Consider the following 72089-nt stretch of genomic DNA (forward strand, 5'->3'; position numbering starts at 1 on the left):
CTGCACTATAAAAAAAAAAAAATGTATTCAGTGTTTGTCTTGCCCCTTTATTCAACAAGTATTTATTGAGGGCTTGCTCTGTACCAAGGATTAAATAGTCAGAGGAAAATTTAAAACTGGTTCCCCGCCTGGAAGGTGTACAGTCTGGTGGAGAATGGAGACATGATTAATGAGCACCCTAAGGTTTCATGGGTGCCATGACAGTTACGTATAAGGTGTAAGAATAAAAAAAGAGCGGACACATTTCCCAGAAGGTACTTTGGGCCAAGTATCTTCTGACAGGTGACAGGAGAAGGACGTGCTGTAGGTCAAGGGGAAAAAGGCAGACGCATGGCAGAAATACCAAAGAGTCATGCATATCTGAAGAAAGGCAAGTAGCTCATCATTCTAGGACCTGAAGTTCAAAAACAGCGACCCACGGGTGTACGTATATGTTTATCAAAACACGTTGAATGGTAATTAACAACTGTGCATTTCACTGCATGTAAATATCTCAAAAAGAACCAGTTGTCAATTTTAAAAAGACAAGTTTGGAGAGTCAGGAAGAGGCCATAGCATAATTGGCTTTGTACGGTCTGCTAAGGAGGGTGCATTTTATCTTATATACATTCAGGGGCTTCCAAAAGGATTTTAAGCAAAGGAGCCACATGACCCAAAATGTGTTCTAGGAAATCATTCTGGTGGCAGTGTGAGGGTATATTGGAGTGACATAAGGCAAGACAAACAGACCACATAGGAGACTGTCGCTGTAGTGAAACACCGGATGATGAGGACCAGACTAAGGCAGCTGCAAATGAATTAAAGAGTAAGCAATGAGCTTGAAGCTCTTTGGATATGCAATTTACGGACCTGCTGAGGCTATGTGTTAGAGCCAAGGGGGTAGCATCATGTTGTACCAGATGAGCATGCTTGTCTGTGGGACTAGAGGGAAGGTGGGGAGTTGGTTACCACACACCCTGATCGCCTTGACTTTCTGCATGTGGTAATGTTTAAGTCCTAAGCTATCTCTAGAGAGAGGAGGCTGTGACCAGGAAGCTGCAGACAATAAAACAGTGAACCTACCAGAGCCCTGTGAATTGATGTCCTCTTCTGATGGGGAGCTTAGGGATGAAGTAGTGACAGGGACAGAGAAAACTAGACGGAGAGAGAAGGAATGAATCCTTAACTCCTAGGGGGACAAAATATCATAGGAAAAAAAGCGATATAAGCATAGTATATCACGTGAGTCAGCTGTGAATAATCATCCGTAATCACAGTCATAAATACTTAATCTTGATTTAAAGATTAAGTACTGCATAACTATACCTATATTTGGAGCTGAAGGAGAGGGGAGGTGCAGGAGGAGAGAGGGAGGTGGAGGAAGTTAGGGAGGAGGACAGAGAGGAGGAGGAAAGGGAGGTGGAAGAAGGTAGGGAGGAGGAGGAGAGGGAGGAGGAGGAAAGGGAGGTGGGGATAAGTGAGCAATAAGAGAAGTCCTCCTCTCCCTCTACGGGAAGTCAGTAGCTAACATCCAAAACTAAAAAAATCTCTGTATACAACTTATTTCTAAACCTGAGAGCAAATTCCCAAAGAAATAGCTAAAAATTGAAAGTGTTGCCTCTAGGACGGGTCTTGGTGTTTTGGACACGGCTGAATTTTTGTGATGAGCTTTGTAGAACTATTTAAATTTTTAAGGATATCCATGTGTCACTTTGATAAAACTATTAAATGAAAAATATGCTTTTAAAAGAAATCATGAAAAGTAGTGTTTCGGAAGCCATCTCCGGGAATTAGGAGATGCCACCTTTGTTTCGAGATCCTGGGGCCCACGGAACGTGGGAGAAGCGTTCTCTAGAAGCTGAGCGTCTGAGGAGCTGGTGTGATCAAGCAGAAGATGAGTTTTGGCCAATGTGAGGTGTAAGGTGCTCCAAGACATAGGGAAATGTGTTCAAAGGCATTTTATGATTCCAGAGTGCGAAATGAAAGATGCGTCTGGAAGGAAGTCTCACACAATAGTATGGGGATTGAAAACAGTTACAAAAAATAGCAGATCAATAAAAATTCACAGAGAATTGGGACTTTCAGGTAGATGAACGATCAATGGGAAAAAATACAACGTCTTGGTACAGTTCAGGGACCGTATCTGATGTGGACCTCAGAGACATTTTTAAGTCCAAATTCTTAACAAGAAAATCTTGAGGGTCTTATGGCTCTGGTGACCATCCTACCCCTGTTTAGAAAGATGGATACTTACTAAAGACAAAGGAAGACGAGAGAAGTTTATCAAAAAAACAGCTGGATTCCCTTTCTCTTTAGAAGGTGATGGTGTTCACAGAAGGCCAGAGGCTGAGAAGGACGCAGAATAGTTCCTGAACCTTCCATCCTAACAAACACACACACACACACAAGCTGACAATTGAAGTAGCACAATTCATGCCTTGAAGCCAGAATAATATTACAATCAAACATTTCTAGGATTACATTTTCCTAACTCAGAAAACCTGCGGCAAGCCAGGCAGAGCCTGCAGCGAGGGTCAGGAAGGAAAGGGAATTGCTTGCCTCGGGCAAAACGCGTTTGCCCCGCAGAGCCCAGCCAGCACTCTGGCTGAAACACACTGGTCTGTGGGTGGTGTTCTTGTTTTTTCTTCTTCTTCTGACCTTCACATAATTCAAGACAGGAATACCTCCAAAGCAGGTCAGCTGCAGTCCACACTTTGGAACGCAGGCGTCAAGCCTCGCTTTACTGCGCAGATATCGCATTTTTCACAGGACCCTCAACGAGCAGAAAGGGTACGACTCGCTGAAAGCTCAGAGGACGGTTAGCATTTTTTATCAATATTGTATTTTTTAATTAGGGTATGCACCTGTTTTTAGACATAATGCTACTGCGCGCTTCATAGACTATAGAGTAAACAACTTTTATAAGGGCTGGGAAACCGAAAAATTCCCGTGACTCGCTTTATGGCGACATTCGCTTTGGGAACTGAACCCGCGCTATCTCCAACGTCTGTCTCTCCACATCTAAAGGTTTCTTAGTGACCAGGAGGCAGAAATAGCAGTTTCACAAATTTACACGGGCCCTAATTGTTGCACTGCAGGCATTACCTTCTGCCTGATCCCACTTTGTTTAGGGATTTAAGAATCCTAAGACCTTGAGAAGAGACACTCCGACCCGAGATTTCTCCTCTATTTCTGTTCTGTTCTTGGTGATGTGGTTCCATTGCTGAACTATTAGCTGCAGGAAACTTTACTATATGTATGGTTTAAAAAAAATCTGACTTCTTGTTTTTTTTATCTGATTCTGCAGTGTGGAAACATACAAAAGTATTTTCAACTGAATAAATTCTCTCTCTAGCCTGTCCTGTGTTCTGTGCCTTCTAAAGAACTTCCAGTTCCCTAAATGTGACATCGTGATGTATGTCCCATCCTCGCCTTGTTCTCCTGGGCAAAACCTCATTTTTTTCAAACTAAGTTGATCTATTTTGTATTGCTTCTCGGATTAATGACAAATCACCAGCTCAAAAGTCGCGGCTATCTCAAAATTCCCTCCACCACAGGAGATAGGACTCTTCCCTGCTTCCTCCCATCATTGCAACCGCATTTTGTTTTTCTTTATTCGTACTCTTCCTGCCTTGGTTCTCCCAGTGCAGCAGCTCTAAGAATCACCCAGAGGACTGGTCCACACACACGTCGCTGAGCCTCGTCCACAGGGCTCCTGATTCAGTAGGTCTGGGGTGGGGCCCAAGATTAGGCACTTCTAACAAGTTTCCAGGTGACGAGGATGCTGCAGTTAGGGACCACACTCTGAGAACCCGTGGTCTAATGTTCTCCATCTGTTTCTTACAAATGTTAGTCTACATGTCTGACGCCGCTTCTGAGATCAATCATATTTAATGCCCGTTTTGCACACGACAACACAGACGCTATGAGATTAAGTGATATACCCAAGGTCACTGAAACAGGAGAGGCATAACCTAGATTCAAACTAAATTCTGAAATTATCCTCGGTAAATATCTGGTGTTTGGCACATCACTAAATATCACGACATTTTTGTTTGGAAAAAAACCTGATGTAGGAGATGAGAAAACATTAAGTTTTCTTCTTGACCCCTCTCATCCTTGCTCCTCCCCTGGAGTTAGAGATAACTAGCTTCACCTCCTCAGATTAACGAGAATTTATCAGATCAAAAGTAGAGGCTGAGAAATAATTGTTCAGAAATTTCCAGAAATCAGAAACACTAATTTATTAGGTTTTTTGATCTAAAAGCTCTCTTGCTGGTCAGCAAACTGCTTGGAAAAAGAGTGAAAGCAGATAAGAGTTAGTGTATAATTCCAGCTAAAGATAGTTTGCACTACTCTGTAATTAAGCCAACAAGGACCTCAAGTCAAGCTTACCTACAATGAATATAATTCAACTGTTGATGGCCAGGAATTAAACATTTTATGATTACTGTTTTGTAGGCAAGCAGCAAAAAAGCAGACTTCCCCCTGAGGGTACAAGAGGTCAGGAACAGGTTAAAAAAACAGTTCTCTGACTTCCCTTGCTCAGATTAGAGAGTTAAACATTGTGTGCAGACCGGAGCACTCGCGAAGAAAACCTAAAAGGCCGATATTCTACTCTGCCTGTTTTCTGGGGAAAAAAAATCATAAAATTATTGTGTCGAGTAAAAATCCATTTTAAATTCCCTTTTACTGTCAAGTCATGATGACGGTGAATTTAATGAATATGTTTCTTGGAGGGTTAATAGGACAATGATGATAAACACACAGAAAAAATAAACATCATTTTGAAGAGAGCTATAAACGTCAGGTTCAGAACTTGAAGGCACCTAGTGGAAGATGTTTTAGTAAGAGTGAAATATTGCCAGAGCTCTGTTGGAGAAAGGCTGATTTTCCAGTGTGTAGATTACATTTGGGCTGTCTATGTGAAGAGCAGAAATAGAATGAAAGGCAGGTTTGAATCTTAATATTCAATTAAGGGATTAGGGATTGAAAACAAGAAATAAAATAGACAAGAAGGTACTGTGGATCTTTGGACTTCTTATCTGAAGGGAATGAAAGAAGGCCACTTGTCTGTGAGCTGTCCCCAAGGTAGTCATGTATCTTAGTTATCGTTTTATCTTCAGTGTCTAGCCTGGTATCGTAGTCTACAGACTGAATTGTTTTTTCCATGAGGTCAAAAGTGACCTCAAGGTTTTGAGCCTGGTAACTGGGGGAAGTACTCTGGGATTCCTGCACATGTGTGAACATCAGAAAGGACGACTGATTTGGAGGGGGGAAAAAATGTAGGTTGGCTCTTGGACAAGTCTACTTGAAGATGCTGCATGTGCCCTATGGGGAGCAGAGTGTGGGGAAAGAGTTTACAGTTAAAAGAGATATAGTGGCAAAAGTTGAAATAAGAGAGTAGTGGAAATACGGAGAGAGAAAGTATAAAGAAAGAGAGAGTCTACATTTAAGAGGCGGAAAAATGAGGACTTGGGAAGAAGGCAGAGAAAGAACCACCAGGGACAAAAAGGGAGAGGACCAGAAACACACAGGTGGCAGAAGAGGAGAGATTGTCACGAATACGGAGATGTACACTTCCAGCTGTCATAAAATTGACCTATGCTTATGTTTTAGGTCACTTGGCAAGAACTTGATGCTAATAAAGCTGAATTTGGGGGAAAGAAAGAATTTCTGATTGCTGCCACAGAATACAATCTATCATATTTGGCTTCAAAGTCTGTCTTTCCATATTTATTTCTGCAAGATTTTTGGGCACAGCTAACCAGGGTTCACTATAAACTAAACTCAGATAGATCAGGAAAAAGTAAGGATATTCCATCTCAAAAATTCTGCTAAGCATTTTCCTCAGGCATCTTGCCAACTCAGTAAGGCAATAAAAAGAAATAAGTATCAGAATGCAAGAACCAAAATTGATATTATTTGCAGATGATGTTATTGTCTATATTTTAAAAAGAGCAACAAATAGACAAATATTAATAATGAGGCAGGTACTAATTTCTACTTGCCAGCAAAAATAAAGTTAGAAATTGTAATTTTGGAGGGAGCATAACTCCCCATGCCTGAAGCATGGGTTGTGTGTAGTGACTCACCTCCAGAAGCACAGAATGGAAAGGGAGGGAAATAAAATAGGACCACTTCAGAGTGGTGGAGAATCTGGATAAACATGACTCCCTCTGCCAGGTGGTCAAGGTCAACATCCACAGTCATAAATCATGCAGGGACTAAGTATCCTTGATAGGATGCGATGAAAAAGCTACTTTACCTCTGTGGCTCTCCTTCCCCAAATCTATAACCCCCGTCTAATCATGAGAAAAACATCAGATAAATCCCACCTGACAGATGTTCTTCAAAATACCTGAAGAGTAAGCAATCCTCAGAACAGGGCAGATTATCAAAAACAAAGGAAGTCTGAGAAACCGTCACAGCAAAAAGGAGCCTAAAGAGGTAGATGACTAAATGTAATGTGGGATCCTGGGAGGGCTCCTGGAACAGAAAAGGACATCAGGTAAAAATTAAGGAAATCTGGATAGATTATGGACTTTAGTCAATATTACTCTATCAATATCAGCTCATTAATTGTAAGAAATGTACCATACTACTACGTTCATAAGGGAAACTGTAGAGTGGGGTGGGGTATATGAAACTCTCCACTCAGTTGTGCTGTATGTCTAGAACTATTTTTAAAATAAAGTCTATTAATTTAAATGTGCAATTTTTCAAAGATATCACTTATAATATTATTGAAAATGTAGAGTACATGGTAAAAATTTAACAAAGATTACAAGATCTTTATAGATATACAATCCACTGGAAGACATTTTTAAAAAACAAAATAAATGTAGACAATATGCCATGAACAATGAATCCAGAGTCTCAATATTGTAGGAATATTACTTATTCCAAAATTGATCAATAATTTGACAATATCAGTTAATATTCTAAACTATTATTTTTGTGGAATTTGAAAAGCTACATCAAAAATGTGCATGGAAGTACAAAGACCTAAGAATAGGTAAGATACTCTTGGTGAAGGTAAAAATGTGGGAAGAATCACCTTACCAAATTCAAGAAGTATTAGAAAGTTACAATACTTGAGATAATCTGGCATTGGTTGAGGGATAAACCACCCGAACAGTCCTCTCCTCCTCCCACCTCAACAAAAAGCCAACAGCATATTTGGAAATTTGATTTATGATAGAATTGGCTTTACAGGTCAGTGAAGAAAGCATAGAGTTTTCAATAAATGGTACTGAGACTACTGTTTAACATTGCAAAATCATGAAATTGAACTCTTCCCTCATATCATATACAAAAAGTTAGTTGAATAAGATTTAAAGTGAAATGTAATCAATAAAACTTTTAACAGACAATCTAGAAGGTTATCTTTATGTTGTCAGTTAGAGAAGGATAGCTTAAATAAGACATAAAGTTAAACATACAAAGAAAATGATTAATAAAGTTTTATAGTATTAAAGGATATCGTAAGGAAAGTAAAACACAAGGCAAAAACTTGGAGAAAATAGGGTAGTCTCCAAAACATATAAAGAAGTCCTGAACGTCTATGAAAACACACTGAGTCCCATGGCAAAAGCCATATATATACATCACAGAAGAGGAGTCATAAAAAACAAACACACACATGAAATTAAGCTCAACCTCAAAATTAGTCATAGGAATGAAAATTAAAATCACCATGAAATACATTTTCTTCCCCACAGAAACAGCAACTATAAGTCTGACAATTTCAAGTACTGGTAAAACTTGAAGCAAATGGAACTTTTATAAAATGACATGAGTGCCGATTGCTTCAAGCATTTGGGAAAACAAATTGTTGTTCTCTGACAAAGCTGAACCTGGACCCCAGTAATTCAACGCGTGAGCTTTTAGCAGTAAGCATGAATGTATTCCATCCTTAACAATAAAAATAATTTTCTGCAACATAATGTTTAATAAAATTAAAAGGAAAATCATAGGAGATTTCATGCAATTTGATTGCTATTTAGAACCACATAAACATTAAACATTATGTTGTTTTGGCATTCAAAGCTATATGTAAGAGTCAAAAACCAAGGCACAGGAACCTTAAGCAGAAAATATATTTAATTTTCTCTGAGCAGAAAGAGAATGGAATTCAGAAGGATTACAAAAGAGCTTTCAAAGGGAATGATAACCATTTTCTTAAACCAAGAGTTGGATGGGATATGCATTTGAATCTTCATTCCTTATACCTCACACATTTTTTGTGTGTATTTTAGTTTACTCCGTATTTTAAAACACTATTTTAAAGCATAGCCAATAACAGCATGTCACTCACCCCAGACGGTTACAACAAAGTCGTTTCAACATAACTATAAAACATCTCAGAGTAAACTTAAGTAGATTGGATTATTTCTCTAATGATTTTTACCCATTTTTCTGACACCATGGTAAGAACGTAAGAAGAAAAAAAACTAAAGCCCCAACTGTTGAAGATCTGAATCGTTTCTGCTTGATTTCTGAACCCTAAGAATGGTAGGCAAAACCAGAGAACTTGAGGGTATGAGAGCTGTGTAGGACAAGCATGAGTTTTAGCAGGCATTTATGGTAAGGTCTGTTTTTACACAGACTGTATTCGTTCACATCACATGATCTACTGCAATACTCGGCAAATCAGTGTTCTGATTATTTTTTCTACTAATGAAGATTAAACCTCTGTTAATTAGGAAATCCTGTTTGCTTTGAAAAGAAAGCTAAAGACAACAGAAGTGGTAGACACTGGAAATTTAAGGTCATCAACCTGGGCCACTACAGATGTGGCCCAACCTCTCATTTATGAACTAATACAGACCTTTGGAGCTAAAAGCTCCTTAGAGATGTCTTATTTCTACCCCTCGTTTTGCAGCGTTCACACTGAATCTGAATCTGCTCCTTAGGAACAGAGCTGGTACCATGAAACGCTTCTACTTCTCTGACCTGTAGCATGATATTTGAGCCTTATAGCAAAGCTTCGAAGCACACTGTGATGTCTGGCCGAAGACAGGTCCCCCCACCTTTCATTAGGAGCAGGAATGAGCACTGACTGGTGTGCTTTAGAAGATATTTTCACAACGGCAAAAATAAAAGGATTGTCTGCTTTACGAAAGTTTAATAATGTTTGCTAGAACAGGTAAATAATGGAATAGCAATGGTTTGCCATAGAAAGAGCTGCAATTTCAATTCAGCATGAGAATAAATAATTACTATTATAAACACATCATTCTTTAAGGACTTATAATGCTGTTCTACTAAAAGCACTTAGAGCTGAATTGGGAACCATATAAGGTTTCAGAGTGCTTATTATGATCATTGAGGTATAGGGTAAAAACGGATATCAACAGGCAGAAATTAAGATCATTATAGATTTTAGCTTTTATTTTAATGCATGGTTCTTCGGAGACCAAAAAAAATATAAGGTATGATAGGGGCCTTTGTCATGATTTATGATTCATGTAATGGCTCCTCTAGTCGAACCTATTGACTTGGCAAGAGTTTAGCATCATTGTAGCTTTACAGCAGCATAAAAAGTGATTGCTTATGTCTTAGGAGTGTTGTATTAGGGAACAAGTGAATATATTTTTAGAACATAGTGCTGCATTTCAATGTCATTTGAAAATCCAGCTTATAAAACCACAAAGCTGAAAGTTGAAGGAAAATATCATGTTGAGTTTCTTAGAGGCATATGGAAAAGCAAACTGTTATTATAAAATGCATGTTATTGACAGAAATATGCCTTGTTCTTGTCACAAGTATTACATGTATTAGCATGGCCTCAAATTATGACAGCAAATCTCAAGCAAAGATATAATTTACTCAGAATCTGGTCCAACAGCATCTAAGATAGAAGCAGAAAAGTTCATTCCTAGTAGAGACTTATCACATGAATTCACAGAAACCCATACACTTTCCACTCTTTTAAATAATTCCTGGAGTTATTTATATAGGAAATTCTCTATTTTGTTCATGGAAGTTCTCTGAGTTGGGAGTTAAGAGTCTTAAAATCATCTCAGATCCTCTATGTTATTTCGGGAAGCCACTTTCCTCCTGTGACCCGCTGCAGTCTATGGGTCTGTAAACTGGAAAGAATGGATTTATTCTTTCAAAACTGGCTTCCATCAGCATTTCTAATGAATTTCTTAAAAGTCTTGATCCTCAGGTTTTAACTGAACCGAGGTAAGTCCTAGAGATCTGCATTCTTTATATAAACTTCCCCAGATGAAGCTGATGCCTAAATAGGTTTGTAAATTAGTAAGTGACATGATTTCAAAGGTCTTTTTTGGCTCTGTGATTAATGAAATATACTTGGTGAAGGTTGTAATTCAGAGGACACTCATTTTAGAATTATAAGAGACATTGATTACAATCAAATCAACCTTAACATTGAAAGTATCCTGAAGAAAATGCTTTGAAAATCTAGGGATGTTCGGTTTTATGATATGGCTCAAGGTCTTTTTTAGTATTATGTACTAGAAGTACACACATAGGGCCAATTAGTAGACATATTTATGATATGAAGCATTGAATCCACACGTGAACTAAAGAAATAAAACCATGTTTTTTTTATATACTACTTATAGGATCAGTCTCAGTTTATAAAGACATTTTATTTTATTGAGACAATATATTTTTGTGACCATTTTCTAAAACGTAAGATTCTCAATGACCACCTAGTTTGTATCAAAGTGGCTTTCCCATGGCCCCCCACAAATCCATACGAATTAGCTACAAATTTTTAAACTGACCAACTTTCTGTATGCAATTGTTTGGCATAAATAAATGGATAGAATATTGGAAATTGTCTAAGAGAATAATTTAAGAATAACTAATATTAAGCCCTTCTCATTGATGCTTTGATGATAATTAGGCCACGCAGCCAACTGTCAGTTGAGACTCTCCAAGTTAAATTATTAACAGCAACTTTCCTATTCACAGTAGCCAGGGAATATTTGCCGAATTATTCTAAAAGTAGAGTCATATCACTCACATCCTTTTTACAGGAAAATTAAAACAATTTTCACATTGTCCAGGACCATCCCTGCCAACCCTGGTTCTTACTGGATTTTTAGAAGTGGATCACACATCCCTGGTAACTGGGAGATGCTGGCATGAGCATCTGCACAGACACAGGCCAATGGAAAATCCGAGCTGCCTTATCCTTGACTCACAGGGCAGCAGAGCAGTGGAACGGCTGTGTCAGAAGCCTACTTTTTCTTCATGTGAAACATTGGCGGAAGAGATTCCGATTTAAGGCTTGTTAAAAACAAAGAAGGCAACAAGATTTGAAAGAATAAAACCAGTAAGTCTTTGCTTTTGTAGTTTTCCTTGCCGATTTTCTTGTTGTTCTCCCTAAAATTTTAATGACATGTTTTATAACATTTAGTTATAATTTAATTTATGCTTATTTAATTACTCTCTAAGTATCGTGTAGAAGAGAATGGGTATTGTCCGGGACTACGATTTAGCCGAGAAGTGGTACCTCCAGGACCTGGCGTGTGGTGGCAGCAGCAGTGACCGTGAGAGACGTTGAAGGGACGGTGACACTGAACGAAGATGTCAGACCAGGTCACTTTTCTGGAGATTCTCAGTGTTGCGCTAAAACCTGGGAAATTCTGTGTTTTGCTTTGTTTCAACAAAAAACCGAGTCATTCTTTAGGCAATAGTTCTTCTAAGAAGGGAGAAAAACTACCAGAAAGCTTCAGCAGAGAAGTTAAAAATAAAGGCAATAGGGAAGGAAACAGAATGCTCTGGCTGGCTTGAGTTTTCGAAAGGTCACCCTGGAGGCAGTGTGAAGAATTGGAGAAGAGCGAGAATTGAAGGGCAGAGACTATGTGACTAAGTTGACTCTTGCACTAAATCAGTGATGGTGGGAGTGGAAAGGACAGGCTGGAGGGGTGTGAAGGAGGTTTCAGCCATTGCTAAACCAAATATATTTGGGGTAGAAAAGAGTTTCCTAAGCGTCTAGCTTGGGACAACGAATAGATGGTGGTGCGATTGACCAAGAGAAAAATACTGGAGAAGCAGGAGAAGGGGATTTTGGTGAGGTGATCAATTTGTGTTAAAGCCAAGTTTGAACTGCGTGTAGCACATCCTGGTGGCAATATTCAACGGTCAGTTTCATATGTGGTCAATTAGTAGATAGAGAGAGAGAAATAGAGCTATTTAGATCCAGATATTTATATAGCTATAGATCTCTGTGTGTGTGTGTGTGTATGTGTGTATCTGTGAGGGAGATCTGGGTTGGAAACAGGTTTGAGGAGGAAAAGAATGAAATATGAGGTAGTATCCAAGAAAAGATAGGAAGGGAGGGCATTCGAACTCTGAAGAATACAGGAGGAAAGAGCTCTTTCAGTGAGTTAGAGCTAAAAAAAGACAAGGGTAGAAAACCAAGGATGTCAGGAAATTTATTTGGAGATGCAGAGAGAGAGAGAAAGTTTCAAGTATTACAAAGGTCATCATTCTTTTTAAATAAAATTCTAATTTGAATTATTAAAATAATACACATTCATAGTAAGAATTTTGTAAAATATTAAGCATTTTTAAATATTAATATGGCATTCTTATGAACATAGGTAAAACTGTCCTTTCTCTTTCTCTCCTACTGCAAGTAGGCCCATGCTAGTCCATTCCATCATCCTTCCTGCAGAGATGTTCACAAATATTAACTATGCCTTAGGTTTCACCTCAGTCATTTCTTCATTCTTTTCATCCTGAGCTGTTTCTTCTAACTCTCCAACGTTTTTCAAATAGTCATCATCTGCATCACTGATTTTTTACATTTTCCAAACACCTCCCCAAAATATTTTATTTCTTTCATTAGACTTAAGTTCCTTAAAGGCAAGAGCCCCATTCCTGTCATCTTTAGAATTCCACAGCAAAATTCAGAGCTTTAAACAATGTAGATCAGCAGAGTCTGACAGAACCTTCTGTGATGGTGGAAATACTCCTTTGTGCTAATTCAGTAGCTACTTGCTAATGTGGCTATCAAGCAACTGAAAGGTGAAACTAAAGACCTGGACTCTTAATTTTAACTAAAATTAACACGTGGGTAGTGGCTACTGTGTGGAACAGCGCAGCTATAGACCATTAGCATAGCGATTAAATGAATTATCTTTTAGTTAGCTTTTGTTTCATTGATTATTTTTTATTCTTTTCTTTTTAAATTTGTTTTCCAAGGCTCAGAGTAGATTAGAGGCAGCAAATTGAAGAAGGAGAGATGACAGACGAATGAGAAAAAGTTAAATCAGACAAAGGAACTCAAAAATGTCCTAGTCTTAATTAGTATATGGTCAAGTAATCCTAACCTCGCAACTGATGTCCACAGTAATGATGCTGAATCATCTAACGAGTGGATGGGTGCCAGGAACCTTGTATAAACTCAAACAATTTTTAGAACAACTCCAGGAGATATAACATTATTCCTATATCTCAATTAAAAAATTCGTAAATTTAAGCAACTTTCTAACAAAAGCTGCTAAATGGTAAAAGTAGAATTCTAACACGAGTCAGCACCAAAGCCCATCATCTTTGCTCTCAATATGATGCCTAATACATGAATTATATTCATCTGTACTCTAAGAAAACATACACACAATAATTTCAAACAATTTCTCCATAAAATGGTTAAAACTTGAAGCAAGTCATTGTGGTATGTAAAGGGATAAATCTTCAGCTAATTAAAAAATATTCATTCTCCAAATGACTCATGCTAGACAAGATAATACCATATTCATTTTAGTAAGTAAGTACAGATGTAGTAAAACATTCAAACCCTAAAAATTCTTTCTGGCATACATTAAATTCCTCTAGAATATATCATTTTCTCAAATTTTCTACATTTTGGGAGAAAATAATCTCAGTAGATTGCAGAGATAATAATTTTCCATTACTTCTAAGGAATAAAATTATAAAACTCACTCTTACCTTTTTGTTTGTTGTAAATGTGTGGTATATTCCTGTTGTCCTGCACGACAGACTTCTCCACAATTTCTCCAGTTGTTTAGGTCCTAAATGATATATTAAAAAAATATATGTTTCATATTTTCAAAGCTTTGTAAGTATTTAAGAAATACATTAAACCTCTATTTTCAACAGCTTCTAAGACTCACAGAAATGTGATGCTTCTAAGACGTGGTGCCCATGGTCAAAAGGGTACACTTACTGCCCCAACATCTATAAATAAGCTATGGTTTCTTAAAAGGCCCATGAAATAAAACGTCATTTGTTGTTATTAGTTATCTAATTTCTTAATTAAAGGTTATCTGTGTTAGGAATGGATTCTATTTAATGATTTGTTTTTTTCAAATATTATCTTATGATAATGTATTTTTATACTAGAATTCTTATTTGCCTTCAATAGCCTCTGTCATTCTTTTTACTTTCATTCCATATTTTCCTTCTGGATTATAATCATGTATTCTATTCCGGATGAAATACCCATTTTCCTCTGAAATGCGGCTGGTAAACAAAAGCCTGTAAGACTGTACACGAGGAGGAAGCTGGATTCCTTTCATCTGTGACTTTTCTTCTAAAGTTAGCCTTGGCTTTGTGAAGCTGTGGGTTGTTGGGTCTGTTATTGTCTCAGCTAAACATAGACCCGAATTTAGATAATCATAGGATAAAACCCAAAGTGACGTGCTGTTTCAAATAAAACACTGATACCCCCTCATATAGACAAGGGCGGCAGAGACACGTGCATTTAAGCTTCAACCAGGCGTAACACTGTCGGACTCTGTTATTTCAGTTGTCAGTGTAAACCTAACCAGAGAGAGCAAATCAGGAGGAAAACAGCAAAAACTTCTGCTTTGTGTGCTTCCCCAAGCTAAAAGGCCTTATTAGGGAAATAAATCCTTTTAACAAATGCGTCAGTGTAATCAAGAATGTGTGACGTGTTTTATCTAAGAGATTCATTTTGTAGAATTTAGCATTCTTTATTCCGACCCAGCAGGTTTGATTCAATTCACGTTTATTGAATGTTTTCTTCAGATAAAATGTTTGTGTAAATGATTATAAGGAAACGTGCTCTCGACTCGGCCTCCTTCTTGCTTCAATGACAAACAACATAAAACAGCAAAAGAATCTAAAATATCATGGGGTTTTTCAGGTGGAAAAACCCCTAGATGATTGAGAACACTACCTGAAACGCCATCCCTCCAAACCACACGACAATTAGGAGTAAACAAGTAAAAAAATATGGTTTGCGTAGGTTTTATAATTGCAATTATATATGCAGAATATTTATCATAGGTTTGCACTAAAGAATTAGAAAGTTAGGCGTTAAATGTAATTCCAAATAAGACATTGACCAATGAGGCAAAAACTAACCTTTATCTTTCTACAAAATAACTTTCCCGGTTCAGTAGTTGTCTGAGTCTCTAGGTGATCTTGCACTGAGTCATTCGCAATCACTACATGCTCATAATGGCCCTGGAGAATACACGAATGGGAATTCAAGGAACTCAGCTGATGGCATTCAGCACAGCATTGTGGACTGCGCATCTTCTGAAATACACGGGTGCAGGGGGTGGGGTGGGTGCCCTGTCCAGAGCCCCCTTGCCTGCTGGTACACCCACCTCCCAGCTGCTTTGAGAACTGGCTCACGGCTTGCCGTTTCCTCAGAAAACTGCCCTCCAACAAAGATTGATTAGCACAGGGGTATAAAATACTGCCCCTCTGCTTCAAGGATGGGCCAACTATGGTGCCACTGTCCTCCAGAGGGTCCCCTGCAATCACGGTGAAGGAAGATGCCCGTTGGGACTTGATCCCTGCCCAGCCTTTCTCCGTTCCCCTTTCTTGCTTTTCTCTCTCCTGTGGACTTGAGATCACTTTCCCCAAATCCCCATCTCTCATTCTGCTTCCGAGGAACTCTCACCTAAGACTCGGAGGCATCATTGAACTGTAAACTGGCTATATAAAAAAAATGGTAAACTGAAGAGATGGTATGAAGGGAGAATGGGGAAAGAAACTTTTATTAGCAAGATTTTTGAATGAACATAATCCACAATTACAATTCAACCCTTATTTTCTATGTATTTCAGAACCCGTTTCTTTATCTTTAAAATGGAAATTATATTTCAAAATCCAACATATAGTTGCCATGTTTTATTTAGATAGAAGAGTTGAAAAAAAAATGTTATTTCCCCTGCCCTCTCTAACTCTGAATTTTCTAAAAGAAAACTTTGTAAACAGGTCTACCAATTTGTCGCTAATTTTTCCCTTTCCTTTTCTTTTTTTCCTTCCCAGCATTGAAATGTAGGAAGAATTTGTGGAGTTTTTTTTTTTTTTTTCCACGTAAATGAATTTCAAAATTATAATTGCCAGCATTTTAAATCAATATTTTACTCAAAACACTTTTCTTATTAGGACATTCCATGACTGTTTGTGTTTAGGTTGAACATTCCAAAGGCAGGTCGTCCCCAGGGACTGGCACATAGTCAGCGTGTAATAAATGTCTGTTGGTTCTTTGGAGAGCCCCGTCTAAACATCAGAACCATTTGGGGTGGCGCTGTTCAAAATGGTTAAGCTTGTGGGCTCTGAAGTCTGACAAAAGCTTCGGTCTTACCTCCATCTCCTAGTAGCTATGCAAATTTTTCACTTTCTTTCTTGAAGTCTCATTTTTCTAATCTTTAAAAATGCGTGATAGTGTGCATCCCATAGGTTCTGTGGGAATCTAATGAGACAATGTATTTAGCATGGCAAGTGCTAGAGAAATATTAGCTAGTTAGCAGGAAGAGAGGTATTATAGTCTGAAATTTAGACTCCGTATATAAATTGATTGACAACAGTTTCTAATAATGAAGTCATGGTCAGTCAAATAATACATTTGCAACAGCATATGTATTATTGCTGTTGCTATTATCATTATCATAATAATAGTTTTCAAAGTTATAAAGATAGGGAAAATTTTTATAAGAATTGCCAGAAAAAAATCCCTGGTAAATTGATGGTCAGTGAAAGGAAAGCGCATGGCCAGCATTACTATCATCTTCTCTGCTTATCAAAGAGACATAACGAGATTCAATATAAGAAGAGAACTAGTTCCTAAGCCAAGGACTTGATCAAAGGACAGACTGTAAACTTGGCCGATATGGAAATAAATATGTCAGTTTTAGCCATTATTCTCTGTATAGCTATTTAACCATATTAGCAACCATATTAGCTAACCATATTAGCAACATGTTCTTTTCAATGAAAATTATACCTCATGTCCTTCAGGCAAATGAGAAACTGTCATTATTCCAAGGCCTCATGTTTTTAAAAATGACAATTCCTCAAATATATCTAAAGAGAACTTACACGGGAGGGTTGAGTTTAGCACTTGGATATAAAAAACTGACCATTCATGTTTTAAAGTACAAAGCATATAGTTGAGGTTGAAACAGCAATGGCAACAAGAGGATAACAAAAACTGTAGTGAACTAATGACGTGAAATAATCAGGAAAAAGAAAAACAAAACAAACAAACAAACCCACACGTAAAACACCAGGACCTGAAAAGCTGTACCAGACCACTGAAAATAGAAGCTGTTATTGCCATTGCAAAAGAATCAGGTATAATTCTGGTCATTCTTCATAAACTTTCTTGGCCATTTTTAAGCAGACATTACACAGCAACCCCTTTGGATTTTCTGTTCCATTTTTGTATAAACTTAACCCAAAAGCTACATTCATACTCATCTGCTTAACTCCCTGAATAAAGGTCTTCATTTAGACATATTTTAATGTCATAGTTTATTAAAGTTAAAATTTTAAGAAATGAAGAAATGTTCTGTATCTTATGTAAAATCATTGTTAAGTATCTTCTTAATGATGCTCAACATTCTTCATAAAAAAAGTTTCCTTCTAGATGTTATTATCCACAAAATATCTTACTCGCCTGATGAATATGTTCTCTTTTATTAAAGAATATACTACATAATCCATCATACCAAAAAAGTACTATGATAAAAAGAAACATATTGACTTTATAATGAGCTGGACTCATGTCCCTGTTTACATAGCAATGTGACATCTCTGAATCTCAGTTCCCTCAAAATTTAACTGGGGAAACTCCACTAGGTTTCAAGATCTGTGAATAATCCTCCATGGCTTATAGACCCTCTGGGCCTGAGGTTCTGAATAGGATGGAGAGAAAATTAATACAAAATGAAAGAAAAGTTGTTGGATTCCCCAAATTCTAAGGTAGAAAACAGGTTGATAAAGATACTCAGCTGCAAACACGTTTCAAAGTATAAAGTGTGTATAGGTGAGGTTGACACATAGCAATGGCAAAAAAAAAAAGATACTACAGTAGACAATACTCAGCAAGAAACAGTAATACACATGACATCGGTGAATCTCTAAAGCATTAAGTCAAGTGAAAGAAGCCATTCATAAGGGAATATACCCTCTATGAATCCATTTTATGAAGTCTAGAAAAGGCAAACCTGTTATGATCGACAGAGAAATCAGTACTTGCCAGGGGTCAGGAGCTGGAGTAAGGGGACTGAAGGCAAAGGGAGCCAATGAACTTTTAGGAGTGATAGAAAATTTCTATATCATGATTGTGATGGTGATTATATGACTGTATACATTGATGTAACTCATGAAATCGTAATCCTTAAAATTGGTGAATTTTGTTGTATATAAATCATACTTCAATGATTGAAATACTCAAATTAACATAAAAAAATTTAGTGTAATAATCTGGATTGTAACACACTCACCAGCTTGAATTCTGATTCTCTTTTTCGAGAAAGGGAAAGGAATGAATTGCAGCTAGAATGTTCATAATTGCCCTTCAAAATCTGGATATGTCCATGGTAGCATCTTCTTCACCTGAGTTTTATCCGTTTAGTGTCTCCTCTATGAAAAGTGAGGTTTGCAGCAGAGAGGAAGATAAGTCACAGAGTTATGGTAACAGCCCAAATGAGAGATTATGAGGGTCTTACACAGGCCAGTAGTTGGACTGGAAAGACATATTTTGAGTAAAAAAAATATTAATGAGGTAAAATTGGCAGATATTTTAGTATTCTTGGTTGGAAGTGTGGTATGGTAAGAAGTTTGATACATGCCAAATTTCTGCCTTCATTCAATTGGTATATGGTGACGATGTTCACCACGTTAGAGGGGGAAAAAGAATGTGCTTATCTGAAGAGTTAGATGAGTTTGATTTTCGTCTGTCTTTCAGAAATTAAGAGGTATCTACTTGGAAGTTTCCAGTAACAACTTTCTTGTACCCACGGCAAAGGTCAAGGATAAGGACAGAAATTTCAGATTATATGAGTAAAGATTTGACCTTGAGAGTTATGTAGCCACTCAAAAAATATGTAGAGTGAAAAGAACCAGGTGCTGAAGATGGATCTCTGGGTAAGACCAATGTGTAAGAGGCAGAAAGAGAAAGTGGGCTCCATAAAAGAACAGAGAAAAAGGAAATGGTTGGCGAGGTAAGAACAGACAAGGAGAGGTTGATATCCAGGGAGTAGAGATTTTAAGAGTGTCTTAGGAAGGTTAACTCCTATAACAAACACACATTCCCTAATCCCAGTGGCTTAACTGTATCCAGATCACAGTCAGTTTTGGGGCATGGAAGGGCATGGGAAGAGCCTGGTGGTCTGTAAGTCATTCAAGGATCAAGGCTTCTTCCATCTTATGGTTCTATGTTCCTCTTGGAAACTCAGAAGATGGCACAGAAGCAAGACTATGAAAAATTTCATACCTGTTTTAACAACCTTTCTTGGGAAGTGACGCATATACCTTCTACCCCATTTATGGGGGTGAGCTAGTCAATGTAGCCTCATCGAGAAGTAAGGGAGCTGGGAAACACAGTCTAGCCATATTCCAGATAAGGGTGAGCACTAAGGTTTCTGCCTAAAGAAAACACAGTCCAACAATGTCAGTGTAGCAGACATACCCAGCAAGGAGAAGAGCCGACAGAGAAATTATAGGAGAGAGACAGAGAGGCATCATTTATAGAGCATCACATGAAGACACAGGTGGAAGTGAGATCCAGTGTAAAAATGGAGAAAGCGCCACTGAGACAAGTCTACCAAAGTAATAAGAACATCCTTTTTTTTTTTTTTAGAAGATTGGCCCTGAGCTAACATCTGTGGCCAATCTTCCTCTTTTTTTTTCTCCCCAAAGCCTCAGTACATAGTTGTATATCCTAGTTGCAGGCCATTCGAATTCTTCCATGTGGGTGCCAATCTTTAAAAACAAAAAAATAATATTTTTATATCACTCCCAGTGGACGACTGATGGGGGGATAGGTTTTCTGCTTTTATCATTCTGGTTTCTTTTTCCAAGAATGTTGGGAAAATTAATCATCCCGCCTCATGATTTGGGAAAATAAACAGTTTCTATGACAGGGCCCAGTGGAAACCACAGATCCATTCCCTATAGACTTTTGACATTTTCCTCTCAAAAACATGTTCTCTTCTACCCAGTTGTAGGATTTATGAGATTAGGCACAAGACAGTTATGCTCAAAATGCAAAAGAAGAAATTTGTATTTAACTGTTGCTGTCCTGTCCCACCGGAAGTTATTTATATCGATTATTTATATAAACTGATAAAAACAGCAGGGTTAACAAGCTATTAGAAAGAGGCAAATCTCTTTGCAGATTTCCTGTAGCATTTCCAAAGATGAGAAAATTTACTGAAGCCTTATGAACCCCATTAAAGTGTTGTTTTGTAGGTAAAAATGGTCAAATGTCAGTCCTTTTATATGATACAAAAGAAGAACCACAAGGAAGAAGCTGTTTGGTACGTGAAGCTCTGATAAAACTGGATGGACCCTGGATGGGAGTGGGGGGCACGTACATCTCCCCAAGACGTTCCTGTGCTGGTTTATGCTACGCCTCAAGCTAAACCAAGGTCGAATGGACCACTAGACCTCAACCAAACAACAAGAGAAGCACCTAATGGATGGGCTTCATCTTTATCTCCCAAGACACCTTGGGGTGAGCTACACTGAGATCAAACTCCTTTCTATTCCCAGGGAAAGTATTTTTGTACAAGCATCAAGTTTGTTATAATTAAAATTTTCTTCTTTTTAAAAGTATCCCCTTAGTCAATCTAAACCAACTTTAACATAATTAAAATTTTGAGGATATGGTATTAATATTTTTAAAATGTTTAATATATTACATATTTTCTCTGCCAGAATCCCTTTCACGATTATTTACTTGCCTTCCTATGCAGGCAAGTCTATTCGCCCTTGGCATATATCCTGCAAAGTCATTCTTTCCTAAATCATGTGGCCCAGATGACGTATTTTAAGACCTTTATAACAGTTATATTAAATTTTAAAATGCTCTTTTGAGTCCGAGTGACACAAGCAGCCAAATATTACCCACGGTTGGTGAAATCTAACAGATTTTTGTCACCTTGCCCTGTATTGTTCTATTTCTGTTCCCTTCACTTTGTTTAAAAATAATTAAAAATATATTTCTTTAGAGTAACAGAACCTACATTTCAGGTCAAAATGACATATAATCAGCTCCCAACGTTCCATTCTCCTCCCCAGAGCAGGTAATAATGATCTGAAGAAGGAAATCAGAATGAAGGGAGCAACTTTAGAGGAGTTCTGGTAGAAGGTGTCCAGAAAAGATCCAAGCAATTGAATTGAAGAATTTTTAAAAATGGCCTCTTTCCTGTCATCACAGGGTAGCTTTATGGTTTTCCAAAGCCTACCAAGATTTACTCTATTCCAATTCAAATAACGTTCGTTCTTTACCTAAGAAAAGCAAAGAGTAACACAAAATGCTGAGTAAATTTGCGTGCAATCTGTTTGGTGCTCTGAAAGAAACGTAAATATTTGCAGCGTTAGGAAGCACGCTACAGAATCCTGCTGAAAGAAGAGACTCTGAATGGCATCTTTTTCCAGCTGCATAAACAGCTGGCACTGGGATGGGAGTTTGGCTGAAGCATTTTACCTCCCTGGACGCCATGTTTACCTTGAATGATTCAAGGAATGTACACAGTGGGAGGTGACAACATCTGTGACCAAGGTGTGTGGAGCCATCCACTCCAATTTCTCTTCCAATAAGGGAAACGGGCACTTTTCAAGAACAGTAGAAAAACGTTATTTTGAAAAATTGCATGATGTAATGATATCCTGCATAAGATTAGCTGAAGGCTAGTGAACTAATTGCTGACTTATTGTGGTTGCCGGTTGGAAAGCTAAGAGTTAGTGATTTAGTTAAAAGAGTTTTTGAATATCAGGAATTAAGCAGGAAATACTTTAAGTCAAAATTAATAATTTTTTGTCTTATTAACAATTTTTTTTTAAAGATTGGCACCTGACTTAACAACTGTTGCAGTCTTTTTTTTTTTCTACTTTTTCTCCCCAAATCTCCCCAGTACATAGTTGTATATTTTTAGTTGTGGGTCCTTCTAGTTGTGGCATGTGGGAGGCCACCTCAGCATGGCCTGACGAGTGGTGCCATATCTGCGCCCAGGATCCAAACCAGTGAAACCCTGGGCCACCGTGGTAGAGTGCAGGAACCCAACCACTAGGCCATAAGTGGTTATTAACATATATTAAAGCTAACACTATAAAATGTTTATTCTAGTGAGCCAGAATGAATGCAATTTGGGTCTTTGGGCTTCTTCAAGTCCTACATAGAGATTTGATGAGATTTGAGCTCAAATTGTAGTTACTTCACAAAGCATTTCTCTTTTTCCAGCATCTGTCTCTCTTTTTAGGCCGCATGCCTCAAGTTTTCGTGTTCTGTACTTGCTCCCTAGAACTAGAACAGCACTGCTGGGGGTTCTGATCCAGCCAACAATTTCTGAATGTGTTCAGATCCTTCACACATGGCTGTTAGCTTTCCACTCAACAACTGTATCTGACCAAGAAATTCATATGCCTTAGTCAAGTCAGGGATTGGATGAGGAGAGGTAAGTTAACTAGAAGAGCATGGCCGGAGTAGAGGACACAAGGGTTCATCAAGGTAATAACAGTGAGAAAGGGCTGGGGGGGTGAAGGGTAAGATGAAGGAGATTATGGAGAAATTGAACAGGATACCATAAAGTGTTTGAAGCAGGGGGATATCACAATCCGACCTTCAAGTTAGAAAGATCGTTTTGGTAGCTATGGGGAAAATTGGTGTGGATTGAAACAAAACTGAAAGGAAGGAAAAGAAGATTTCATAGCAGTGATTCATGTGAGAAACGCTAGGACCTAAAAAAATGGTATCGACAATGGTGATGAATAAAACTAGAAGGATTAAGAGACATTTATGAGACAACAGTTCATGTCATTAATTTATAAATAATGATGTTAAAATTGTAGATGTGGACAAAATTCTCTGTATGCAAGAAAATTGAATGAGATTATTTCCTTCACCTAAATAATTTCCAAAGGGTTAGGAAACTGATTTCTTAAAAGTTGAGAAAGATTTCCTTAACTTTGTTTGTATGGGGATCCAAATTTGAATATTTTTCTAATTATAAAAAATTCTTAAAGAAAATGTATTTCCTTACAAAGAAATTTAAGCTCAGAGATAGGACTTTTGGTCATCTTCCAGTTTACTTATTTTCTCTTCACTTGCGTCAAATATGCTGTTAAACCCTTCCTCTGATTTCTTCATTTCAGCCACTGTATTTTTTAATTCTTGAATTTCCATTTGGTTCTTTTTTAACAGAATCAAAGAAATATAGCAACTTAATTTTATCTTATTACATTTGGTCACCATTTTAGGCATTTACACAGGTCAGGTTTTTACTGTGATTTGTATAGGTTCATGGGGAATCCACTAAGACCTCTGGAACTCAGGGCCAGTGGCAATGTAGGGTGAGTCAGGACCAAGAGGAGACTCCCTTTCAGGTGAAAAGTCTTCATCAGGTGTAGTTTGGGATCAAAGAGACTGCAAGTTTAATCAAAAAGTCCAAGTCTAAATGTAGACTGCCTACCACTATGAAAAATTGGAAGGCATTTGTAGGCAGAAGTTACAGAGGCTGAAAAGTTGACCTTGGCAAGGGCAACTAGAAAGTTCAGGTCCAAATATCTTCATAAATTGCCCCATGGAGTTAAATACAGCGAGTAAGGAGCAGAATCCAGGATTCCAAGATGCTATTGTTTCATAAGTGAATTACAATTCGGGTCATTCATTACACTCTAACTGAGACACCAATACTTCTCTCCTTGACTGTGGCAATTGCCTTTTAGGTAACTGTTCTCTTGTCCTGCTACAGCTTATCGTCCATAAAGAAGGAAGATCCTTTAGAACGTTGGTAAGATCATGTCATATCTTGGCTCAAAACCATTCAATAGCTTCCCATCGCAATTATGTTACAATCTGAACTCTTCATCACAGCCCTTCAGGATCCGCCATAGTATGACCTCACTGCTTCCACCATTCCGCATCTCATTCAGTCTGCTGTGGCCACACTGGCCTTCTCTCTTTTCCGTGAGCATTTATTTCTGTCTTAGAGCCTTGGTCGTGCTGGTCCCTCAGCCTGGAAAGCTCTTTTGCCAGATGGAGTTGTGATTCCATCCCTGGGACAGGCCTTCCCTGACCATGTCATTTAGAATAACTTCCATCCATATCCCTGCTCCCCCAATCACTCTCTAACCTTTACCCTTATTTTTCTCCATAGCACTTATCTCCACCAGAACTTAGGTTACATCTGTTTTATTTCTTTCTCCCCCACTAAGATCTAAATGAGCAGGAAATTTGTTGAATCTATCACTGTCTCCAGGGGCATAAAAGATTGCCTAGAAAACAGGAAGTGCTCAGTATGTGTTGGTTGAAGTAGTAAATGAATGCGAAAATGAGAGAGACGTGAGTTTGATCCATGTCGGGGAAGGAGAGATGCAGGACCCGGCCAGAGACTTCCAGTTCCAACTCTGTTTCAGCCAAGCACAGAGACCCAGAGGGAACAAGAGCGAAAGCGAGTCCACAGCCTCACTGAGCCCTAGAATCTTGACTTCATTCCAACACCTAGCAAGGTGTTGGGGCCCAGGCTGTAGACGCTCTTCCTTTATGTCCTAGCTCCTCAGTTCTCGGGGCGGCTGGGCCTCCAGGCTGCCAGGGTGAGCTGGGGGTCAGCATAGGGGGAAATATTAATACATTTCTCTGTGAGGAGTTGCTGGCGTCAGAAACAGATGAGCAAGGAGAAGCCCAAAGGTTGTGAAAGAAGCAGATTCCTGCTGATTTCCCCAGTTTTATCCCTTCTCATCAGTATTCCAGAAGTTTCTAGAACTTCTTTAATGACAAAGAAGCCCTTCCAATAGCCCCCTCACTCCTGGAAAATAACAGCACGTCCGAGGGAGAATAGACTATTGTGTTCTGGAAACACTCGAGCAGCAGAGTGAATCGGCGAAACCACAGGCTGGGGCTGCGCCGTGGACCCAATTAGCTGAAGAGAAGTCCAGTTCTTTATTCACATTAATAGGGGAAATGGTTGAAAACTGTTGTCACTACTGAAAACATACACATAATTAATATTTCAGCCTAAATTTACCTCCAGTTTGGGGGGTTTGTTTTTTTTCTTCTAGTCTCAAGAGATGAGAATAATTACTTATTATATAAGGGTATGATTTCCATCTTCATGAAATAATCCCAGTTGTGAGACTATTGGGAATGATCCAAGTCAGGAGACGCTGTCATATGCAAAACCAGTTTCACAAAAAAGGGTTGGAACCTGCCTGCAAATCACATCTAACGGAAAGCTATGCCATAAAACTAGTCAAGCCTGACTCGCCCGAGTGCGTGTCCATTAATGAAGGTGATGGAGCTTGAGAGTTTTTTTCCCTCTTGTCAAAATCATGATTTATAATCTGACTCTGTTCACAATGTTGACAAGAAAAATGTGTTTTATACGCAGTGCTCTAGATATTATTTCTATAGAGGTGAAGATACAAGAAATATAGGGTCTCATGGTAACAAGCAAGTTGCCCTCCATAAAAAACAGAAAATTAAAACACAGATGCAGGCAGCTTGTTAAAAATTCGAGAGATAAGGGGCCAGCCCAGTGGTGTAGCAGTTAGGTTTGCGTGCTCCACTTTGGTGTCGGGGTTCATGGGTTCAGATCCTGGGTGGGGACCCACACACAGATCATCAAGCCATGCTGTGGTGGTGTGTCATATACAAAATAGAGGAAGATGGTCACAGATGTTAGCTCAGGGACAATCTTACTCACCAAAAAAAAGCGGGGGGGCGGTGAGAAATGGAAGGTGGAAAATAGGTTTAATATATGGGCCAAATAAATAAATACTGTGGACTCAACTGTATTTCTATGAACATTTTTCAGAAGTGACAAATTACTGGGGATTTCTCATAGTTTAGAAACGCAGGTGAGGAAGAAAGGTGAGAAGTGGGAAACGCAGAACTAGAAAGAGCAGGGGACCCACTGAAGACCATGCAGCCCAGAGACCCAGCTTTCCTGTCCCACAGCTTCCCCAAGGTTGTCTCGGAGACGTTTTCAGAGACTAGTTTTGGGTTTTGTCTCACTTCTCTATTTCTGGCTGCTTCTCTATATTTTCTTCATCTCTTTATTTTTATTATATAATTTTTATTGTTATTTTTTATATCATTTCCTTCTTTCTTACTTCTATATTCTATTGAACTTTTTCCAGCTTCTTATATTGACTTCTTGGTTTCTTATTAATAGTAAAAACGTATTTAAAACCAAGAAGTTCCCTCTGAGTACTACTTTAGCTTGTCTCTCAAACTTTCGTAAGTGGTGGCTTAGGTATTATAAATAAGTTAAACTGGATAATTTTCTAATAACTCAAGCTTTTAATTGGACAGATTCCCAGCATCTCCACTTACATTTTTGTCTATTTTGTCACTTTCAGAGGAGCATATGTTGACAGCTTCAGTCTTAATTATTGATTTGTATATATCTCTTGGCAGTTATGTCAGCTGCTTTTCTATAACCGAGTGCAAATATGTTCACATTGATTATATATGCTTGCCCATTTTTTTCCTCTCTTTAGCATTGTATAACACCTTTTTTTGGAAAATTAATATAGAATATTAAATAAAAGCACAAACTTTAAAACTAGACACCATGAGTTCAAATCCTGCTTCTATAACCATCTTTTCAACTAGTACACTTTTTTAAGAGTGATTTGTTTTTTCTGTCCATAGTTATTCTTACTTAATTTTTCATATATAAGTTGTTATGTGATCTTGGCAACTTGTTTAACTTCTGAGTTTCTGTTTCCTTTATCTGTAACATGGAATACCAATGTCGCAAAAGTTAAATGAGGTATCATAGATAGGTTTATCATGGTGGTTATTAACTACCACTGTTTGCTCACCTAATCCATTTACCTGAGACACCTGACCCATTGTGACTTATTATTCATTTTCCAAACTCATTTTCAGGGAAACTCCTTTTTCCCAGGACAACTCACCACTCTTGGCTTTGAAATCTATACCTGAACAAGCTTTTGTAATAATTCCGTGTCTATATTTATGCATCATTTCTTCCTTCTCCATAGTTTTGTCTCTTAAACCCTAACAAAACGCTTATCCAATTCTTTTGGGGTGAACATTTTTTTAGAATTAATGAATAAATGATACGATTGATCTGGAATAACATTATCCAAGAACTCTCTGCAATAGTGGAAATGTTCTGTGTCTATGCTGCGCAGTATGATGGTCAACAGCCAGTTGTGGCTGTTCAGCACTTGAAAGGTGATTACTAAAGAATTAAATGTACATTATATTTTTAATTAATTTCCATTTAAATCACCACACATGGCTAGAGGCTGCTGTTACTGGACAGCTCACGTCTTCAGGAGTTATGTTGTAAACTGTAGGTTAGTAAACTCTGTGACAGCATGTCATCTCACTCTGAGTAAAAGCCGGAGTCCTTACAGTAACCTACGAGGACTACACAACAGGGCTCCCCACCCACATGCCTCTCACCTCCTCTCCCTGCTTCCTCCACTGCGGCCACATTATCGAGCCATGCTGTGGCAGGCATCCCACATATAGAGGAAGATGGGCACAGATCTTAGCTCAGGGCCAATCTTCCTCAGCAAAAAAAGAGGAGGATTGGCAGCAGATGTTAGCTCAGGGCTAATCTTCCTCAAAAAATAAAAATAAATAAATAAAACAGAAAAGTCACTGAGTGCCTTCTCCACCTTGAAGCCATTACTTTATTGTCAGGAATGCAGGGAGCAGAGCTGGAAGAGGACAGAGCAGGCGTCCTCTCTGAAACCTCCAAGTACTGAATGCCATGCAGCATTACAGAGAAAGAAGGTCTCAGGCGCCAGGACTCCAAGTTCCTGTCCTGTCTCTGCCTCTGTGAACTGCCCCCATTTAGGTAAATTTGTTTACACGCTTCTAGTTCTCAGCTGCGCCTTCTTGAAAAGAAAGGAATTCAAAATCTCTATACTTTTGAATGCTGAATACATTTACACAGCATAAAAAAAACTCAGATACTCCAACAGGATAGCAATGGAAATATTAGAACTGGTTGATTAATAAAATACATGAAGAGAAAAAAGGATTCGTAATGCTGTTGATGGTATTTTTATTTTATTTATCACAGCACAACAGCATACAGTTGCATTACACACGTGTGTGTGCACTGAAGATATGCCGTCGCAAAATAGGCCACTTCGGCATATCGATTATTTTGAGCCAATACAGGGAGAGGCTTTCTCTGAACTCCTCTCATCTGCCTAAAGACAGATCCTCGAAAAGGAGCTCAATTCTCACAGATCCCCTCCCTGGGAGGTTCATCACCAGGGAAGATTAATTCTTAGCATGGGAGAGGAGACTGAAAGTCAACACCACACCCAGACGGTCTTCGTCACAAACTCCCATACTTCCCATCTGTTCTTCCAAGGGCCCACTCATCTTTGCTAAAATTCATTTACTCTCCCCTAAGAGGCCAACATCTCCCCCCACCTTCCCCTCTTGCGATGGTATTAAGAAGCCTGAGTTATAAGCCACCTCTGGGAGTTACTCATTTTTCCCTGGGTATCACGGGAGTTACTGTGTGCAGGTATGAAAGCTGGACACTGAAGGCTGACAGGGAAAAATGGATGCATTTGAAATATGGATTCCATTCAAGAAGAGCTCAAGGGATATGCCGGGATGCCAGAAAGACAAACGAGCGGGCCCTGGAGCAAATAACCCTGAACCATCGTTGGAGGGAAAAATGCTAGAACGGAGGCTGTCCTACTTTGGGCACATCATGGGAAGGCAGGATTCAGGATTCTTGGGAAAAGACGATGATGCTGGGAAAAGAAGAAGGCAGCTGATAAAGAGGAAGACCAAATAGGAGATGGAAAGACTCCATCAAGGAAGCCATAAGCCTGAGTCCACAGGAGCCGAGGACGGCTGCTGAGGACAGGACATTGTGGACATCGCTCATTCAGGATCGCCAGGACTCGGGGTTGACTTGACAGCACGTAACAACAAATTATCCAAGTGTACATGAGGTCTGCATGTTGATAAACTTCTGTTTGTTTTTCTCTTGCTAATCTTTAATTACGGGGGTGTCAGTGAAAAACTCATAAAGGAGAGGAGAAATGATTTTTCCTCCCCTATGGTACACACACACACACACACCATATATATAGGTTTCCAGGAATGGCTTTTTCTTCAATGCCCACATCTCTAGGTAAACCTGTTGGGCTCCTTTTCAATACCTGTTCCCTCTTAGAAGGTACTGTGGCCCTAAGTTACAAACACCTGTGCTCGGTGAACTTTAAAACCACTTCTGATCTACTGGGTCTGCCCATCATTGACAAGGAATAACCCCTAGCTGCTCCGTTTCTCCACTTTTCAAAGTGAGCGGGCACATATTAATTTCTACCTCTGCTGGATCAAATTACCACAAACGTGGTGGCTTAATCAATGCTAATTTATTATCGGCTCTGAGGGCAGAAGTCCGACACAAATCTCACTGGGCTGGAGTCAGTGTGTCTGCAGGACTAGGTTCCTTTCTTGAAGTTCCAGGACGGAATCCATTTCCTTACCTTTTCCAGCTTCTAGAGGCCCACGTGCCTTGGCGCTTGACTCTTTCTCCATCTTCAAAGCCAGCAACGTTGGGCTGCGTCCCTCTCACGCCGCCATCCCTCTGGTTCTCTCTACTCTCTCTCCTCCCCTTTTAAGTGAATGGCTGGTGGTTATGGTAAGGCTGTGGCATGGAGTGGGGCGGGGCAGGGGAGCTGGGCTTGTCCAAAGAGGAAGAAAAAGCATAGAAACTACTAGGAGAGAGAGTCAGAGAAGTAGAGAAAACAAAGACAAGGAGGAAATACTGTTCGCCTGGAGAAGGGAAAGAAAGACAAGAGAAATCTCTATTGGAAAAACTCAACCGAAACAGGAGGCTTTAAAGCAAATTCAACTAGTGACCCAGGACTGGATTTATGGGGTTCCAATGAATTCCTAATAATGACAAGTGATTTCAACCTTTTTTTTCTTTTTTACATCTTCTTCCTTTACTCTGTCCATAAGAAATAGTTGTATTCTAACATTTTATGACATAAACGGGAAGAGAAGTTTCAGCTGGGCTGAGCTGTTCACAGGTTCTTCTCCCATGACCACAACCAAATTGCTTCCGATGGTGGTTCCTCCCAGTGGCTGGTTTCGTGAGGGCAGGGGCTGTGTTTCATCAACCACCAGACACCAGCAGCTGACGTGGTTCCTGGAAACATTGTCAACACCTCAAAATATTAATAAATAAAATGAATAAAGTAATCAGCTACCTTCCTCAAATTTTCTGGCCTCTCACCTAAGCTTCCCAACCCATCAATAAAACTAAACACGAGCACAACTCCATTCAGATCGAAAACACAAAGGAGGAGAGGAGAGATGAAGACAATGGAAGGCACGATACCTACCATTTTCCACCAGATTTAAGATGGTTTTTTATATTAACTCACAATTTACTACAGGAAAACTGGACGTTTTCTTTTTTGTTTCCAAATAGTTCAGCCTGGAAATGTGATTTTAGCTATATATTTATTTTAACAAATCACACTGCAGCAAAACGGAGTGGGTAGTCTATGCAGCTTGTAACAAGAGGATTTTGGGTGTCAGTGGCAAATAGACGCATGGCTCAGAACCCCGCTCCCTTCTGTTTCAACAGAATGATAGCATTTGGAGGAAATGTCCTTTTTCCAGGTCTGATGCTCTTCACGTCCTGCATCCTGCTTGAGGAAGTCTTCCTGGCAAGACTAATCTAAAGCAGAGGGAGGAGAAAAAGAGAATAAGCCTCCTCCACTTCTCCCCTCTCATTCATCTCTTTGCTCTCAGCCTCCCTGGGCCTCATGCTGTCCCAGAGGGACCACACCCCACGCTACTGCCTCTCCTGATGGACATTCCCCACCTCGCCTCCCCACACGAACACACGCTCGCACACGCAGAGGCACACACACACCTTCAGGTATGAGATCTGAGGGTGATCTTAACGTCTAACTTTTTACCAGAGTTAATTTACACCATTATTTTTAACCAAGGCATATATGCAGATGGTTAAAAATCAAGTATTTTAGAAGAACTTAGAATGAAAATCATCAGTCTGCTATTTGAATTCCTCTTTTGTAAAACCAAAAAAAAAATGTTCCTGTTTTTAGAAGCAGACGTTTAAATTTTTCTGGCTTTTAGCTGCTTATATTGTGATTTCTTTTTATTTTTTAGATTATTTCTATGCATTATCAATTTATGTCATCCTTTAATCTCTAAGAATTCACCTTGTACTACTTCTCACCGCTTTCCTTTCTCTTTCCCCTACAGTTGTGCCACATTTCTAGTTACTCTATAATTTAAATTACACACGTTATGAAAGGTGAAGGCTCAAAATACTCTACAGCTGTGATGATTGAAAACCATATTTCGCAGACGAGGCATGGGAAAAGAGTCGCCACTTAAAATACACATTTTTAAATATGACGTGATTCAAATTCTATAAAATATATAGATTCTATATAATAAAATTGTGGAAAGAAAATATACAATAGAGTTAATGTGTATCACAGAGGAACAGGATTATAGATGATTTTTATTCTTTCTATTTTACTGAAATTTCTATAATACATATTTTATAATAAAAAAATATTCAGAGGGGAAAATATCCCGTTGTTAAGTGGAAGGAATGAGTATCTAATAGTGGAATCCTAGGCCAGTCGTACAGCTAATTTCAGGTCGTGCCCTTCCAATTGTATGAGCTTTGGGATGCTTGTCCCACCCAAGCCCTCCTTTTCTACTTAAAATATGCAAACTGGGGGCAGTCCAGAGATCCAAATCATTCTAAAAATGCAGGACATCACCAGAACTTTTTTTAATGAAAATTTAACAATTTCAATTAAGTGCATAATACATATGTATGAATGCATTGTCTTTTGTGATAGAAAACACAGCTGCTTGCCATGGGTTTGAAATTCCATTTAAAAATTTTAATCCTATGCTAATGATCTAAGGAGAAAAGTAGCAGGCGGTAACATTTACTTTAGATTAAATGTTCTCAATGCTGGTGGCGTCCTCACTATTTCAGTATTAATTAAAAACATTTTCTCTTATGGGAGCATCTCTAATTGCAGTAATGTCTCCCGTCTTAAAAAGTGTAACAAATTACTTTGAATGAAGAACTCCGTACTTTGCTGGATTTAAGAAATTCTGTCTGCTCAGTACTGGGGATTATACAATCTACTGAACACAGTTGGGGATATTTTGCACAACGTAGAGAGAGAGTGTGACCAGCCCCCAGGACGTAACAGCTGAACCGGCCGCACCCTTTTCTGCCCACAAGTGCCTCCTCCTGGATCTGGGCACAGACGGCTTAGACAGTGTTTCTCAGATCTACTTCCAGCGGCCCACGTCTTTCCGTTTAGCTTCTGGCAGTCTGGACGGCTGCCCCAAGGTCGGCCGGTTCCTTCCTCTCACAGCCAGCTGACCCAGGGTAAAACGCCCACCTGTGTCTGCTGGAGACCCTGAGTGCGTGGCTGCACGAGCCTGCCTAGGGGTTGACACCTGCTTCCCCGGATGAGGAATTGGTGACTTGCTCTTTATTTTGCCAGCGTGTCCCCCTGTTTCTCTGCTCCCCTTGCCTGTCAGTCAGAGAAGACAGGAGGAATGCCGGCTGGCTCTCCTTGTCTCTCTACCCTGTCAGCTTTAGGTCACTGCGAGCCCTTGAGATGCTCTCCTCCCTCGGCCCTAACAAGAGATCTCTGCTCTCAGGGTTTCTGCTGCCTCGCTCCCTCGTTCCTCCACGGAAGCCAGGTGCACATCACTATCCACTAATCTCCTGTTACAACACAAACCAGCATCTCTCCCGCCTGGTTCCAATCAAGTTTTGACTCCTCCTTTTTAGCTTCATGGCTTTGATCAAGGCACTTAACATTTCGGTGCCTCAGTTTCCTTGTGTGTAAAACAAATAACAGTACCTAAGTCATGGTTATAGTAAGAACTAAATTAGATCATATATATAAGATGCTACAAACGATGCCTGTACGTTATCAGTGCTCTATAAATGTAGCTGTTATTATTACTATAGAAGGCACAGAAAAATTTGGCACACATACAGATATGCTTTTAAAACTTCTGGTCTGGGGGCCGACCCTGTGGCCAAGTGGTTAAGTTCATGCACTTGCTTCGGCCGCCCAGGGTTTTGCCAGCTCAGATCCTGGATGCGGACATGGCACCGCTCATTTAACCCATGTTGAGCTGGGTCCCACGTGCCACAACTAGAAGGACCTACAACTAGAATACACAACTATGTACTGGGGGGATTTGGGGAGAGGAAGAAAAAAAAGAAAAGATTGGCAACAGATTTTAGCTCAGGTGCCAATCTTAAAAAAAAACAACTCCTGGCCCAATTCAGACAGGAAATGGGAAGATTTGTTTAGTGGGAAAGCAAGCCTGAGCAAGAGGGAACTGCTCCTCAGTGAGCTGTCTCCAAGCCACGGCAGATCTTAGTGACAAGCAACTTGTTACCAGATAAGAGCAACAATATGAAGACGCATTTCTCAGCTCATCCCGAGTCAAAAGGAACTTAAGACTGACGACGCTTAGGCTGGCTTGGACCTAGACACTCTTGGCTGGGAAGTCAAGTCAGCACCCAGGAGAAGAGGGAGAGATTCCTTAGGACCTGTCCTCACATGCGAGGACACGCAGGATCAAAGTCCAGGACGGACTCAGAACACACTCTTTGTGCAGCGGTTGGTTTGTTTGGCAGAACGCCTGTTATCTCCAGGACTCCAGGGCAGCCCACAGGCAAGGGTCTGGCTCCAACAGGGCTCATTTCAAAAGGGATAGCCAGATGAAGCATTTTAGTTGGAGACCTGATGATTCATGAGGCTTCGCCCATCCCTCTGACGCAGTTCTGATGGCGTGTACTGGAAGGTGGCGATGCAAATACTGGAAATGGCTGGGCTCTTGGCTATGTTCCGGTAGCACAACTATAATTTCATGCCTACAGCAAACCTTTCTCCAATTACACCCACACTACTCTCAGCTGCAGAGGCCTTTTGTGACTATTTATAAAGGGTACCCTTTTATTCACCCTTATAATTTAGCTGGTGGCATTTGCTGACAGTTTTAACAGCTACACAGTACAAAGCCACTTCTATTAAGTGTATGGTCTCCTTTCTAAGTGCAGAGGACACCACACAGCCATGAAATGGTGATCCATACAGCTGCCACCAAATTCTGATGTGAGGGTGTAACATTCCTCACTTTGGGACCACTGCAAACGTTATAAAGTGCCATAGAGAGAGTCTGGATTGTGTCGGTCTGTGCCTGCCTCCAACACAAAAAGCTTAAAGAAATTGGCAGCCTTCAAGGTATCCTCAGAGATGCCTCATGGACCAGTCCAACTTCTCATCAGAGGGTGCATGAGGTTCATCAAAGATGCTCTAGAGCAACTCTCATGTGCATGCTGGGGACCTGGAGATCTTGTTAAAATGCAGCTTTGGAGTAAGCAGGACTGAAACGGGCTGCAGTTTCTGCCTTCCAAGGAGCTCTCAGGTCATGCCAGAGCAAACTATGCTTTGAGTAGTAACAGAGCTGGTGGCAGGGGTAGGAAGACATGGAGAGAACTGTGGGTCTAATTGACACGTGTGAAGATTGTGTCATTGAATCTTTTGGGTGATTATGAGATCCTAATCTATTGAAAGCAGAAAACCTGATCCTTATATTGTCAGTCTTTACCGGCTTCTCATTATTTTTACTGTCATCATCATCATGGTTGTCACAAATAGAGAAATAATAACCATAAATAGATTCTTAAAAATAGATTCATGACTAGGGAGAGGGTTTGAAGTTGCACAGATGACATAAATGGGCATATTTTTGGAGCTCATGACTATATTAAGAACCAGAAAACTACTCCTCACTCAGATTTAAAATAAAGGAAATCAGCCATTGGTCTTTGAGAAAGTCAATCTTTTATGCCTAAGTTTCTCATTAATAAAGTAAAAGAATTTGATTAAGTGATCTGTAAGTTTCTTTCTAGGTCTAAATATTATGATTCAATAAATCTGATTTTTTAAATCCATGTGTGATATCTGTCACATTTGAAACTGAGTAATACATGTTGTAATGCATGCAAAATAGTCCCTTTTAGCATTCAAAAAAATTGCAACAAATAATGACAGAAACATCTTCTCATCACCCTTACTGATATGTTATTCAATCATAATATCAACATTATGAAGTGAGCAATCTCAAGTGTTTAAAGAGGAAAAATGCTTGGAATCAAAAACAAATTACTTGTCTGCTAATAGATCTATTGATTTATTTTGAATAGTTATTTAGAATTTTTCACATGGAAGCTCTATTTTCAAAATAGATTTATTGCATATAAACAATATCATGTGACTGAAAGGATCATTGACCTTTTTTTATAACGCAAAACCATTTTCATGAAAGTTTCACTAACTTTCAGCAGAAGTAATTCAGTATATTTATGGTAAAACATCAATTTAGTGAGCATAACACCCAAAATTCATAGCACCTACCAAACAAATATCCTTTTCAGACTGCCTATGAATAAAACTATGTTCTAATAGTTTTTTTTATTTGCTAAGAAAGCTTCTGGCTTGGGGGCTTCTAGTTGATACAGAGAAGACAAATTGATCATCGTAAAAGACTCTGTGTAACCAACTTTCGGTTATTTCATGCAATCTCATTTACATATTTTCAAGGACTCTGACTTCACTCATTTTGCCTGTCTGAGTTAATGGCATATTTCTTTCCAAGGCTGGAAAAGACAGGAAGAAAAAAGGATGAAACTGCACCTAAATATCAACAGCTCTTTTGTCTTTATAATGTAGGAGAGCATGTTAGGAATGTTAAACGTGACCATTAAGGACTATAATATTTACTTGCACAAATTTTGCTTATTTTGTTTTTTTCCTAGTCATATTTTCACCTTGGCAAAGCAGTATATTTATCATAATAATAGTAATCTAGAATGGCTATAATAATGAGCGTTTAGAGGCCATTTTAATCTCTGAAATGTCATTATTTTATAGAAGAAAAAAGTAAATCTCCAAGTGGTTTAGTAACTTGCCCATGGTCACACAGCTAACAAGTGACAAACTTGAGATAAAAACTCTGATCTAAATATCTGACTCTAAAACCCATAGTTTTTCAATGTTTCATATGCACCCCTCAAACTTTCTGTCCAAAAGTCAGATGGCCTTTTAGAGCATCGAATAAAATGTCAAAGGTCCCACTTAGCAGAAACTAAGGGAGAGAATGCTTAAGCCTTAGGTCTATTCTGTGAGAGAAAATTACAAAACAATCCTCTTTCCCGCTTATTTAGTTATTTGTTTATGTGTTTTATTTTTAAAGAGAGAAAATATATACTTTAGAAGGGAAGAGAAAGGAAGAATGTGAAATTCCATAGATTTTCTTAAAAAAAACTACCTGATATTTCCAAGACACTCTGCAGGAGATGAAGTTCAGACGGATCTGGACAGAGTGAGGCAAGCAGATCCGTCCAATTCCAGGACCCAGCAAGGCATCCAGGAAGCAACAGAGGCTCAAGAACAATTTACTGTTGATGATGGAAGCGCCCATGCTGTTCACACACCAAAATATGGCTTCTCCCATCTCCATAGCAGGGAGAACTCCTGAGTCACCACACGCAAGGTATTTGTGTCGACTATTTCATCATCAATGCAATTCAGGAATGCCCGCAGCACTATCCGTTTGATGTCAGTACGATACCTTCAGTGCCTGCTTGTCTCGTTTTGGTCCAGAAGCTCCTTTCTTCTTCACCATGAATGTGCTTCATTGTATTTATGGACACCCAGCAGGCTGGGGAGGTATAATGTTGACCACTCAAGCACACATTACACTTTCTACAGTTTTTGCAGAGGGTCTGGTGCTCCTTTCACTGTAAGAACTTCATTCTGAGCCTTTCTGATACCACACAGATGCGACGTGTGATTTGGTCAACCAAGCTATTCTATCAATAAGCCGGTGCTGTGTACGTTGGCCACTTTGTATTACGTCACTCTGTTCCCTCAACACTTAATCCAGGGTTCAGATCTGCAGTGTCTCAGGTCACAATGCAAAGACATAGCTCAAACTAGTCAAATCAAAATTTTAACTTTACATAATTGAAGCCTTCGTAATTAACTTACATGATGCTTTCTTGAGGGCAGAAACAAAAAAAAAAATAGAAAGGTAACATTGTCAGACGCAAAAGGAACAATAAATACACTGTTTGTGTAATATAACTCCATGACGTGTCCATTTCTCCCAAATTGTATTCATCTGAAATTTTCCACCCGAAGCAGTGACCATTGATCAATAGTGGCGTGCAGAAGCAACTCTTTAGTTCATTTTTAACAATTTGCCTTAGGATCCGGTTTCAAGGAACATAGTGGATTGCAATAGGGGGAACCCTTGAGTGTTCTCCACATTACAATGGCTCTAGTTGTTTGATATATTTTTACCATCTAAGAATCCTCTTTGGAGTTTTGATGGAGGAAGGTTTTCAGCAAATTTCACATCACTCACACACACACACACACAAACACACACACACACACACTGGAGCTACAGTCATACAGCGTTCCAAAAATTGGTATCAGTACCCTGAGACTGTGAGAGCAGCACCAGACACACCCACCTGGGAGTCAATAATTTTGCTCTTACCTACCGTGATATGTTTACAGGAAACCATTAACTGGTCATCTTTTTGGCATCAGAAGTGATAAATAATGTTCCTGGAAGAGCACAACATTGGGAAAATTGGTTTCAGATGCGTCCCCGACAATGGCAGAAGCCACTCTCATCTAGTTGACCTGAAATCAAATGTAAAAGGATATATGAAAATAGAGAGAATATGGAGACTATTATCTCCATTAAGCTATAACCTACATTTTATATAGATTACTCATTTATGTACAAATTAATTAGCCTTATTGATGTAAATAGCTGTTGCAAGGAACGATGCATTCCAGTTGAACCAATGATTCATTGAGGCGGGGGTATCCACACCACCTTTACTACACACTGAGCCAGAAAATGTTTTCGTTTTCTAATCATAAATATGTTGTTTTTTCTTTCAGAATGCTTACAAAAAATCTGCTGCTGGAGCTGAATTGCAGTTGAAAACTATGACTGCATGCATCTCTGATTCGTTTCTCACTCTCATGATATATTTGGAAATTGTTCCTTTAGGATTTCCAGAACCTTGTCAACCACTCTGCTCTTCAACTTGCCATTTCTACAAAGTAGTTCTTAGTGGAGTTTTGAAGTGGTGTGTTTTCTCACCACTGTGTTCCTTAAAGAGAGCTGAAACTGACATTTTGAAAGCAAAATGAAACACACAGTTATATTTTAAAATTTGACAAAGAGCATCTTTTTACTCATATGATTAATTGAGTTAGGTTTTAAATGCGTAGTCATTTATGCACCTGTAATGAAACTTTCTTGTACGTGACAATTCTCCTTTCATTTCAAGATGACGTAGAGGGATCGGAGGTGACAATGGTAGCTCAAAACTCTGTGTTTCTAAGCAACAAACAGAGTTTAACAGCCAAGAGAACAATTCAACTGCAAAAGCCAGCATTCTCCAATATTTGGCTAAAGCTACTTTGAGATGAAGAATCTCCCAGATTTTCCTCACAGATGCTAAATAATGGCAAGAGAAGTTTGATATTCCGGGAAGAATGCTTGCCATTCTTGACTCCTTCCATTCTTTCACCTTCGTAAGCATTCAGTCACCAAATGCTTCTAAATAGCTTGTGAATCTACTCGCTTCTCTCCATCTCTACAACCACCATCTTGGTCCAAGCCACCAAAACATCTGAACTGAAATATTTTAACAACTGGTCTCCTTGCATGACATCAGGTCCACCTCCAAACCATTCTCCACACCACAGCACAGCATCCCTTTGAAATGCATGTCAGAAAAAAGTCCAGCAACTCCCTATTGGCCTCAGTGTGAGATGCAAGCACCCAGCAATGAGACCCAGGTCTAAAGTCTCATTATCGCCACTCACTACCACATACTCACTCTCAAAAAACAAAATTCAGCTTGAAGGGCCTGCGTGCACCATCATGTCTAGTCTCCAAGTCTTTCCTTATCCTATTGCTCGTGTCTAGAATGCACTGTGGGTGTGCATGCACACACACACTTTTCTTCAGGACACAATGTAGACGTCACCAATACCAGGAATCTATCTTTGATTTCTTAGCCCGTTCAGTTTTGGTTGCACATTAGAATCCCCAGGGATTTTTTAAAGACCTCACTGCCTGGGCCACATCCTGGATCAATTAAGTCAGCGTAGGATCCACGTATCAGTATTTCTTAAAGCTCCCCAGATGATTCTCCGTACATCCTGGGTTGAAAACCACTGCAGCAAGGGTTTTAGCTAACTATTTTTCCGAACGACAATCCATCTCCTGAGTCCATCCCTCATACACCACTGCCACATCACTCCGAACCACCGTTTGGTCTCACTCAAGGCATATTTTTCCACGTTGGCTGTAGAGTACAATTAGGGGCATTGTCAGGTGCTTTGTTGAAATCCAGAGGCTCAATTATTTGGTCATTATTTTATTAATCTGCTAAATTCTTTCAAAATAACACCTGCTAATCCTAAATTATATGAGATTTTTCTGCAGTCAGCAAAACATTCATGGAAATTAAATCTTTTTTTCAATGCAAACTATGTGGATATCTTCTAAATGTTAAATATAGACGTATCATAGCCCATCCCAGCCCTTAAACAGGAATGAGCCCTTAAAGTCAAGTTGTTTTATGGTAAAATTTGTTCGTTCATGCATATGTAAATATGTGCTCATAAATTTTCTACTACTTATCATTGCATCCAAATTTCTCAGAAAAATGTCATTTACCATGCAAAGTCCCAAACTATATCCACATCACTTTCTAAATGATTCAGTTCACTTACATACTCAGTATTTCCAAAATAGTTTTGTTCTCTTATTGACTTTTCTTTTTTGATAATGATGAACACACCACACAATGGTAAAGCATTTTTCTAAATCCCCCAGCGCTCAGGGAGATGGCTGCACAAAGTCAGGAGCCCTGAATGTCAGCCTCGTGCAACATCGTCCGTGACCTTGGGCAGTGCGGTGGGTCTCCAAGGCCTCAGTTTCTTAAACACTGTGTAAAATGAGAAGCAGAACACAGGCTAGAATTCCAAGAACACTGTAAGAATCAGCGGGATAGATGTGTATACTTCTTGCAGGAGATAGACGCACAGTCAAGGGGTAAGTGAAGAGAATTTAATAAAGGGTCTATTTACACAGGTGCCTCCACCAAAAAGAAACCAACAAGGGATGGCAAAACACCCAAGGACTAATTAAAACAGGAAGGAGTTACTACCCACAGCCCTGAGGGCACAGGACTGAGCTTTTTCTAGGACCAGGTGAGAGCTCTACCCACGGAAGAGGGGCCCCAGTTGTAGCCTTGGGTAGAGGAACACAGCCATGCCAAAGCAGAACTTGACGAGGAGGAAGCAGGGAGTTAACAGCCTGACCTCTCTCTCCCCCTCCTCTGGTTATCTGCTGACAACGTCTCCTGACCAAACTCCACCCAAATCCAGAAGGGCATCTCAGCTGATGCATTCTGTAGAGGTCACCATCAGGGCCATCGAGCAGGATGGAGAAGTGAATGATCTGGAGGAGCGATTGGAGAATAACGGGCACAAAGTGAAAGCTGTTTCAACCTGACACGTTTTCAGTACATTGCTTTTAAAATATCAAATGAAAACACAATATGGCAGTGAAGCTATCGTTCTGTATGACACGATAATAGTGGATACAGATCATTATACGTCTGTCAAACTCCATAGATTATATATCAAAGACAGTGAACAGTAATGTAAACTATGGACTTTTGTTAATAATCATGTATCAATATGGGCTCACTGGTTGTAACAAACGTGCCACACTAATGCAAGACGTTAAAAATAAGGGAAACTGGTGGGGGGCTTAAGGGGTAGAAGGGAACTCTCTGTACTTTTGCTCAAGATTTTTGTAAACCTAAGACTGCTTCCCCAAAAAATAATAAAGTCAAGTGATTTTTTTTAAGGAAGATTACCCTGAGCCAACATCCGCCACCAATCCTCCTCTTTTTGCTGAGGAAGACTGGCCCTGAGCTAACATCCATGCCCAACTTCCTCTACTTTATATGTGGGATGCCTACCACAGCATGGCTTGCTAAGCAGTGCCGTGTCTGCACCCAGGATCTGAACCGGCGAACTCCAGGTCACCGAAGCACAACCTGCAAACTCAACTGCTGCGCCACCGGGCCGGCCCCAAATGTTAACTGATCTTTTTAAATGCCTTTAAACTTTTAACTGATCTTTTCAAACACCCGTTAAAAGTATCCAGTCATCCCACAAATTCCACCATGCTGCAGCACCCATGAAAATGAGGTGACAATGACGTAACCACCCCTTGGAGTGACAAGAGGTTAACTCCCAAGAGTGGAGAAGCAGAAATTCATCTGGGAACACTCCAGCTGCAAAGAGTTGATGGAGCGTTCCTTTTCTAAAGTCTCCATCTGCCTTCTCCTTGTTTTTTGTCAAAAAAGCAAAATTCCCTTTTGCTTCTCAGCGAAAGCTCTTGATGCATTCCATATGATCATTGCTCTCAAAATGATTGATTTTTCACTTAAAGCCAAGGCAACTTTGCTTTCATAATATTTTAAATTTGAAAGTTCTTTGCCCTTCAAAGAGATTGAAGACATAATTTGGAAATGTTTTCAAGGTGTAATAATAACCACATATATCTCTTGCTGACCATTCTTCACCAAGGTGAAAGAGGAAATAAAATACGTTTGGGGTCAAAAAAAGGTACACACACTGAACTATATTCAACTTCAAATCTTACATCATATTTTTTTTGCCTAGTTTATCTGAACACGATTTACCATATTTTCATAGCAGGTGCTCTGAACATACCAAAATAACAAAATTCTACACATTATACGATGAGTATAAAGGTGTTAGTGTTTTATATTTTTTTGATGTATGACACATAGGACCATAGGAATTTGTGAAATCCTGTTAGTTTTCTCTTAATAAAAGAGAATTTACATTTTACGTACAAATTGTAGTTGCTATTTCACATCAGATTAGAAAAGACATCAAACAGCAAACTATGTTAAAAAAAAAATTTAGGGGCTGGCCCCGTGGCGCAGCAGTTAAGTGCACACATTGCGCTTCAGCTGCCCAGGGTGCAAGGGTTTGGATCCTGGGTGCAGACATGGCACCGCTTGTCAAGCCACGCTGTGGTAGGCGTCCCACATATAAAGTAGAGGAAGATGGGCACAGATGTTAGCTCAGGGCCAGTCTTCCTCAGCAAAAAGAGGAGGATTGGCAGCAGATGTTAGCTCAGGGCTAATCTTCCTCAAAGAAAAGAAAAAAAAAAAACTAGACTTAATGTCCAAAAGTGGATCCCAGATAAATGACCATAGAATTTAGAGATGGTTCCAGTGCCACTAGCTATAGGAATGAGCGTGGTTGTTAAGAATGTGTGGCCAGCTGTCTCTTCTCCAGAGTGTGGGGTACGTGTGTCCTTTCCCTCCTTCTCCCACCCTCTTCACAATAGTCCCCCGGCTTAGATGCCAACACGCTGATCTCTGCCTCCCAGGAGAGCTCGAATAAGGGTGTTCTCCAGCAGGCGTGGCTTTTGTCCTGGAGGGTTACACACACGAGGGAGCACAGAACCCCGCTCTTCAAGGTGCTCTTGTCTGCCAACGACAGCTGAGCTGCTGGGGTGCCTCTGAGAGATTCAGCCTAAACGAGGGCAGTTCACACAGTTTATGGCTCATGGCTTTGATGATTAGGCTGAGGTCTTGGTCACAGAGCAGTGTTTCAATGCCTCCTCTTTGTTCACTCATGTGCATAAATGCAAACGTTGTGAGGACGTCAAGGCCTCTCTCTCTGGTCTTATCTGCACAGTTTGTGTGCACATCTTGGCTGAGGAGTGATTACCTCACAGAGACTCAGAGGACTTTCTGGGTTGCAGCTGCTGCTATTTGCAGGGCCCGTTGCCTTTCACAAGCTTTTTTCTCATCCATATCTATCTGGTGACTTTCCTTGAAAAATCTTGCCCCAAGTACTGAGCTAGTTTATCTAGCCCCATGACTTTCCAGAAACCCATAGCAGATTAAATCTTCTACAGGGTTTTCACACAGAAGCAGTGACTCTACTATTGAAAAAATATATATATTGTATATATATGGACCCTCTTCTCTTCCTGATACAATTAATAATTCTAAAACATATTTCAAAAACTCAGCCCAGGATTGACCTCTTTGGCCAAAGGGAGGCTGTAATTACAGCTGACCCTTCTAAGAATTACTTAGAGTCCCTTATCGCCTAAGGAAGTACATTTTTTGGCCAGGGACTTGTATTTTGTCAAATTAAGATAAACATCAACATCATAGTGGGTAATGGGTTCAACACCATGTCACAATCTGTTCTTGGCATGATCACCGAGCGTTCTGGGCTCTGTCACACCCTGGGAAAACATTTAAGGGAAAAATGCAGGATGCAGCAGGAAAACACATCACAGCTCCCTCAGGCGAAGAGAGGACGGTCTCTCCCCCTGGAGCCGATGTTTGTACCTGCTCCTGTAGATCTTGAGAAACAATGAGCCAGCAATAACTTTATTTTCCCCTGGTAAAGGAAGAGAAAAGGGAGGAGGAAAAATTAATTTATATGTAAAAATATCTACATAAGACAATAAGGAAAAAATATGCATACCTACTGTATAATCCCTCTTTTATATCTTACAACTAAATTATGAGGGTAACTATGAGCAACAACGCACATTGTATAAAATAGTAAAGTATGGGGAGAGGGAAAAAATAAATTAGTTAATATATGCAGACATGTGTGCACATATGTGTATACACAGAGCTTATGCTCAAAATCTCCATCAGGTTTTAAGTTTTGATAACTTCAGAAGCATAAATCCTACAAATTTGAAAAACAACATTGTTTCAAGGCTTACTTATTTAAGTTTCTTTGACACATTTAGTTTTGTTAATGCTGACTAATATATTTCTAACTTTCTGATTCGGTCAGCATTTGCCAACATCTATTTATATAAACAAAGAAAGATGAACATACGCATGGCAACAAGTCATGAGGGTACAGCCAAGTGTGACAACTGCCTTCTTCCAGGATCCTGTTCTTGCTCCTTGTCCCTCAGCCAGCATTTCTTGGCTGGTTGGTATTCTTTATCTGGTTGGGTGACCTGAATGTTATTTCTGAGTTTTTGCTAGTAGGAATGGCAGCAGCAGCAACAGCAGTAAGAGAAGGAAAGCCCCCAAAATATACCACAGCAGCCTCATCTCTCCTTGATTATCAGGATCAGTCATCCAGACCTTAACTTCCTGCTTTGCCGTCTAGGTCAGTGGTATGAGGAGCTCAAAATGGTTCAGTGGAATTCTCAACTTCCAGGTGAAAGGAACCATTTTTGTGAGAACTAAACTCATTAATCCAGCAGAGATCAAAGTCACAGGAATGAGAAACAAAATTTTGGGTGAATGTATCATGGAATTAACAGGGAAAGTGGGCACCCTACTCTGACCCCCTTAGACCCATGTGTCCTGGCTTTTGTAGAAACAGAATCATGTGTTAGTTTCAGTTGCCACCAGAATATATACTGCATCTTGTCAGATAGCACCTCAGACCTGTAAGAGTTTATTTGTATATTTGGGCTCGGTGGTCCTCCCAGCAGGCCATGGACTGTTTCTTTGGTGGTCCCCTGCACCATTCCATCAGGAGGGCAGCTTCTGGGTGATGTGGTACGGGATGAGAACAGTGAGTCTCATGGATACGAGTCATTGGTTTTGCTACAAAATGAGCTCTTTGGCCAGAAGCCATGTTACGTGGGATACCAACACAGAGAATAAGGTATTCGATAATACACAGGTGTCGATGCTGGCAGAAGCATTGCGGGGGAGGACATACAATTCATAGCCAAAGTAAGTATATTTTCCAAAGAAAAACATTTCACCCCTTCCAGGATGGCACGAGTCCAATCTAATCATTCTGCCACTGGGCGGCTCACTAGTCCCGCTAAGAAATGATGCTCCAGTAGGGCCCATATTTGGTCTGTGCTGTTGGTTGGTTAAGCATTCAGCTGTGGTATTTGCCATATGAGCTTCGTGGGGAAATAATCTTGTGTTGTTAATACTCCAACACAAGTTGAGTTATTCTAGAGATTTTGTTCACGTTTGCGATGACCAAGCGCGGGAATGACTAAGAAGAGAGGCAAGCCGATTTCCACAGAATGGGCTACATTCAAACCTTCTTGAGGGTCTTCTCTGGAATGCTTTTGTGAGCGTTCACACACACTTCACCCAGACTTCCTTACCGCCAAGTCTCCTATCGTATTCCACGCAAGTCTGTAATCATCCAGCTCATCCCTCAGTCTTTGCTCGTGAACTGCTGTCATCTGGACCTCTGGCCTTGGTCCTTGGTGACAGTTAAAAACACAGTGCCCTTATTAACGTCTTGTCCACTGAGAGGGCATTTTCCCTCACTGTCTTTCTGTGACACTCCTAAATGGGCTGTAATAAAGTCGTGGTTCTCTTCAAACTGGTGGCAGCCTATTATCCTGAACTGTGTCTAAACCCAACTGAAATTATCTCTACTACAAGTGACTGGTCATTGGAACTGTTGCCCTTGAGTCCACACGTTCGAGTCGAAGGAAAACTGACAATGAAGCAGGAGTAGGTGCTGGGAGCCTGAGCCACCTGCTCGTGCAGCTTACTCGCGTTTTCATGGCCTGTTTGAACGTGATCTCATATGTTTCACTTCTACTCGATAACAGTGAGGCTGGGCATGCTTGTCTTTATGGCTGGGATCAGATAACATCCAGTTTATGATGGAAAACTTACACAGCATGGTCAATCTATATCCTATAGTGAGTCATTCTATCACTCTCAGGGCTGAAAAGCAAGCCAGGCACTATTTCTTAAAAGGAAAGCAGCTGAATGTGAAGGGTAGTACGTTGGAAAAAAAAACCGTAGGGGTGTATGCTATCACATACCTGTCAGGGCTTGCCAGAGCAAGCCTGCCTTCCACAGATGTCCTGAGCACTCGTTGAGTTTGCTGGTTCATAAATTCCAAGTGGCAAAGCAGCATGCATACTTCAGTCCAAACCAATGGCAGCACTTTTTCTTATTCTGGGCTCCATTCAAAACTGGCAGCTTTAGGTGTTACTGGGTAAGTAGATCAGAGCATCCTGAAATGTTGTGTCTAGAATCAAGAGTTCCCACCAAGAACTATGACGCTTTCTTATGATAGCAGTATAAGGAGGGGTAACATAGTTTTCGTTCTGGGTGGGGTATCTTGACATGCCCAGTACATCCTGTTGGACGCCTAGAAAATCCACCAAGGTCCCTGAATTTCCATAAGAATTTTTCTCCACCCTCTCGTACCTGTGTCTTAACGAGGTGTGATGTCATCAATATAGTGGACAAGTGTAACATCCTGTGTGATGATGCCCTGTAGAACCTATTATGACAGAGAGCAAAAGAACTGATGCAGCCCTGAGGTAAGATTTTGAAGATGTACTGAAAAATAGCTGCATCCTGGGTGCTAGGCGCTGAGTCGATTTACTCTAATAAAGATACTCGGTCTGGAACAGCAACTGAAACTAGTCACCACCAACAACCAACTGATATTCTGCAAGACAGCTTCTGCACAAAACAAGTAGGTGAGTTAAAGGAGAATGTGATTTAAAAATTTCACCCTGCGTCTTTCAAGTATTTGATGGTGGCAATAACCCCCACAATTGCCTGTGATTTGGCTTAGTTTTCATCTACGGTTTTGGTAGAGAGAAGCATTTCCTCTGCTTCTGCTTTTCCCCTCCCGCTATAGTGGTCCACCCCTACGGATCAGAAAGCCATGAGGGCCTCTAAAATTCTTTTAGAAATCTGGGCCGTTCCTGTTACCTCTGCATGGTCATGTGGTAAATGGACTCAGGTCACTTTATGAAGGCCTGAAAGGATTTTGTCGGGAGCTTCCTCAAGGGAACCTAACTTTTCTTTATGCAAAAAGTTCTGGATCTGTGAAATGGATCAAATCAGGGATTTGAGTGAGTTATAAGTCTTAATTGTAAAGACTCAATTTGGGTCCCTGAATCCTAAACCTAGAGGTTTTATCAAGCATCCAGATCAAGTATGGAACATAAAAATCAAGTAAAATTTTAGTAGGCTGCTCAACTCTCAAGACCCAAACTCACAGTCGAGCCACTCTGCTCCACCTTCCACCCTTTATAGGAATGGCACCTCCTTGACTCTGGCGGTTTAATGCTACCGCCTGGCTTCTGCCATTTTGAGATGCCTTCGCCCTTTAAAACCCGGGAGTCCATTTCAATGGCACCATCTCTCACGGTCTTCCCAGCCTGCTAAGAACAGCTCCCACCACACTTTCCAAAGACGTTGGTGTTGCCTTCATGAGCATCGCTCAAAGCGTTAGTGAGGGAGTATTGTCCAAACGGCCGTCAAGGGCACAGTGAGGGCAGATATGCGAGAGTTTCCCGTGGCTAATACTCTCCAACGTGCTTATTTCCTTAAGCTTTGAGATTCGTTAGTCTACATTATACTGAGGAAGTCCTGGCACCTCACACTTATTTAATTTAGGTAACTGACATGTTCAGATTTAAGTCAACAGACTGAGTAAACTGTTGGAGTCACTCCCAGCTGCTTGTGGTAACACAGTCGCTCCAGAATGTCTAGTAAGGGGGCCCATTCAGTAATCTAGCTTTCCGTAATTTTTTTTAACTGTTATTGTTTCTATTTTGTTTTGCCCTGCTGTAAAACCCTTAGAATCATTTTTACCAATGTAACATAATTTGGAAAATATTGTGTTTGTTTCAGTGTGTGCCATCTCCTCTTGGATCAGACTTAGTAATTGTCCCCAACATCCTGTGCTCAGCCCCTAATTAGGGGTCTGGAAGCCATGAGAGATGGTGGGGATGGGTCTTGAACAGAATTGGCGTTGCCTTACAAGGGAATGATTCTGGAGGTAATTGAGACCAGGCAAAGCGAGGCTAACGCCCCCAGACAGGGGAAGGTAAGAACCAGTGGAACTAGGCGTTTAAACTGCTCAGATTCCTCGGGATCCACTGGGAAGTCCTATTCCAATTCCGACAGTTCTGCTCCTTCCTCACCAACACCCCAACTTTTACATCAGAGGCAAAGCCTTGCTAGGAATTCCATTTTCCTGTCAACCTGCAACTCGCAAGATCAAATCGTATTTCTGGTTCTGTTTTTAGTAGCTCTGTATCTAAAAGTTACTAAAAAATATGTTTTTAAGAGCAGGCATAAAAGGATTTCGCTTCCCTGATTGCGCCATGAGTTTGCCTTCAATAGGACTTGATTTCCTAATTTCCATTGTTTTCTTTGGACTGCCAGTATTTTCCACTGGTGATGAAGTCACATGGTCTTCCAAACACCAACCCAATGACAAATCCCACACTCCCACCTGTGACAGTTTGTTTCCTGAATCCGTGTTCATATATCACATATTGTACCAGATAGGGTTTGGTCAGAAAATTGAAAACACGGTAAGTATCATAAGCAGGAAGGGATTTAACAGAGAGAATTAGAAACTTACAAAACAATTTGAAAATCTGGGTTGGAGGAAATAGCAAAGACCTGCCAGATTCAAGAAATCACGAAGCGAGGAATTGCAAGAAATGACTGCTGATTTACTCAGCTGCCTTCAGCGTCAAAGTGGGCAAATCAACAGGAGAACACTTCCAAAATGCTGGAGAAACCTCCAGCTGTTCTTTTATAATCCTACAAAGCTATTTACTGCCGTTCACTCAGTCACGGTGCCTCCCGGGAGACGATTCTCCACGGGCCTCTCACGTTTCTCTACATCGTGAAATAAAGGCACTGACTGACTTTATTCCAGACTGTGTTTTCCAGGATGTTCATGTAGCAAATGGCCTTGGAAGACAGAGATAGTGTCTCCCTCCAGGGCAGAGGCCAGATAGGATTACTGATCCTTGTGAAAGATTCGGGTGCCCTAAACTGAGCTCCTCTCCTATAACCAACCCCACTGTGTGTGCAGGTGTCACCCTGTCCTCTCTGCCTGGTCCTGTGAGGTTCGTGTCTCATAGAACTCAAACCAATGCAGATTTTCTGGCTTCTACTGTTGCTCTGGATAATAAAGTCCCTCATCTCTGACCCAGGAGTTTCGTGTCTTCTACCAGCTTCCACGAAACCATGACAGACTAATCTATTAACTTGCAAGTAGGGTAAAATTTCAGACCCTTCCAGTTCTTGACACTAAGTTTCATATGTTATAGGAGGATCTTTGTTTTCTACAATGCAGAAAAATGGCACAGAAACAAGCAAAGATAAGCAAATGTTGGCTGCCCAACCTCCACTCAAAATTGCTACAACTTTTCAAAAATATTAATGCAAAAAATTATTCTTTGGTTCATTTTTATATCTCTAATTTCATCTTGAATGTTTATAAAATCTTCACTTGTATGTTCTCATTCACAATGCCTCATTTATATATATATATATAAGTCTCTACTAGACTTCGAATTTAAAATTATGAGCAAAAACATACATTGTTTCTATTCCATTGGAATTTTCTTTTATTGTTTTTTCCTAAGTCAAATTGAATATTTCACATATTTTAAAACTAACTATGGCTTTAGTTACATTTCATATTTTTTACTTGAAGTATCCTTATTTTCATAAATTGCTGTTATTCATCTTCCATAATTTGATCTCTTCTAAGCATCAGTTTTCACAAAACTGCTTTTGTGATTCCCCTCTTTAATTCTCAAATGTGAAATGCATTTGCACAAAGTGCTTGTTATGCCAAATGGAGAAGATCTGAGAGCAGTTTCTCTGAAATAACTGAAAACTTTTGTGTGTTTGAGTAAAAAAGAATTGGCTCAAAGCATGGTACACGTCAAATACATGGTGGTTTGAGGACAGATGTTTTTTAGACCTTTTTCCTTGCCCTAGGTCTATAAAATATGTATTTCCTTTCTTCCAGCATTCTTTGGAATTTAACTTGGTACAAAGTTTCTAGCAGGCAACCTAGTAGCATAAACAACAAAAGGTTAAACATTTCATATCATAGAAGAAATTCTACTTCTAATACTATAACATAAGGAAATACTTGCACATGTTGGCAAATATATACATTCAGGAGAATGGTCATTATAGAGTTATTTTATTAGTGAAAAGTTAGGAATAATCCTAATACCCATTAATAGATAAGTAAAAACTGATAAATCTGCATATCAAAATTCTATGTATCACTCAGAATAAAGACAAATCTATATTAAAAAGGAATGGTATAGTGTTCATTATAGAAGGTTGAGTTATGTGAAAGTAGATTTTATTCCAATTCAAATGTGTATATATTTTGTGGTTATGTATGCATGAGAAATAAGAAGACTTTACACCAAAATGGCATTCGTTTTTTCTGAATGTTTTGATTATAGGTAATTTTTCTTCTTTTGGTTTCTTCTCTTTTCCTTCCTAAAGGATATATATCATTTGTGCAATACAGGTAATATTAACAGCAGAAGTTCCTCTCTCTTTTGCTGTGTTTTCATTGTGTAAGAAGTTTCCAGCTGCTACAGATGGAGACAGAGGCAGTTAAAAGAGATGGAGTATATGGATCAGAAATGCTGATAAAAACCTGCAGAGGCCTCGCTAGATAAAGACTTTGTTCAAAAAAACAAAACAAAACAAAACTCTGTCCAAGCCACCCACAAGATCACAACCGAGATTTTCCATGACGTATCATCTGTATTAAGAAATCCAAACTTTCTCCAGGGCGCTAAAGCAATCGTATTAAAGAATGCTTCACTTTTAATGTAATTAGTGCCTGATTTTAATGACGGAGGGGAAGTGGCGTCACGGCACTTCTCAGTACCAAGCTCAGGGGAAGAGATTTGCACAATTTGGGAAATAGAATCTGAGTCTTCTCTGCTTTGGTTTATATGAGTTGATAAAAGAACAATCTGAGGAGGGTTGCATTGCTAAATGGATGTTCCTAACCTAGGATACACAGTGCAAAAATGGCATGGCTGTTGCTGTCCTTGAAGGGTGGATTTCCTGTTTTCAGAAAATTTGGGCGTGTTCTGAAGTCTCCGTTATAAACAAGAGTCCTCATTGTCTGGGACTTTTCCCTTTGCCGGTTCATCTTCCTAAAGCGTAGTTTTCCTGATTCCTAGTCTTGATTCCTGTTAGGTCAAATTCTACTGGCATCCATCCATGTATCTGAGACATTATAAACTTTCACACAAATCCAACATTCTCTACATACTTTCTTAATTGGATCATTGTCATTCTCTGCATAGACTTTGGATACTGGCAAACACCCATTGAATTTCTTTGTAATTCCACGTCCCTCTGCCGCTCATCTGTAAACCAGCTTCTGTGTTGTAGTTAAATTAATCAAAGAACTCTATCATCAAGTTCTCCCTCAATATCATTACCATCTCATGATCTTTTATGGCGTAAGACTATTCCTGGCTGTCTCAAAAAAAACTTAATCTCCTTACATCCTGTTTCTCCTTCACAGAAAGAATAATTGAATTAATTTTAAAATATCATCTCAGAAATAAAAAATGTTACATGATGCATCTCATTTCCAGCTGAAATCAATCAGTAACTAAAGTTATCAACCAAATACAAGACAGTAGAATATCTAACAGTAATTATATTTCCAAAAGTCAGAAACTCTTTTCTGAAATAGGAACCAGAAGTTTCCCACACTCTCTCCCACTTAACTTTTCAAGAATAAAAAGATTTCTTCAGAAGAGTCCAGTGGAATCTCTCTCCTTAGCCTTTCTGTACAGATGGTTCCCTTTTCAAAGAAAAAACAGAGTCTGAGAGTTGTTAAAGGGGTAAAAACAGATTTTACTCAGAACTATGGCAAGAGGAGAAGAAAGACCTCCGCACAGAACTGGGCTCAATTCTGAATACACAAGGAATAGTGGGAATTTACAGCCAAGGAGTAGGTTCAGCGATCAGTGGATGGAAAATTACCAAAAGAAAACAAGAGGGGTAGAGGGATTCTGGGTAACAGGATTCTTGCTGAGGGCAGACATCAGCTGGGAAGTGGTGGAGGGTGAGGAATTTGGTCAGATACCAAGGGTGATACCAAGTACCAAGGGTGGGGCATTCTGGGCTGTAATGACTTACCAGGATTCTTGCTAAAATTGGGCTCTTGGAGGACATGCCCAAGGATGGAACCTAGTCTGGCTCAGAAGAACCCAACTGAAGTTTGGTGAAGGAGAGATCGTGTCAGTCTCTCCTCTTGTTCGAGGAAAGAAGAGACAGTCTTCTTTTTCGTTGTCCTCTCCTTTGAGCAGTATAAGTTCATCCCTCATTTGGTTGCCTTCTGTTCATTAAGGACCAACTAAGCATCACTTGGAACTTGGTAATCGAGGACGTTTGCTGGATGTGATAACAGACAGTTAATGAAGTGAGTTTCTATGAATATAAAAGAAAAAACAAAGATTAATAGTTGGAACCCCAGTTTCCGAGTCCAGAGGGCAGCCAGTTGAGGAGATTTCTAGATGCTGAGCTGGAGGCTGGCAGGGCACTCCAATGGATTTCCTGGTTTGCAGTTTGAATGTCTTTGGCGATGGCGTTGGGTGTTCCTGTGAACTGTCTGAGTTGCCCACATGGCAGCAGGCATGCAGGTTGCCCATATAGGATCAGTTGTGATGATTTCTTTGAGATTTATATCAAGTGCTCCAGCCTGAGCTTCCAGGGCTTCAGGAAAAGGGCAGTTTTTGTTCTCAATGATGCCAAGTCATGACTATGGGAGAAGAATTAGAAATGTTAGTTTGGAGAGTTGTAGCCAGATATCAGAGGAAACTAGAAGAACTGAGAACTCACAAGGGCACGCTATAGTTTTCCACCAAAACAAAATTTCTCTTACGGTCACCCCCACTTTTATTCTTGTTTACAAAATAAGTCTAGTCCCACTAGATTTGTCCTAATTATTTACATAAGTGCAGTAAGAAGGGTAATTGACCACACAGGCCTTTTTGAGTTTGCTTTGCTATAACTTTTCACAAGGAATCTCAGATTAGACTTTTAGAAGCCACTCTCTCAAGGCTAGGAAGCCAAACCAAGAACTCTGACTTACCTGAGAACATCCCCAAATAGCCAACAGTTGTTCACTGTAAAGCTTGGCAGACAAATAAATTTGAGGACAAAATCTTCAGTTAGGAGGGGTTATGCCCTCCCCAATTTCTGAAAGAGTGGAAGGGGCCAACAGTAAGAGAAATTGAAAATGGCGCTGGAGCAGTCTACCTCACCAACTCTCAAAGCTGCCTTTAGCGTTTCCTTCCTGAACAGGATTCTACGCAAAGAGAAACTGCTGGAGATAGGAATAACATTTGATCAGGCCTGAGACAGAAGAGATGAAGGAAAGAGATGGTCTCAAAGCTTGAGTGGACAGCCATAGAAAAGGTGAAATCCAGCCATTTGCGGCAACGTGGATGGACTTTGAGGGTATTGAGCAAAGTGAAATAAGTCAGAGGGAGAAAGTCAAATACCGTATGATCGCACCCATAAGTAGAAGATAAAAATGACAAATAATCACATAGAGATAGAGATTGGGTTGTTGGTTACCAGAGGGAAGAGGGAAGGGAGCTGGGTGAAAGGGGTGATTAGGCACATGTGTGGTGATGGATGGTAATTAGTCTTTGGGTGGTGAGCATGATGTAGTCTACACAGAAATTAAAATATAATGATGTATGCCTGAAATTCATATAAGGTTATAAACCAATGTTACAGAAACATCAAATAAATAAATAAAAGCTTGAGTGGAAACACCGACGTGTGTGTAGGTTTTTTGAACTTCACAGCATGACTGGGTGGATGACCCACAAGGGTTAACATCTTTAGTCCCTCCCTCTTGAGCTGGTCAGATTTCCCAGAATGTGCTCTTCCTGTCTGGTCGGTAGAGGTCTGGCTGTAAGAGCTCTGGGAGTGCAGTGGAGAGAGAAGGCTGGGGGTTTCAGCCCAGCCCACAATGTGCAAGTGGTCCCTGCGTCCCCCACTTGCTGTGTGATACCAACGTTGTAATTTCTGCCAGATGATGCTCATTCCGAGGACCGTCAGCCTGACCTTTTCCAGGAAGTAGATCTCTCGTCTTCTGTCCCCCGGGTTAGTGGGGAAGAGGAGTTAGAGCTCCAACTGCTTTGCAACTGGTTTCCAAGACTTTTCCTCATTCCGGCTTCTCTCCCTCCACTCCTGGCTCCAGGGGCACATGGTGTCGCCTGTTCCCGACTCTCGACGAACCTCTGCTTGACGTCAGGGGGCTTCTCAGAGCTCCCAGATCCCGGCTGCCTCACACGTCCTCTTTCTCAGGGCTGCCCAGCGAGTTACCACAGGGCCATCTGCTTCCCAGCTTGTAAAATGCGTTGTTGTTGACTTTGCAAATGTCACGAATTGCCAAGGCTATAAATCTCAGTTCCTCTACCCCAGTTACACTGCCGACGGTCTGCACATTCCCCGGAGATCCTCTATCAGCCGTTTGAGACTATACTCCTGGGAGTGATCCCTGGGCTGCCCAATTTGTGTGCAGCACTCCAGGGATTGCCATAAAAAGGGTCGTAGGTGTGCCGCGAGACACAGATCACTCGAGTCCTCAGGGTGACTAGGGAAGGCCAGGAACGGCCTCCAGAGAGCCAGGCCTCTCTTCCCGAGTTCTCCAGACAAGGCCCCGGGCAGAGCAAGCCCAAGAGTGTGCCCAAGGTCCCCACAAGCAGTGACTATGTGAAACACCCACCTCTTACTGCTCTACAGTAAGGAAGGAGATGTTCTACCCCTGGACATCTGTATCGGCAGCCCCTGAAGATGTTGGCTCCACTGGGCTTCTGTATGTCGTGTGTCCCAGGTGCCCGAAGAACATGATATGCAGACCAAGTTCCAGGGTAGGATGTAAAACTGTCCTCACGTACAGCTGAGAGTTCTGCTCCATTTGAAATCCAGGTGCATTTTTAGAGGCATCTAAGCTAGCACCCAGGCAATGTATGTATTCTGCAAATGAGAGATTCACCAGTATTTTGAAATTCTTATTTATTTATTATTATTATGGTTATTTTATTGAGATCACATTGGTTTATAACACTGTGAAATCCTTTTTTTTTTTTTTTGGTGACGAAGATTGGCCCTTAGCTAACACCTGGTGCCAATCTTCCTCTTTTTGCTTGAGGAATATTGGCCCTGAGCTAACATCTGTTGCCAATCTTTTTTCAAAATTTTTCTTCTTCTCCCTAAAGCTCCCCCAGTACATAGTTGTATATTCTAGTTACAGGTCCTTCTAGGTCTGCTGTGTGGGATGCCGCCTCAGCATGGCCTGACGAGCAGTGCTTGGTCTGTGCCCAGGATCTGAACCAGTGAACCCCCGGCCACTGAAGTGGAGCATACCAACTTAATCAGTATGCCACCAGGCGGGCCCCAACATTATGAAATTCTTGATTTAAAAAAGTTTGAATGAATATGAAATCTATTACTATTATCACAAGAATTTTTATCATTAGATTACTAACAAAAGAAAGAATATCTGTAAGATCTTTTAAACATAATTTCAAAAGTTCCAAATTTTTGAAAAGTTTTAAAATGTGTTTAAGTGACTTTTCATTTATCTGCATGAACAAAGATTTCCTTTCGTGGTGACTCTCAAGAATTTGAAAAGATCATCTTTAAAAGGTCTAAATAAGGAGCTGTTTGTAGCTCTTTCAAGCATGACTCTAATTTTTTTTTTTTTTAAAGATAGGCACCTGAGCTAACATCTGTTGCCAATCAGGTTTTTTTCGTTGTTCTTTTTCTCTCCAAAGCTCCCCGGTACATAGTTGTATATTTTAGTTGTGGGTTCTTCTAGTTGTGGCATGTGGGACGCTGCCTCAGCATGGCCTGATGGGCGGTGCCATGTCCACACCCAGGATCCGAAGCAAAGAAACCCTGGGCCGCAGAAACCGAGCCTTGACCTTAACCACTCGGCCACGGGGCCAGCCCCTAAAGTATTCTTTTAAAAGACGTAAGCTCAAGTTTCTCATTAAAAATTCTCAATGGATGTTATTTTCAAGTTTCGTATGCATTCAACATCGAAATTTTCCCTCAAACTTTGCACATTTTTTCCTTGCATATAAGAAGCGTACTGAATTTTTCACCAAGCCCCACACGGAAGTCCTCGCCTCCCTCCGGCTTATCTTGTCTTAAACTGGATCTCCTGCGAGCAGACTCGAGGGGAGAATTCCAGGCAGTAGGTTTATCGAGAAACGCCTTCGGGAGACACACCCGTGAGGAAGGCAGGGCTGAGACAAGACCAGACAGAAGACCCACATCGCAGTTACAGCCGAGGCCTCGGGTGATCCCGCCGGGGTCTGGAGCAGTGATGACCTTTCAGAGTTGTCCCAAAGGGATGCAAGGGGCCTGTATATCCCGACATGGGCCGTTCATTCCCCTCCTGGGAGGGCGCTGACCGTGGCTGAGACACCAAGACAGGTGGGAAGCTGGTTTCCCCACCTGCCTGGAGGCGGGTGACTCAGCCTGGGGCAGAGCACTAGAGAATTCCCCTGCTGAGTTACCCCAGAAACTGGCTTTGTTTCTTTAACTTCCTTTGGCTCCTACCGAGAAGCATCCACTGGGCTGATCTGCCCTGGGCCATCTTTCTCTGGAATACTCGGTACCGCCTGAGTTTTCAGCAGCATCATGGTGACGGCACTGTCTATCTATCACAGCACGTATTACCATCTAATATTATAAATTAATTTATATGTTGTCACATCTTTGTTGCTACCCCTGCAATGGAACAATCTGAGGGGAGGTTGACAGCTTCATCCGTTTGTTTTTTTATCGCCAACATCTGGAACACTGAATGGAACATCAGGTCCTCAACAAATATTCACTCAATGAGTGATAAATAAATGACTGAATGAGTGTACCTCCTCTCTTGTTGCTTTTTATTCTTTTTTTACTCTCCACTCTGCTTCCCAGTATCTTATTCTGCTATGAAATGTATCTGGATTGCGGTCCCACAAAGCCAATCCTGGTAACCCCATTGGGCATCGGAGTTCATAGATTCTTGAAAGATGACCTGATGTGTAGTCCTGTCCAAGAATTTACTGTGTACATTCTAAGGAGCGTCATTTCCTTAATTTCAACCTATAATTGCCTTAGAGTTTTTAAAGTGCTTTTTTTGTCTTATCATTCACATTTAAGAACAGAATTATCATTTCCATAGAAATGAAGTTCCCCATATTCGTACATTTTCCAACTGTGTAATTGCTACCTTCTCTTGAGTATATTTAGAACTGAGGGACACAGGCTCAATGATATTTTCCATCTCTTATCTCTTTCAGGATGTGTCTTACTCTGATAATTCTCTAACTCTCTCGGTAGAATTATAAATTTCCTTTCCGGGTGTTGATAACTTATCTGAAAATGCGGTAGTACAATTTATACCTTCTGAGTGGACTTTTTGCTGTTAATCTGCTCAGAAGTTATTTCTTCTACTTCTGCTGTATCACTGGAGATAAATGGTCAGAGCAGCGTTTTGTTTTGTTTTGTTTTTCCGGTTTTTTATCAGAACATCAGAGCTAGCTCCTCTCTTTGGTTTTAAAATATGTTTCAATTTTTCCATTTTGCTCCCCTAACCATCTGACTAGTTATTGACTGGGGACCTCTCTGTTTCCTTTACAGCCCAGAAGACATACTGAGTCATTGCAAATTTTATGGGACTTGTGACTCATTTTGGGGGCATCTTTTTAATAATATAGCTCTTAGACATCCCCAATACGGAAAGCACATTTCTTCAGATCGACTGGAGATATTTCTGTTGGCAAATGAATTACTTTGTTTTCTGAATTTTTCTTTATTTCTTAGTCTTCTTGGTTGTAGGTTCAAAATTACCACTTCCCTACAATTTTCATGGTCTCCCTTCCACACAGTTGATGACCTTCGATACATACTCCTTCTTGTTGCTGTTATTTTCAGGGCCCTTGTTTCAAACAAAGGTAATGTGACATTTCCAGTTTCAAACAGTTTAATTCAATCGAAGCTCCAGATAGTCAAGTACCATTTACAACAGTTACTCACTTTCCTTTATGGGACTCAATGTTTTAATGCTGATCTTTCTATAAAGATATTAACAAAATCCTTAGAAAGAATCAGCTAGATTTGTCTCTGTCCTGATTCTGTTTAGAGCTTCCCTTTTCTCATCTTTGAGCTTTTCTGTTTGTGTTTATGTCCCAGGGCAGTAGTTGGCTTACTTCCTGGTATTATAGAGAGTTTCCAGTCTCTTAAAAATTGCTCATTAATTGCAATACATAATAATTACTAACATTTATTACTATTATGTGTCGTGTTGTTTCCAGTTTGTAAATCATTCCATTATTTCCCTTAATCTTTTTTATACTCTTTACAAAATCTTATTATGATCTGTTTTATGAATGGGAAAACTGAGATAAGATTGGTTTAAACAAAATTCTATAAACTCTGATCTCAAGATCCAACATTTTTGGTAAAACAATGACTTCTTCCAAGTTTGAGATGAACATTGAAAATAAGACAGAAGAAATGAATCAAACTGAATGAAACAAAAGAAAAAGCATTGGAAATTTTGATTGGAGGTAAGGACTTTATTAGGTTTATCTGGCAAAATTAAACAAATGGGAATTGTGAATCATGTTAAGAAGTGAATTATGCTACCAGATATTAAAATCTGTTTTAAAGTTATAATAGTTAACACAGGGGTGGTGGCTCAAGCATTGAGGTGGAGAGAACAGTGTAGCTCCACAACCAGTGTTAGAACCTCAATATAAGACTTAAAATATCACAAATCCATGGGAAAAGGATGTATTATGTTTAATATTGTGTTGCGAAAATTAACTACTTTGAACAAAAAGGCCAATTCTCGGTTGGCATTACATCCAAAATATATTGAAACTTGATGGAAAGTTTAAAGGTAACAACTGAAACTACAAAACACACACAAATATTTAAGATATGAAAGATGATTGTTGAAGAATAAAATCGTTCTAATGCATGTGAAGTTGATGATGGGTCTGCCTACTGTATAAAATTTAAATCTTTAATATAGTAACGCATCAATATTCTCTATACTATTAAAAAGTTTACTTCCCTTTATATATAAATAATTAATGTAAATCAGTAAGCAAAATGGCCAAATTTATCAATAAATATTTTACAGAAGTCATATAATTAAATAATAGGCATATGAAAATCCAGCTTTGGGGGCTGGGCCCTAAGCCATAGTGGTTAAGTTTGGCATGCTCTGCTTTGACTGCCCAGGTTGGTGGGTTCAGCTCCCAGGTGTGGACCTACAGCACTCAGCAGCCACCCTATGGCGACATCCCACATGTAAATTGGAGGAAGATTGGCACAGATGTTAGCTTAGGGCTAATCTTTCTCAGCAAAATAAAAAAAAAAATAGCAACTCATTATAAGTCAGAGAAATGCAAATAAAAAAAAATGCCAGTGTGCCATAATAGCCTATAAATTGACAGCAAGAAAAGTATAGAGCTGCCTTTACCACTTCAACCACAGTTGGCATCACAAGGTGGCAAAAAATGAGGTTAAATGTGTTTGCCAAAGAACGGGGAATATAGGAGAAAGCAGATACTTCTGGTCCACATCATTTGTGGATTGACATCTCCGTTATTTCTCAGGGTAAAACAAGGGCGATTTCAAGACAGTTGGGTCCTGCTTGGGACCGAGAGGCCCTGTGCTGGAAACACCAAGTATCAGGCTTTGGAGTGTAGGCGGTGTCCTCCTCTGCTGGGGCTGCTGTAACAGAACCCGGAGCCTGAGTGGCTCAGAAATGACTGAAATCTATTTCTCACGGTTCTGGAGGCTGATTAGTCTGAGATCACGGTGCCGGCAGACTCCGTCCGTGTGTGGTGAGAGCCTGCTTGCCGGTCCACAGAGGCAGTCTCTTCCCATTGCCCTCAGGTGGCGGAAGGGGTGAGGGAGCTCCCTGGGCCTCTTATTTAAAGGTCACTAATTGCATTCACCATTCGCAAGGGCTCCACCCTCATGACGTAATCTCCTCCCAAAGGCCCCACCTCCTAGTACCATCACTTTGGGGTCTAGGTGTCAACATATGAATTTTGGGGAACACAGGCATTCAGTCCATAGCAGGTGGTAACTATTTATAGATATTGTGTATATTTATATTCATATTGGCTATATATATTTATACTTAGTAGTATGTATAGATCTAAAAGCAATGACTGCTCTTTTTAAGATTTATTGGTGTTTGTAAGTGCTAACATTTCACAAATATTTGCAAGGTTTAAAACTTTATAGCTTTGGTCAGAGCTCAGACTTACTAAATATCTTTATATATAAAAAAACCATACTTAAATTCGTGTGTGGTTTTCCTTTACAATTGTAATGTAAACGTTATCCCAGCTCATGAATTTAATTTTTCTTCCTTAGCTTCTTTCCACATTGTAGTTGAGCCACAGAAATGCAAAATGAATACTAGGTGTATATTTTTAAATAGATTATTTTTCCAAGTTATATTTCTAACCAGAATCTTTTGTTCCAAGTCATTGAATGCATTTCATAAGCATGAGTCACTTCAAAATAAGATTTCTTGGATGATAAGCATAATGTGCATGTGCTCGGGAAAAAAATAGAAAGAGAGAAATATTTTTCAAAAAAACAGATGAGTAAATTAGCACAGCCAAAGGGCAGCAACATCTGATGTGGTGACAGGCTTTCATGCCTCAAGGATTAATGCAGTTTCCATGGCAGCCACCACATCACACGACGGTTCAAAATAATTTATAATTGCCAAGAATTCTTAAAGGGAAACACATCCAACTCTGATATAATTTTAAAAAATCAACTAAATGTTTCTGAAGCTAGATCCTTGATTTAAGCCCAACACTAAGACGTTACGGAAGCCACAACCTCCAAATCTTGATTTCCCTCTCCGGAAAATGGGGATAAAACTGTATGCCCTGCCTGCCTCACAGGGTCAGTGAACGATGCCTGCAAAGGCACTGTGGGCAGTGAAACATGCTGTGCAAATGCAGGCGCGGTTAATTTGCAGAATCGTGGACTACTTCAAGGGGAAGAAATGTTAGAGATCCCTGGGTCCCAGTCCCTCGCTTCACAGTTGTAGTAAGAAGCGTGAAACTTGTCCACGGGGTCACATTAGGTGAGCAGCGGGTCGGTACCAGCGCTCAGTCGGTGGTTTGCCCCGTGGTCTTGGCCTTTTCCCCTCTCCATCCCTGTGGTCAGCTACTGCTCCAGGAGACGGCTGCCTCCCTGGTCCTGCATACCGCTTACGCTGACGAAGGCAGTGGCTCCAGTCTTCAGAGGACACAGTCTGCACAGAGCTGGCCATACGGAACCTCCCGTTTATCTTTTTGGCAGCTGAGAGTCTTGCTCTTAATCCCACGTTGAGTCCTAAGCACACACTTCTTCTACGCTCTTTCAGCCACGTCAGTGTTTGAGCATGATCTCTGATATGACAGGGATTTTTAATAGACTGCTCAAGAGTCTGGAAGTGTCTGGGCGTTACGTAAATCGAAAAGGGGGGACAATCTGTCTCCTGGAAGATTTATTATCTGTTATTCTCTTAATTGGAATGGTGTCGCGTTAACAGCCGGTTTTAACTGTGTACGGTATATTTTAGTCTGGGGACAGTTTCATATACAGATCAAATTTAATCCTCAAATAAAGCTCCCTTTGAGGGAGGTTACTCCCATTTCGGTGATGAAGGAAACTGACTTTCAGAGATATTAGTTAACCTTTCCATTGTGAAAATAATATTGGATCCAGGATTTCAACTTTGTTTTTTTTGTTTTGCTTTGTTTTCAATTAGCCACTTTTTCCATGACTCAATGGCGTCCACACAATCAGTAAGTGCCTTTGATCAGTCCTGCCCACGGCTCGGTGCTGTGTGTCTGCGTGGCCCAGAGTGGAAGAAGCCTGACCCAGAGACCAAATCCTTACGTAGACTCCTGATTTCCTAACGCATTTGAACCGGGCTTCTCCGTCCATCCCCTACGACTTCAGCAGCTCACCTCAGCTGCTGTCTTCGTTTCGGCTTCTCCACTTGATTCACAGTCTGTCAACGCTCGGCTATAACACAGATTACTGGCGACGACCATCTTGGTTTGATCCCAGTGCCCCCATGAGCAGACCCCACCCAGCCCGCCCAGCCCTGGTAGATGAGTCCTGCCACTAACAGTTTCCTCTTGATCCAGCACCAGCTAATCACAGTGAACAAAGTCACAAACGGTACAGGGCACACTAGAGTTTCTCCCATCTTTTCCTAGAGCCACCGAGACTGGTTGAGGGAGAGACACTCCTCAGTCCTCTTTTTCCAGGGTTCTGTACTCAGAAGACGATGAAACCAAAGGATGAGTCCAGAAATGTGTCTGGGTCCCCAGGAGCAGGTGCGTCACTGACTTTGAAGGGTCCTGGGGGAGGATTGAGAGGGAAACAGAAACCCAAAAGGGGAGAGCTGAAGAGAGAGGCTGGTTGATTGACATGCTCATATCTATGATTTAAACAACCCCCATTTGCTTATTTGTCCTTGTCCTCCCCCTGACTAGGGTAAGCTCCAGAACAGAGTAGCCTTATTTGCTGTTCACTGGTGCGTGTCTCCTATCTGGCACTTGGGAGCTGTTGAATGATTTGCATTCTGAATAAAAATGAACAAATCTTTTGCAAGAAAATATACAATAGATAACTCAAAGTAGACGTCCTTCTTTTTTTTTTTTTTTTTTTTTTTTTTGCTGAGGAAGACTCACCCTGAGCTAACAGCTGCTGCCAATCTTCCTGTTTTGGGATGTAAGCCATCTCCACAGCATGGCCACAGACAGACGAGTGGTGTAGGTCGACACCTGGAACTGAACCCTGGCCGCCGAAGCAGAGCACGCCACACTTAACCCTAGGCCACCGGGCTGGCCCCAGACTTCCTTCTTTAGAAATATAACTTTAGTTAATTATACTCAGTTCAGCTTATTTATATGATGTTACTGTTCTCCTGTTATCCCTGCTCTGGAATTAATTCTAAGTATTTGTTGGGGCTGCTGACTGAGGGGAGGCAGTCGGTTATGGATGAGGTACAGGTGAAATGATGACACCAGACTTCTCAATTTATTGGCTTTTTCAGTGCAGAAAATTAGCAAGTGAGTCTATTTGCAGAGTAATAGTTTTGATTTATGAAGAACATTTGAAAACCAACAAACACCTAAAGCCCTTGGCTGTAATAGGGCTTTGCATGGCAATTACTGACAAATATTTTTTAAAAATCAGTAATTGAAAGAGATTATTTCAATATTTTTCTATTCTTTAGGTAAACTGATTAAACTGAAATTAATCTGGGTGCATCAAAGTTTAAAACTCTAATAAAGTTTCAGATGAAGTTAAGCAGCAGCAAGGGGCCCTCTGAAAATATTCTCTTGCCTCCTGATGAGATTGTTGCCAAGTCAGACTTGGAGAGGCCGTCCCTCCGCTGAGAAATCTTTGGATGGGAGGGGCCACAGACTTTCTAGGTTATTAGTGTCGATGTCTAAAGACTGTCTAGACGATTATAGATAGGTTGGTAGATAGATGATAGACAGATAGATGACAGATAGATAGATGGATAGATAGATAAATGAAAGATAGGGGGCCGGCTCCGTGGCTGAGTGGTTAAGTTCGCGCGCTCCGCTGCAGCGGCCCAGGGTTCGGATCCTGGGCACGGACATGGCACCGCTCATCAGGCCACATTGAGATGGCGTCCCACATCCCACAACTAGAAGGACATGCAACTAAGATAGACAACTGTGTACAGGGGGGGTTTGGGGAGATAAAGCAGAAAAAAAAGAAAAAGAAAGGTAGATGATAGATAGATAGATGACTGACAGATAGATAGATGGATGATAGATGATTGATAGATGGATGATAGATGACAGACAGATAGATAGATGATAGATAGATAGATAGATATTAATTCCCACTGCAAAATGAGAATATTTGCCTTATTTTATTTTTAAAAGTGAGCTGGTCACCGTTCTATGCTACTGCTCACGTACTAGCGCTTGACGCATGGTCCAAGTCAATAAATAAGTAATGCTTTATCCTCACCAGTATTTTAATTCCTTGCAATTTATACAATTTCTAGTAAAAGATAACACCCTGGCATGTGTAGAACACAGAACAGTTCTTGGAGCCCCTAATCTACCATACATTCTAGTGAGCTTGTTTACTTTGTAAATCACTTTTCCTTACTCGTCTGAGTCCACAAACTGCCACCAGCTCCCCGCTCAGTCGTCCCATAGCCCCTCCCTTCACCACCACTACCAACCATTATCTGTCAGGAAGACCTTATAATAATATTCCTCTTACAAAAAGTACCTAAATTTTTGAAATGGGAGAATCTTCTAGAGATCCTCAACCCCCACCCCACCCTTTTACACATTAGGAATCTGATCCCAGAAAATGTACGGTCACCCAGCTGGTTGGGGTAAAGTCCCTGACAATCAGTTATCAATCCATCTTCTTTCTACTCTAATTTTTTTCTCATTTTTATTTATAAGAAGATATCAGTTTTGGGGCCAGCCCCATGGCCTAGTGGTTAAGTTTTGTGCGCAGTGCTTTGGCACCGTCGGTTTGGTTCTCGAGCGCCGACCTACACTGCTTGTCCGCTGCTGTGCTGTGGTGGTGACCCACATACAAAATAGAGGAAGATGGGCACAGGTGTTAGCTCAGGGCCAATCTTCCTCAAAAAAAGAGAAAATATCAGTCTTAAATTTATCCATTCTATTGTTAGCTTTTCCCTCTTCTACAAAGAATTCATCAAGAATGCCATGTTAAAGCAAGTTCACAAATAAATTGTACCCCATCTAATTATCCTGGTGCCGTCTTCTTGCCCAAGGGTGCCATCATTGAGAGAAATCACGTCAACTCTGTCAATCCACGAGATGGGAATAGTTATTCAAATAAGCTTGGCATGTCTGGGAAAATCACTCAAACATTAATAATAAGTCCAAGAATGCTGTGGCAAAGAACTCAAGATTTAAATCTGCAGCCATTCAGAGTACGTGGCAAAGGACCAATCGTCCAATATTCAAATTCCTTGGAGCTTAAATGGTCCTAATTATTGCTGCCGCCTGGAATCATTCTTCATGCTATGAAACAAACTACACTCCTTAGGGGCTAACACATCCTGAGGGGAGATGCCCTGCCTCTTCGGTAAGTGTTGATGACTCCCTGATCCACTGAACTTGAAGATGGCGGCGAAGGGTGTGGCCCTGGACCTCGCTGCCTGAGTCCCATCTCCATCTTACCAGCTTTGTGACCTGAACCAGTTCCTTATTATCTGATCCCTGGTTTCCTTGTCTTTTAAATGGAGTTAATACCTCAGAGGATTATTACAAGAGGTAAATGAGCTGTTTCTGGCAAAGTACTTAGAAATTACCTGGCCCAGAGGGAGCGCTCCTCAAATGTCAGCCATGTGATTAACTCATTGAAAATTTCTTTTTTCATAGATATGAAGCAAGTGTCAGATTCTGCTCTTTTTCGGAAAAAAAGAGTTCATTCATTTTCAGGAAAAAAATGACAGTTTTTACAAGCACAGCCTAGGTCTGAGTTCCAGCCGCTGCCCCAGGTGTGCAATCTTGGCCGAGTAAGTTAACCTTCCTACTTCCGATTCCTCATATTAAAAACAAGTATCATAGGGTCCAGCCCAGGGGCTAGTGGTTAAGTCCACACACTCTGCTTGGTGATTAAGTTCGCACACTCTGCTTTGGCGTTCTCAGGTTTAGATCCCAGGCGTGGACCTAAACGCCGTTCATCACACCATGCTGCTGGTGGCATCCCACATACAAAATGAAGGAAGATGGGCACAGATATTAGCCTGGGGCCAATCTTCCTCACCAAAAAAAATAAAATAAGTATCATAGTACTTGCTACTTTGTAGCATGTTATGATGAGTAGATGAGTCACTGTATATAAAGGACTAAATCACCAAATGGCCTGTAGTTCGCACATTGTAAACATTTGCTATTATTCTGGATCTTCCATATAAGGAAGGATGGAGTTAGCAAGACTCCAATCCACAGACTTGCTTGAATGTGAAACGAAAAGTTTTGCCAGCAATTTCCGTTATTCTTTGAATCAAAATATTTTATATCCTCACAGTAGTCAATAGTTATTACTCTTTATGACAGGAAATGGCGTGAGAGGAGAGTGCCTACAAATCACACTTTTTTTTTTTTCCAAAGTCTGCTGTTGAATTACTGTTCTGGCCTTTCCAGGAGTGCATTAGATCATCTGAATAACACGCCACCCACACCCCCACCCAATTCCACCCAAGTTCTCTGTGGATTTGTGAGTTTGTAAGTCTAAGAGAGTTAATTGGATTGCAGAAGAGTACAGATGTCAGAATTTTTATTGTGCAAGCAACGGTTCTGCTGGGTGGAATGTGTCAGCATCTCAGTTAAGAAATCCTTACAACAAAGGTTGCAACCCTCTGGACCACGGCACAGAATGGGAGCTGTGGCTGTGACGCAGACTAGAAGGGAACGAGGCATGAAACACGGCACCACCCAGAAGCCCGGTTTTCACCCTTCCCTGAACGTTTTCTGCCGGAATACCTTGATTTCTGGTGTTTTAGGCTGTCTCAGAGATAATCTGTGCGTGTGTGTACAAAGAACAAATAATTATACAAATATCTTAAAGAAAAGTTCAAAAGAAAAAAATATAGCCCCGATGCACAAGACGCTTTTCTCTTCTTGCCTTTCATTTGCTTATGTATACTTTGTTATTAACATTATCACGGTTTTTACTCTTCAAACATCATATTTCCACATGATATAGTTTGACAAATACCAGGCATGCTGTCCCCTACCTTTGTGTCAAGTGTGGTCCTTTCCAATTATTTTATGGATTTTCTGATGTAACTCGTCCGAAGAGGAGGAGAGCTATTCTTTTGGGGATACTGAGTCTCTCACACCATAGAGATGATCCATACCCTTTCCTCCAGGAGTGACAGGATATCTGGGGCCTTGTGCACACACTGTGTTACAGGTAGTCCAGGGAGAAAAAAAATATTAAAAGGAAACAAAGTAGACCAGCCATTGGGCAGTAGGAATTGTAAGCATTTCCCACGTCCACTGCTGCCCAGCCTACGTCCTACTCAAGATATTTCCCTGCTAATCCAAACGTTATTTTCTCCCCATGAAGTGAAGACAAAATACTCCCACAGCTGGGAGTAACTAACCGTAAATTACACATAATCTACGCCCATCCTAGTCTACTGACTACACATTTGTCTGTCACACGGAGACCTAAACACATCATCAGGGTCATCTCTTTTCATAACATCTCTTTTTATCTACAGCGTTGTAGCAAAAGAATCATTGCCCTATGACCAGTTAAGAAACCGTCTATATATAGCATTTCCAGAAGCTGTTCTTCCACGAAGAGAGCATCTGGTACGAGACGGTAATGAGTCCGCTGTGTCTGGGAACACTGTGTTGCCTGTGGATGGTGCAGAATTAGTGCGAGTGGGAATGAGGCCATGAGTCGAATTCTCACGAGGATTCTCGTTGTTCCGCAGTTGTCCTAGTCTTGCCTAGATTGTTAGAGGGCAGAAAGAACGTCCTCGTCAGCCTTGCAGAAATGCTCCTCTGCCTCCACTGTAAGTGGAGAGTTGCTAGACCTGGACTTTCGAGGGTGTCAGGACGGGCAGGATTCTGACCGTCTTCGTGGGATCCCCAATGACACACACACGTGCCTTGACAGATGGACCTTAAGAGACGAGATCTGCCCAGCCCTGGGACCAAGGAAAGCTTCCCAAAGGAAACTTCATCTCGGCTGCCATCTGAACGAGACCCTGCAGGTCAGCTTCTCACTGGAGCTGGAGCTTAACCACCTTCAGGCGCCCACAGGTCTGCCTTTTCCTCCTCTCCCAGGGAGGTCACAGGAGAATTTGCACAGGCTCTGCAGAGAATCAGCCTCTGCGTGCTTCTCAGAGGCAAAGGGACCACAGCGTGTTGATCTTCTCCAAAGACCTCTCAAGGCTCGTTTCTCTTCCTCTGTCTTGGCACCAGTTTCAGAAGTTTCTGGAGGATACAGCTGCTCCTTTCTCCCTGCGAGGTGAGACATGAGGACTCTTTCCAGCAGGAAGGAGAGATCAGAGGCTCCGCTGGAGCGAGAGCGCCTGTGTAGAGACCCTCTGAGGATGGCCAGGTAGTCACCTCCTCCTGTGGATGGCCTTTCATCTCCGGCAGCCTGGAGTATTTGACTCATCTTCCAGGAACCACGAGAGCACAGGAAGCACAAAAACCCTCTTCCGTCCTCGCTGTAGAGCTCTAAGTCCACATGGAGCCCATATTGACTGCAGCGTGGTGTGAAATTCCCCTCTTCTCTCCTGGGAGATGGGAGGACACAAGACCCATTTACCTTTCACTGGATGGAGGATTTAAAACTGAGAGGAAAAGTAAAAATAGAAATGAGGTCATATACTAACCTTAATGAATAATATCAAAGGGTTATTGTTGATAGCCAGCCATATATTCTGTGGGAGATTTTCCACTCTGGAAAAATAACCGTACCCAGATTCCTTTCTGAGTGAAGAGAGTCGTGAGGCAAACTGAGGAGAGCCTCAAAAAATGCAAAACCACAGCAAGAGATTGTCACGTAATTGTCATTGGACGTTTCATACCACGTAATCCAGATACTGCCAAATATTCCAGTGTCGCTGTGTGTACTTACACGTGTGCTCAAGAAAGCGGTGAAACACACACACACCCTGATCAGCCCTTTGGGACGATCTGTGCTAGAGCCTTGCCCCAGATACTGAGTTGAGGCACCAGGCACCTCACTCGCTCTTGCTGCGTGTGTTTCCAGGGGGGTCTCCGGGCCACCGTCGCTCTGGTGCTGTTACTGTGGTTCTGTCTCTTATAGACAGAGAGCATGTGATGTGTTAACTGGGAAAATGCGCCCATCGACTCCAAATTACCCTTGTTAAACTCCATTTATTGTAATTAAAACAGTTTGGAGAAAGCAGAACCGTTCCAGCTCCCAGCCCTCCATCCCCAAATTCTCTGCCGCCTCGGATGAAAGGGAGAATGGCCCCGTGATGAAAGAGAAGATCAGGCCGTGAGAGCTTTACAACACCCACCCAGTCAATCCATCTCTACCATCACAAATCATAGGGAGTGTGCTATGGAAAAGTCCCCAAACCAGGACATGGGAACAAAATCGCTTAGAAATAAGTTAAAACTTTAACTAAGTGGTTGAAATAAAGTAGCCTCGAGTAGAGGATGCAGTGGGTAGACGTGTGTTGGGAACTAACCAAAATTTTATTTCTGCAGGGAAAAGTTGAATTGATAAATAAGAAATTAAAAGTTAAAAATAATAAAAAGACAAGTAGATTTTTAAAATTCCGTCTTATATCACACTTCTTTAAATTTTCAGAGCTGAAAATGACAATTCCAACCCCTCCAGATAATTTAAGCAAACCAAATCCCAAAGGAGTGAAATAATCTGTCCAAGCGAACACTGTGGGTATAGGTAAGTCTTAAACTGGTCTTCTAGCCCAGTGATGTTCCATTGCTCTCTACCGACAACGGGGAACAACATTGATCATGACTTTTGCAAAGAGTCTTATGAAGTCTCTGGTGCGGTAAACCCACTATATGTAGATCCACGTTGGTCTGTCTTGGAGCCTGGAACCATGACCAACCAGTGTGGGCTTTGCAAGGGCCCCAAAAAGTCCCTTCAGAAGATGATACACTTCTGAAGATGATATCGTCACCAGACAATGACAGAGACATAAGGAGCTTTTCCTCGCCAGAATTTTGCAACAGCTGTGACCGTGACAAATCTAAACGTGCAGAAAACCCTCCAGCAGAAAACGGTTACACATAATTTGCTGGTGAATGTTCCTTGGCTGGGGAAGTATGAGAAATTAAAAAGAGAATTAGGGTAGGTGTTTAAGAGACAGGGCTTGATATAAATATTGGATTTACGTCTTTGAGGGGTCCTGTTTTCGTATTTCTATATGACATGATTGATAATAGGAAAGGAACATCATCATGCCTCATGAAAGCAGAGCCTGAGAAAACCCTCGTTTTGTTCAGACTGCATTGGTACCAGTCATAGATGTAATTTGTTCTACCTCCTGGTGTGGGGGTGGGGCCGCAGCTGTGCTACCAGGGCTTGGTCCTATTATTAAGCTAGAAAATTTTCACATAACTTAAGATGAGTGATTTTTATTTCTCATTAAATAATTCAATATGACAGTTATCCTTAAAATATATATTTTTAAATATACGTTTTGTATTTTTTAGAATAGATTTACCACATTTCCACTACAGATTTCCTACATTTTTACCCCCGCCCCACTTTCATTAAACTCCCTTCTTTGGTCTCCCACTACCAGGTGCAGTGTTTCCCAGACTTCCTCTTAGCAACTTCCGGAAATTTGCCACATCTTCTAGTGTATTCTAGAGATGGAAAAGGTGCTCTCACAGCTTGTGTCTGAAGACGTCTGCTCTATGAGTAGTTGGGGCTAGTTATTTTAGACTCTGAATCTGTGGGTTAATCTGCAAAGTGGGGCCAATAATGCCTATTCTTCATGGTCGTTTTGAAGATTAATGAGATAATGCACACACCCGTGATACAGGGCTTGGCACAGAGTGAGTGCTCAATATGTGGTGGCTGCTGCTAACAACTACTACTGTTACGCTTTATTCTGGGGCTGAGCGTGTCACGATTCTAGACCATTCTATATTATAATGCTGGCTTACTCTCTGGGGTTGCTGGTAGGGGTGGCAAGGACATGGGCATAAGGCAGAGATTTTGCTCCCCGGGAATAAGAGGAATCATCAGAAATGTGGGTTCATGGCTGCTCACCATCTCTACGGTTTTGAAGGGGCACAGAAAGTGGTTTTGGGTTATCCAGGGAACTTTAAAAATAGTCTGTGTCTGAAAAAGAGCATGCCCAAGCTTTCAAAATTTACTAAGTTGCCATCTTCTTTCGTGTCTGCTACATTCTCTATCAAGAAAGGACAGCACTTGACATGAGATTCAGGAAATATTTACAAAAGGCGTAGACATTCTCAAAGAGACTAAGTTTTTCTTATTTACAGGCAAAACTACACCACTGCGGTGAGCTGCTCTCTCCCGTGCCTCTTCTGACGGTGCGCTGGTCTCTGTGACCTCGCTGCCTTTTAAAATTATCCTTATCCTGTTTTGTCCTTCCTATTCTGAAGGAGGAAGTACAGCTTGATGTTCAAGATGTTTAAAGTCTGGTCCCAAAACATAGCACCTCTGCTTCTTAGTTGTGTCTGGACAACAAAACCGTTATCAGGAGGACGCATACTTTCCAGACCTAACCTATGTTCTCAGTGTGTCTTTATTATTATGGAAATAATAATAATATTGTTATTATTATTATTACAGCTGAAGAGCAGAGATATGAATTTTGTTAGCTTACCATCACTTCCACTTGAGGAATTCTCTCGTTGGTTAGTAAGTCATACATTCAGATGTTTCTCAACAATCGTTTGAAATCTTGTACAATCCACCATGTCCTTTGACCGTGATCACATTTACATTATTTGTAGTAATTTGTCTGACCATGCCAAGTAGGAAGGTATCTTGGAAAAGTTCCGTATCTTTATGATCAGA

General features: G+C 40.6%; 1 long non-coding RNA gene across 1 annotated transcript; it reads left to right on the forward strand.

Annotated features, from left to right (window-relative positions):
* The first annotated feature begins 11053 nt into the window (after window positions 1–11053).
* LOC139082968 (uncharacterized) lies at window positions 11054–41474 on the forward strand. Its single transcript, XR_011539371.1, has 3 exons — window positions 11054–11296; window positions 36746–37045; window positions 38476–41474. It is a non-coding gene; the product is annotated as an uncharacterized lncRNA (long non-coding RNA).
* Window positions 41475–72089: the final 30615 nt, after the last annotated feature.

This window comes from Equus przewalskii, chromosome 4 (assembly GCF_037783145.1).
Source record: "Equus przewalskii isolate Varuska chromosome 4, EquPr2, whole genome shotgun sequence".
NCBI lineage: Eukaryota > Metazoa > Chordata > Mammalia > Perissodactyla > Equidae > Equus > Equus przewalskii.